Raw genomic sequence first — 71,967 nt, 5'->3', positions numbered from 1 at the left:
CAATGCAAGTCTTTATGTCAACAAATTTTGACTTGACAGTTGGTTAATGGTTGGACTTGATGATCTTAAAGGTCTTTTCCAACCTAAAAGATTCTATGGTTATTGCATTATTTTATTTCTGGGATCTTTCTGCATAATAGTTCCCCATAAAGAGTTCTCCACTGTGAAGCATATTCCATGGATTACCAAGATGTTACTAGCACAATGTAAGATAAAAAACTCATAAAAATGTATTGAAATGTTTTAAAGTGAGAAATGGTTATAAGTTTCAAGATCACAGCTTCCAGTTCAATTAATTTTGAATATTCTTTTACTAATTTGAGGGGATTCTAGAAGTATTAGAGCTCTTAAATTCTGTTTGGCTAAAATTTCATGCAGTGGTAGGTTAAACCTTTTCAATGATCTCAGGATTAGCCTTAGCTTTCAAAGCTCGTACAAAGGAAAGTTCTATAGTCCTTTCATCTGAGATGTTATTTTCTTTAGGATTATGAGATAATGCATCTGGAACAACATTCATTCATCCAGGTTTGTGGTTTAGCTGAAAGTCAGTCCAGATTCCTGTAATCACAAGTGACATCTGGCTAAACATGCACTTGGGTCAAGTTTAGACCTCAGCCACTATAAAGGGCTGTGGTTAAGATAGCATGCTCAACTTGACACCTCCCAAACAGTGGAATACACACTCGGTCCACACAAACATAACAAGTTAATGTTACATATTTTTTATTTTTTTATTTCTCTTTAGCTCAATATTTTCTTTAAATAGCCTTCAAGATTTTTTTTGTCAAAAGATTTTCTGGTGTTTGCACAGTGCTTCCTACAAAAATTTAGGTTAAAAAATGCTCAAGACCTACACGTGGTGTACCTGATGTCTTCTAGTGTCATCAAATTATAAACCAGAATTTCAGAGTGTTAACTGGTAGGTCCAAAGGCAAGAACCAAGTTACAAAACCTGAACAGGCAATTTCTGAAATGGAAAAAAAATGAACTAGAAAATCAGCCAAAAAATCAGCTATACTTTAATCAAGTTGTAAAAAAAATGGGGAGCTTGCACCAGGTATTTCAGATGGGACTTAGTCAGGACTTAGCTTCTTTGATTCTCATTATCTATTTTCTTTTCAAGCGTTCAGAAAGAAAAATTAGTCTTTCTGCATCTTACATCACTGTAGAACTGACAATTCCAGTCCTCTCAGCTATTTAGCAACACTGAATTTACTCTTCTGTTGAGTAAAGGCCATGAGAAAAGTAGTAGATGACTGTATCTGTCCAAAATGTATCTGTCCATAATGTCCATAAGAAAATCTCTTGTATACCTCATTCTACTGGAAGTTCTTTATCCCAAATCCTCAGTATGGTAGAGTTAGTAAATAACAGTGAAAAGGAGAAGTAATGCTAAAGAATGCAGACAATCCAAGTAAGTGCACGTTAATAAAAGTGAAGAATAACACATAATACAAGGGAATCACAAAACTTGTGGTGCACTGCAAATTATATAGGAGAACAAATAAAACTATAGGACAAGAGAAAAAAGAAATGTCACAAACACACTCCAGAAAGAGTAGAAAAGAAAGTTAGATACATACTTTATTTAGGTTGTTTTGGGGGATGGGAGGGTTGTAACATCTGATTCAGCTGGAGTTTGGACAACTCTTAAGCTATTTCTCCACTTCCCTGCTTCTAAAAATCTGGTTTTCTTTTGAACATGTATATTTTGTATTCTTTGTATGCTCTCTACTGCTACTACTATTTTATAAGGTGGCCCCTCTTTGTTATTGTATTTACAGCTCCATCCTACCCCTCCCCAGGGCACTTTTTAAACTGCCTCCCTTTCCCTTTGGCTCCAAACTGAAAGTAACACCTACACTGTTGATGGTTTGGTCACGGTCTCATAATTACCCCCAGCTGTTTGTCCAGGAGGCTTTATTTCTGGAATTTTAACTTGTTTGTACATTTTTCAATTGGTCAGATGTGGACAAGCTTGTAATCTGAAATAACTGCATAGTAATTCATGTATTAACCAGATCATCTTCTGTTTTCGTGTAATTTCCACTTAGCATCCTCTTACTTTCTCAAAGATAAGCCTCAAGTTCAACACTTTTATTTCATTAAGCGTTTCTTAAAGGTTTTTCTGGGATTTGGTCCAGCACCCATTTATAACAGCTTTCAGTATATTAATATTTGTTAATACTGCAACACATGGAATAAAGACTGCCCAGGCAGTGTCATTGAGAATCACAACTTTTTTCCCCCTAAACTTCTGCTCAAGTTCTTTGTATTGCCAAATAGGTTTGTGAATGAAGCCTTTCCAGAATTTTATCTAATAGTCTTTGGAGAGATCCAGTCTACTATATGGGATAAATGTATAGAGTGATAAGGGGTAGAATACTTTAAATTGAAATGATAGAGAAGTACATAACCTGGGTGAGTTAAAATTCTTCCCAGCAAAAAATCAGTAGTTCACACAGAGTTAAATACCAACCATCCAACATTAAGGCTATGAACACATTCTTCAGCTCAAATTCTCTATCTTTTCTTGTCAGTATGATTAAAGGCTCAGATTCAATGTAACTGATGTCTAAGGAACTTTAATTTTCCTTTGATAAACTGACAAAAATGTAATTTCTTTAATCTTAATCCAAAGGGCACAAAGTTACAATGGACTCCTTGTGAGTTTCACCAAAACAAGTGAAAATCTCTTCTTATCTCCAGAGCCCTTTACTAAAAGCCACTACAATACTCTGCCACATACAGGGCTACGGGCAATGGATTATTCTGGAGCAATTAGCTATCAACACTTGGTAGCTGTTTCTATAGTGGGAGAGATGCATATGCATAAATTCCCACAAAGGGGACAATAAAATAATAATTGGTTCAGAATCAATCCAGGTAGAACAGATACAACATGGCAGTAAGTAGGAGAGCCCAAGGCCCTGCACATTGAGGATGTGCTCTCCTAACTAGTATTGAGAAAGTTTGAGAGAGCAAAGGAAGTGTTTGAATTTTGGGCTCCACTAATTGCACTGTTTTGCCTCAAAGTTCCTCTTATAATTGTCTGGACAGACACACAGACAGTCTTAAAATATTTTGTGCAGAGTAGGGCTATACTGCTGCAACCATTATTAGGGAATTACAGGATCTGGAGTCTATAGCAGAAGTGAAAAATTGAGCTTATAATGTTGTTTCTTCTCCATAAATGCATACTTACTCCTAAGATGTTCATACCCACATTTTCTGTGGATATGTACATAGCACATGCAGCATTTATCTGTATTTTAATTTGTTGCCTCTTCTATTTTGTACATTGCTCCCTTTAAGAAGAGATATAACATGACACAAGTTGGGCTCAAAGGAATTCATCATGTCTGTACCGTCACTGGAATGAAATGTCTCTTTCTCCTATCCCTTGTTCCCATTTTCATTCAAATTGGACGGAAGAAACAGTCCTAGCAGATTCAGCTTGTCAGCTATATTACTGGTAAAAATCTGTTTGGAAACCAGATTCCTCCACATGAAAATGTGTGTGTTAATTAGCCCCTTTTGTGTCAGCCTGTTTCTGAGCCAAGTCTGAAGAGTCATTTAAGGGCACCGAATGTCTGTTCTGAAGAGAGGCTTACGCGATTGAGAGTGTCATGACCACTTGAAAAACTTTCTTCAAGGATGAGAACTTTTCTGCTGGCAACATGTTATCAGGAACATCTAGTCCAGCACCATCAAGGATTTTTCTGTTTATTTTAAAAACATGCAGACACTACAACTCCCTTTGGTTCAAGTGATACAGGGAATTGAGGGTGGAAGAAAAAAAAAAATGCTCAGAGATTGATCTAATGAACTAAATGCAATTTATCATTAATAAATGCCTGGATTTAAGTGCCACAAGTTTACCTATCCACTGGCTCCATCTGCAATGATTTTAGGCACAGACCAAAGCCAAGAAATACAACTATGACTTATGAACTTCAGTCCCTGTTATGAAAATTGGCAAGGATAAACTAGGGGGTGTTGATCAACCTATTACCAGCAGAAAGAGTAAAGAGCAAGGGTATCTGTATGATGTGTGCCCATTTTTATTAAAAGCCTGTACTTATATACATTCTCTTCTTGGCTTTTGTGGCAAATAAGGAACAATGTGTTCCAAACCCTCCTGACTTCACTGGCTGATATAGGGTCCCAATTCTCCAGTCTGAACTGGAGTGAACAAGGCAAAACTAACCAATTTCCTAACAAACCCAGCAAGTTTCTTCATTCCCTTCCCCCACACTGAGTCCATGTACTCACTTTATCTTTCCCAAAACTGTTGTCTCAAAGAAGCTCAAGGGTTATTTTTTTCTTATAACCACCCTAAACTGCATTTCTGAGAGGACACTACTTCCTTCCATTCTCAGCAATTTCAGAGGCTGCCAGAGGCTGCCCCTCTTCCCAGAAGTCACTCACAAAGTCAACAAGCAGTTTACCCTCTAACTGTTTTGATGTTGGCCTGCCTTCCAGCAATTCTCAGTTGGCACATAGTCTCCTGCAGACTATAATCAGCTTGGCACATGTTAAAACACCCATGCCAGGGCTATGGCCAGAGCGAGTCAAGTCAACTGCTGTGTTGCAGTTACAGTTTGCCTTGTTAGAGTTTCAGCAACACACTCAGGACCAGACTCTCTGACTGCCCACATTGTCTAGCACTTCACATCTCCTTTATGTGAAACTGAGAGCATTGCAGTTTTAATGTCAAGAAATAAACCTTAAGAGAATTTTCCTCCAGCATGCTCTGAATTCCTTACACAGCTTAGATTATCTGCATTCCTGCCAGCCCACCCCAGTATCCCAAAACATCACGCCTAGCACAGCACAGCCCATCCTGCCCCATCTATCAGACTGCTTAACCCCTGTAGCTCTGTGTAAGATATGCCCTTTCCAAAACCCCACTGAACACACCAAACTCCCTGGAAAGCATGTTTTCCCCCTTTGGAGAGAAGGTGTAACCATGATATCTGGGATAAACAAGAGGAAATGGAGTACATCATTCTCTGGGAGGGGAAATTCAGTGAATCAGATATCCAGGTCTACAGCCATGAGCTGTGGAACACCTCTCCTGTCTACATGGCCACTGTTCCCTACACAGGACATTCTGTCCACAGTCATATACAGAAAATGTGCTAATAGATATTATTTTAATGAACACTCAGTGGAGAATTCAACAGTCTGCATGATAGAGAAGGCTAGTGGCACTCACCCTTTTCCCATTGTTCTTTCACAAACACATATGGTTGTTGGGGGATGAATTTTTTTCTTAAATACTTTGGAAAACAACAACCTTGTCACTGCAAGACTGCTATTTCAATTTTCTGGCTTTCCCTGAACTGCAAAATTTGCTAACACTATGAAAACATCAAAATAAGGCAGCCCATCAAGGGCATAAACATGTTATAGTGCTTCTAAAAAAAGTCAGTGCTTAATCAGACTGTGATTAATTTGGGTAGCCTTTTTATATAGATTATGTCTGTATTGGCAAAAATAATTGTATGCCTTCTGCAAAGGAGTGTTTGTATTTAAGAACTGAGGAAAAGAGGGCTGTATTTCAGATTTCATGATATTTTACAACTCTTTTCTCTGGGTAAGGCTAATAGAATCATCTTAAATTGTAGAACAGAAATGAAATTACAAAACAACAGTGACTTTTACACTTCACCAAAAAAAAAAAAGGTTTTGCTGTTTGCAAAGAGACTATTACTTTGGCCTAATGCCCAATATATATTGCTATAGTTGATATATTTTTCCTTACCTTGCAAGAGCAGCATCCACCAAGGTCAATGTCTTCCCTGTATTCGTATTAACAGTGGCAATCCATGCTCTCCCCACAGGCATTTTGAAGAGTTCTATAGTCCTGAGTGATCCTTACAGCACCCTCCACACTGCCAGTCCCCCTACTTCACAGGCAATGCCTTTGTGCTTTGACTAAATTAGAGGAAACCTCAGCAGATAAGTGGCACCTGTTCCATGTGGCTAAATTCCTTGTAGTCAGCTCCCTGAGTAAGACAGGGATACTGACAAAGCAGGCCCAGAGCAGCTGGGCCAGGGCAGAACAATGCTGCTTTCCTTCTGGGCAGCAGGGCCAGCTCCTCCCTTGGAGCATCCTGCTTCCTTCCTCACTCCTCTGCAATGCCATGGCCAGTAACACACAGTCACAGAAAGGCCAAAGGCCAGGCTGAAGGGCAGCAATGAGAAGGCTGATTTATGAAAAGCAGCCTGATGGACCACAGAGTGTTTATGGTATAGAGCAAAGAAGGGATGAAGCATCCTATCAAGAGGTGACTGCATGCCAAGGACACCCTGGGAACGTGAATGGTGTGGCTGAAAGTCCTGTGGTCACCTCGTGTGGTCACCTTTTGTGGTCACACATTCATTGGGTCATGTGTATGTCCTCTCCCTGAGGTATCTATTGAGAGATGCTCTGGAGCAATGCAGAGAAGTGCATTACTGTAGCAATCTAGAACCCATAATGAACTTCCTTCCTTTCTTTTTCCTAGTGCAGGAGTTTCACACCTACTCATATTTTATGCAGGAATGAAAAGTCCTAGCAGAAAATATTTCTTGCAATCTACTTTAATGACTAAAGATATTTTCCAGCTACTACTGCAGCACAGAATTACATTCAAAATGTTTCTCCACCTCCAAAATTCCAGATTATTTCCTGAAGATATAGTCTTTAAGATAAATGTTTATTTAACATTAGTAACAAGCCTGGACATGTCTATTTATTATAAGTCTAGTAAAATGTACCCTTCTTATTGACGAGAAGTTAAATGTCAAGTTTATCTTGGATCACCCTTTGAAATGTAAGCAACTAATAAATAAGTGCTTCTTTTTTTGTTAATATAGGTCACTTAATAGTACACTTTATCAAAAGTCAGTTATTTAATGGTATGCTTGAATCTGTGTGTGGTTTGCTTTCTTTTTTTCTCTTTTGATACTTCTGGTATTAGTTTAATTTCAGAGTTCCTACAAATTTACTGTAAAAGATCTGTTTGACAATGAGAGAAGAAGTTGCCAGCCATGCCAATTATAGTGATTTTGTGGTGTGGGACTTCAGGCCACTGGGAACTAAAGATCCATGCCAAAAAAAAATAATAATAAAAAGCTTTTCTAGGCATCTCTGTTTCTTTCTCAATTGTATTCACGTATCCAGTTCAAGCTATGGCTCAGTAGTATGTTAACTAAAGAAAAATTAGGTTCACATTAGGACTTTTCTGACTACTTGATATTAAGCAGGAATATAGAAGGAGTTTTTATTATTTTTGCCTAGAAAAGTAACATCTGGAACAAATAGAGTCTTTAACTGATTATCATTAACACAATTGTGTTGTGTTCTCAAAAAGCTATTAAAAAGTGTTAACATGGTTACATCATGAACTTCAGCTGGTTCTTATAACACACAATCAACTCAAGCCAGACATGTACACATATGCATATTTAAAATACTGTACTGTAAGACAAGATTCAGAGAACATTTTCATTAATATTAGAATCACTTACCAGTTCAAGCAGTTGTTTTGAGGACAGATTTCACCACCCATATAACACTGAGCAGTATTTAAGTTCACATATAAGCATGTCAACAGTTCTGTAGGTAGCAGGGAAGCCAGCAACGACATTGGATGGTATTTTTTTTTCTTTTTGTAAAACCATTCTTTCTTACCTCTTATTCAAACCATACCTTTTAAAAAGAGGTACACGTGACAGAAAAATCAAATATAGACTTCATATATCAGAATGTTATAAATATCTTCCTGTATAAAGCCTAAATGGAACATGACAGCTCTTTTTTCACTATGCACAGCTTGAGGTACCAGTGCAGGACAGGAAGGAAAATGAGAAACAGCTATCTGCAACTACAAGAGTAATATGGGGGGACTTAGTACACTTGCTTTTGGCATCAGTGAATGCCTTCACACCTTTAGGGAGAATAAAATTGTTGGTTAAGGCATTTGTTTTTAGGAGACAAACCTCCCTGACAAATCTTCCCAGCTATATCATGAGACCACCCTGGTTAATTTGTCACATATAGTAGAGAGACAGCCAAAAGCCATGTGCTTGCTGAGCTATGAAAACATTCCCTGTGTTTGGAATGAAGATTGCTCTAGACTTCTCAGCTCACCTGACAGCCTAGAACCCAGTCTTAGTTAACAAATATAAGTAACAAATGCAATGGTTCTGGACCACATTGGATTATTTGATGTGCAAGGTCATGAAAAGGTTGACTCCAGCAAGACTGAGAGACATGAAAACTCAGGCAGTCTTTAATCACTGAGTTTCCTATGATTACAGAAGGACTGTGAAACTGAGAAGGATTTTGGAGTTCCCCAGCTGAGATGCACTTTTGAATTTCGAGTCAGGACCTGAGCATGCAGTGAGACTTTCTCTGCTGTGATTTCCAAAAAAAGGTGGTGCCTGGGTTGTCTGCCCAGTGAAGTGCAGGCACAGCCCCCAAACCCAACTTGCTCATTGCTGGTAAGTATGGCACTGAACAAAACAATACAGGATGGTTTTCCAGTCTTTGGGCAATATGTGCCATGTGCAGACACAGAAAGACAATATTAATTTTACTAAATAGTAATGAGATACCATTTCTGTGGCAGGACGAGTAAACTGTGAAGAAAAGGAGTGAGTTCCATGCTCAAAGCCCAAGAAGTTATATGCTGGCTATTCAGAAGGATGTTTTGCAAGCGTGGAAAGTGGTCTTGGAGGTGCCCAATATGTGCTCACTCAGGCAGCTTTGAGTCCATACTTTTTGTTCAGAGTATTTGCCAAAAAAACACTCAATTTTCATTCAGGAAAGAAGCTGAATGCACAGTGGGGGCTGATGAAAGCGTTGAGGTGCAACTTATGTTATTCTTATAATATCCTGTGCTTGATTTTTCAACTGTTATTTAATTTAGAGTGAAAGGGATGTTATTTTTATGCAGGAGCAAAGTTATGGATTTTTAGGATGGAAGAAATACTGGCAAAATAGACAAATATACTGAACAATAAGTTTACATGTATTGCAATGTGACTAGAATCATATATAGCTATCACAACAAAAAGTAGACAGAAAAGCACCTAATATACTCTTTGTTTCCCTGTAAACAATGCTACTGGAATAAGAGTGGAAGAAATTTATAAAAAAATATCAGTAAATACTAGAATAAAAGAAACAAATTGAATGCACCCATCAGAATAATGTGATCCTCCGTAAAGAGTACCACAGATATTTCTAGAATTTTAAGAAACCAACTGATTCCAAGCCAATATGTTCCAATCTTGCTAGAGTCCACAGTTCAATTATTAGCACCAATTTTAGGGCTTCTAATACTAGATAAAAGTATTCCAAGCATACATGACACAAAGCTTCAAACAAAACTCAGTGTGCCTGTTAAAATTTGCTGGAGTTTTGACAGGTTAATTCTGTACCTGCAGTCTTTATGCCAGCTCACATAACAATTGACTCACCCCTATACTATTATGAAGAATGAAATACCATGTCTCCTTCTGCAACCAGCACAAAACCACATCAATGCTGAATTCTGCTCTGCCTTATTAGCTGAAATGTGATCTTGTGTTCACAGCTGATCTGGCTCACACTTGTGATTCTGAGTGACCTCGTCCCATATACTACAATGATTGTAGCCACAGAAAAAAAGTCTGTTAAAATATGAATCACTCACCAAAAGACAGAAAAGTATAAAATAAATCCCAAATAAATACAAGTATTTCAAAATACAGGTAGACACTGTGCTTGTATATACGCTTTCATTTATGTCAAAAGGAAAAAGAATGGAAATAGAAATTTATAAAGAATGAGAAACCTTTAAAATCAGATACTAAGCAAAGAAATTTGCTTCACTGATAAAATCTGCCACATAGCTTGCTAGGTTTGTTAAATCTCAAAGTGTTTTGAAACACTGATGACGTGTGGTGATCTCAAAACTGCCCCAATATTCAGCTCTTTACCATAATATTATGCTCTTGCCCATTAATAATGTTTTTAAAAAATAATATTTTTTTAAAAGTAGCAATAAAAATCTTTGATGTAGAAAATATCCTATGTAACAAAAAAAAAGCAAAAAAAATAAAGTTAGGAAACTGAAATATGAGAGCTGTAAAGTAGACATAGAAACAGGAAAGTCCTGTTTAAACAGATAACACAGAATATTCTCCTTCTCTGAATCTTTTGTGAGAAAAGCTAAAATTCAAAACAATGAAAGAAAATAGCTTAAGATTTATTTCTCTTCATCATTTAACTTCTAGCCCATGATACTGCTCACAGGACTTGACCTTCTTTTACGAAGTTAAAACTTGTTTTCTTACTTTCTTCTTTATTTTTTCATATAACAAAGTCTATAATATTAATGATTTTTTACTTTTGTTCCTTTTTTTTTAAATCTAAAATTCTGCATAACACTGAAGGAAAATATCTATCACAGAAAGCATGCATAGGATTTTAAATGATCCTGCCAATCTTAAAAGGTAGTTGCTACCTATTAGCCCCAAAAGAAGTCCAGTTAACTCTGCAGGTGCTCCTTACCACTGGAAAGCATCCCAGCCAGAAACCTCTCCAGAAAGGGGTATTTTTCTGTACAGGGACATGGTTCAACTCATAAGCAGGTTCAGAGACTGGAAAATATGTCATGCTTATGATTCTGTTTGTAGACTGAAGACCTTATTCTATAAACCAGTTGTGTTTCCATATTTAGACTAAGGATTAGTTAATAAATTGTTCCCTTACATCCTAAGTAATCCATAACCCTGGCATTGCTGTCTGTCACTTCCTGGGATGCATTTCCCTTTCCAGTTGCATTTCACTGTTTTTAGGGATGTTATTCCTCTCTTACTCAAGTAACAGCTTTGCTTTTTTAAGCAGCAGAGGAATGGAGCATAAACTTTCATCATACCTGATTGTGCATGTTATCATACAACAATCATCCCAGAAAAAGTTTTGTGAAGTAGGTCTTTGACAAGAGCTCTTGTGAACGGTGTAATAGAAAAAAAATAAGAAAATAAGTAAAAGGAAGCATCTGTTTGGAGTTCTTCCAGCTGTGCTTAACACATTTGGAAGATGACAGAGACATAATATGTGCAAGGCTAACACAGTAGCTTGTCACTTCCTATAAACATACAGAGGTTGAAAAAAACAGTCTTTCAACCATGATAACCTTTTGCAAAAAATGCATAATATGGCTTCCTCTGCTCTCCCTCTTTGAGTCACAAAGTTCCTAAAGTGACTATTCCTATCTCACAGACAAGAAAACATGAAACTGGGTGGAGAAATCACTCAACTGGCTCAAGTCATTCAAAGGTAGAAATTATAATAAGAGCCAGATTCAGTGTAGGGGTATTTAAGATCTGTTAGAGGTGGAAGGTGCATTTTTGTTTGTTTTAATTCATTTACATGCAGGATGCCCTAAAACCCAGAACCACAGCTTTGCAAAATTGGTCTCAATGGCCTAAGCTGCCACTGCCTTTCAGAAAACCTAAAACCACATGCAATGACAAAATAACATTATCAAAGCAAAGCAGATAAAAATAAAGGATGTAAAATACACCAAGCTTACTAAGCAGATATTGCTCAGAACCACAAAATCCATGACTGGGTAAGATAATTCTGCTATAGTTCAACATACTTCATATTTTAAGATGAAAATGGAGAAAGGAAATCAGAATTGGTCATTTGATCCGACAATTCTGTTCAAAACTACACTGAAGTCTGTTATGGAGAAGCACTCATGAATCAGAGTCAATATAGCTTTTATTTGGAGCAACTTTGCCATTCTGTGGGTTCTTTTTAATACTTAAATTATTTAGTAGTTTCTTGATGAAAGCATAGTTGACCAAAATCTAAGAACAGAATTAGATGAGTTTGTTTATTGGTTTGGGTTGATTTTTTTCCCATTAGCTTTTAAAGTTTTGTTCAAAATAAACCAGAGCATCACTGTATCAATAAGCCAAACTAGATGTGACTGATTTATCTGTACCTTCTCTTTGAAGAAAATACATAGAAAAATGTCAGTGACAGAGCTCAGTATTTGAACGTGCAGAACATATTGGCTTCAGTCCACAAAACACTGTATAAATTTAATGGGATAAGCCCCTTCTGAGTAGTAAATCATGAGAGTGAAGAGAAATGAACCCAGAAGAAATAGTCCTAAAACATACAATAAGAACCAGATTAATTGTAAATGAAATAAATGTAAAATGGTCAAAGCAGATGTTCTTCTTGATTTAAAGACATCTTATTTCATCTCCAAATGGAGTTTGCTTTTAAGCAAAATAAGGAGTAGTTTCTGAAGTGTCTAACTCATGCAAGTACTTTTCAGGCCAAGATAAAATAGGCATTTTTGCCGTTTTCTTACACTGTTTGCTTTGCATGGACATACACAACCTGCTTGTAATAAAATTTACAGAATCCAGTTTTCTTTACACTTTTTCCTAAGTCAGCAAATTAAAAAAAATCACACGTAGGCATTGGCATTCATGTGTCTAACTTACAGAAAAAAAACAAAATACCATTAAACATATGTGCAAGACCCTATTTTATAAAAATATATGACCACGAATTTAGCCCTAATGCCAATGACAACTCATGAAAAAAATTAATATGTCTCTACATTTCAGCTAAATGTGGAAGAAACAGTCTAGGAAATTAAGGGAATATCTAAGGTTATGCATTTTTCATTCTGTGATAGAGGCGCTTAAGTGACTCAGAGAAATCACCCTTTATACACATATATGTTAATGGTTGCTCATCCCAATCCCACTTATTTTACCTTCTTTCTATGCATTCAAGGATAGAGCTAATGCATTCACATCTCCTAAGTTTCTTTATTTCCTAATTCTGACTTTTTGCTGATTTTAGGAATAAGAAAGCAAGCAACTTTTTGAGCAAAGATGACCTATTCAAGACTTAATATTGGGAAAGTGAGAGCAAGACTACAAACAGCTAAAACTGGGAATTTCCAGTTTAATGGAAAATGTTGGTATTTTGATTATTCTGAATCAGAACAAACTATTTCAAAATTTCCCACAAAGCAGAAATTTTAAAAAAAACTTTAAAAAAGCCTTTCAAAAATGTTGAAACACATTTTGTTTGAGCTTTTTAGTTTTTTATAAATATTAATCTCCATATTTTGTATTTTAGTTTTACAGTCATAGCTATAACTCATCTCATGCCACTTATTGAATGTATAACTTCCATAATATAATTTTTAAAAGTTTAATTGTACAAATTGTGAACAATTATATCTGATAGTTGATGTATATTTCATTTGAGTAGGAAAATAAGATCAATATTCGGCTTTGTATCACAAAGCACATTTCTTTCAAAAACAAAGGAAAACCCCATGTTAATATAAAGAGATTCTAAACAGCAGCTACTTTAATACTATACATTAAAATTTTGATGTAATTTTATCTTATTCATCACAGTGTTTTCACCATACACAGTCAGTTTACAAGTCCATGGATTAATCTTGCCTGTTAATAGCATCAATTCTTTTAAACCACTGCTACCTGTAAGCCATAATTCTGGACTTTCTCACGTTCTTGAAATACTCATGTTTTTCTTGATCAGCAAATACAAAGGATTTGAATTTATGTGATCCTATCTAAAACTTAATCATGGAACTTGCACTCTCCCTGCTTTGCCCAAATGAGAATCTGTTTTTCATGGCACTGCTTTCTCCTTGGTGCCTCTTCAATACTGACAGTACTGAAAGTAATGACAGCTCAGACTGCATGCCCTCACCCTTCCCAACAAATTTGTTTCTTGTATTTCATCTAGTGATGATGCTGCTTATGTCACCATTACAAAAGGTTCTGGGGCTTTTTTAAAGAAAAGCTCTTTAGCTCAAATCAATTAGCAAAATTTTTTTTTTTTTCTTGACTTCCCAACTTTTAATGTGATGAAAGGAATTTTCTGCCATGTACTTGACTGATGAATAGCTTCAACACAGAATTCCCTGTTAATGAAATGCTCCCCTTCATCTCTTCCTCCAAAGACAAACTTGTCTCTGCTATTTTATATAATGAAGAACAGCTGTTTGCCAGCCAGTGTGTTTATTGCCTTCTTCCATCCTCTCCTAAGCCATGCTCTCTGCCCTACCACCCTCCCAGTGGTATCTGTTATAGTGGTCATATCTCTTACAGTGGTTCTATCTACTAGAGTGCTTCTATCTTGGTTTTCTGCCAGAAAACTTGTAATCCCACTATAAAAAAACAAACAACAACTACAAATAATTGTATTTGGTAAGAGTGATCTAACAGAGAAGAATGCAAGACAAAGGCACACTGGTTCAGGCATTTTCTAGCATTGTGGCAATGTTCCTACATTTTAAGAAATGATTTAAGTAGGGTCAATGTATTAATTAGGATAATTGTGTATTTGTGTATTTGCTGTCTTCTATAAAACAGAGTTGTCCCTGGAAAAACTGACACATGATCTCCATAGCATTAGAGCATGTTAGTGAAATAACTGGAGTATTAAAGTACAAAAATAGGAGGATCAAGACATGTAAATTCCTAAATACCTGATCCTATCTCTCACACATTTCATGTATCTTTGTGGCTGCTATAGTACTGAAGGTTATCCTTAAGGCAAACAAGGATATATATGCTATTGCCTTTTAATGTAGAATAGCAACACACATTCCAATTAGAAAACTTTTCTGATCTGTAAATCTTTTATAAATACTTTGAAAGCAGCCATAAACTCTGTAGTTTACAGGTGCATTTTATTTGAGGGAATGTATACAACTGCATAAGTATGCAGTCATACAGTGCTTTATTCTAAGTGGTTTAAAATGATTTTACATTTAACAAGGGTGAAATGAACCAATCTCTGATAGTTAACTGACTGCTATACTGATTAGAATATTATCACCAGCATAGAAACTATATTTTTGGAAACTAATGATCCCCAGATCAGTATGACCCAAGCGATTTTTAATTTTCTGTTAAATAAAAACTTCTTGGTGAAGAAAATCAGTACACTAAGTCTAAAAATCCATTATGGAAGCCTTTCTTGAATCTCTTCTGTTTTTCTGTCTTTTCACAATGCCTGTTGAAAACAAGAGTCAAAAGAAAGAAGTGAAAGTGCAACAGAACCTTAGGCTTGTCAGGTGCATTGAGGAAAGGCATTGAGAATGTCTCTGAGGGAAGAACCCAAATTACCAGAATTAAGATTGTTATGATTCTCTGACAGCCCAAAACTGAATCTTCTACTGCATGCTGCTCTCATGACCAAAAGAGGCCTGATGAAACCTAGGAGAAAATAAGCAGAGAGGAGTGAGAAGAGCATCTGAAGCCGAGGCAACAGGGATGTTATGAAGGGGTTTATTCCTTCCTTAAGGAAGAAAAAGACAGAAGTGTGTGCACCCCGCCAAAAAAAAAAAAAAAAAAAAAAAAAAAAAATATATATATATATATATATATATATATATATATATATGATCAGAGCTTTCTTATTTGTCTTCCCACATTCTTCTCCAATGCTAGTGGAATAAGGCATGCATGTCCTTATGTCCTACAAGTTGCAGCAGGCTTCATCAAGGTATTTGCAGAATGGTGACACCATTCAGTGACCTCTGAAATGCAGAGGGGAGAATAAAACAGACCAGAACATTAAAATTCAGCACCTGTGGTACAAATGTGTATCAGAATACTTGAAATATTACTATTATCTGAACTGAGCAAACTTACCTCAAAGCCCCTTGTCCTTCTGCCATTATGGTACATTAGAAGAAATCCCTTCCAAAGATTATTCAGCTTAGCCAACTATACACTTTTGAAAACTGCAAAAAGCAGAGCATTAGCCATTCACAGAGGATACAAATAACTAAATGTGTCCCTTCGGCCTGGCAGGCACCCTATAGTTCAAGGTGGATCTGAAAACTGAGAACAGATCTGGGCCAACATGATCTCAATTGTTATTTTCAATAATCAAGTACAGCTAGCACCTCAGCATGCATCCCTCAGTGGAAGTGGACAGGGACAAAATGCAATGTTCTGAAACAGCTTTTATGGAAGTTGTGCACTGCTTTATGTGTTTGGTCTCTGGAGCTGCAGCCTTGTTTAGTCCTCTACTTTTAAATGCCATCTTCCAAACCCAAAGGGTAACAAGTATAAACTGCCTCTATAAAACAACATCACAACTTTATTCTCAATAGCCAAGTATTGAAATGCAAGCATACATTATAAATAGAAAAACAGCTGGCTTGGAGCACATTGCAAGCCACTAACACAGTTGAGGGATTTGAATGACATCATAACCCGTGAGAGCATGTTGCTGGCCAGCTGGTGTTATTTATAATATACTCATAATTGAGGAAAAATAAAAAGGCAGAAGTTAGGTATTGCAGAACTAATAAAGTTGAATTCTCTCTTTCCCAGTGTCATTTAAATTGTTATCAAGAGAAATTTGAAGATTATTACTAAAAAGGGGGGGGGGGGGTAATCACTGTATAATTACAGCAGCATATTTAAGATAAATGTCATGGAAGCCCCCCAAACTGGGCTACTTGTGTCACTATATCCATAGTACTGTAAGTTCTAGGAAACTACATTATTTCTTCTGTGTGGTTGTTAAAAGATCACAAAGCCATTTTGCCCTATTTACAAGTAGTTTTCAACAATTCTGTTATTTTTAGCAAATTACAAACTGCTATTTTAGGGTTAATCACAGAGAGAGTTAGGGGTTTTAATTGGTACTCAGCATATAGGCGTGCCAAGTTTAATAACATAAAGACACATTAAGGGAAAAGTAGATAACTGCCTGCCTGCCTTTCTGTACTACATAAATAAAATATCTTTGCTGCTATGCATAAATAAAATGTATGTGTATATATAGATACATATATATATATACAAAGATATGCATATATACAAACATTACCCATACATATTTTTTATATATTTGAAATGTACACACAGCTACCTGAAAGTTAAGCAGAATACATTTTCTTATTTTTCATGGCAGCACAAGCTCTTTTTGTCTGCTAACCCCTCAGTCACTAATTCACATTCTTTTAAAGGGAAAAAAATATGCTTCTGTGCTCTAGTTTTAAAATGCAAAGGTATGATGTTATTTGTCACCATGCCCAAAAAAGTCCTTACTCGGTAACTTTGCCAGAAGAGGGAGAGAGAGAGAGGCAAATGCTCCCCCAGCTGTTTCCTGTCTACAGTGTCTGTGTAATGTAGATAAATGTGAGGATTTTCTCTAAATCCCTCTTCTGTTTGCTAAATCTCACTGTCACTGCTAAAATCAGAGCAGATAGAGCCTGCGCAATGGAATAAAGTCCTCAATATTGAAATGTGACATTGCTCTCAACATCTCACATCTCTCTGGATTTCTTTTTTCTCATCATTACTGCTAACAAATTCATTTCCAGACTTTGCACTTTCAAGAAGCAATGGAAAAAATCAACAGTCTTTCAACACAATTAGTTAAGTGCTGCTTGTGTGATTTCTTGAAGGTAAATCTTTATTACTATTTCAAATAATTTTTTAGTTTTATTTTGCTGTGTATTGTCTGCTGCTGGCTTGAATATTGTGCACTTTTCAATAACATTATTTTAGAGCTGAGAATTATTTATAAATTGCTGAACATGCAATTTTATGTGATCTGGAAAATGGCTGTATGTAATAGTTGCAATTACATAGATAACTGTATGGGTAAACTATTGCAAATACATGTCTTAAATTTCACTTCTATTCAGAGAACTTTGCAATATTTCAGTTATGTCATTATTAAAAGGTCCACTTACATCATTGTCTATATTGTTAATGAATGCTTCTGAAAACAAGAACTTTTACCTATTTTCTGCAGGTGCAGGGTTTTATAGGAAAAAAGGTATTATTCACATGTTAAGTTTCTGCAGTTTTACTGTACACAATAATAGAGAAAATGTTTCTGCTTTCACAAGGAAACTTTTAAGGGATGTTGTCACTGCAGCAATTTTTCTGGCAACATCGTGGCATTTACTTGGTTTTTGCTTTCATAAATTAAAAGTAAATGAGAAGTTCAGTTTGTTTTCTACATTAGAAACCAGCTGCGACTCTTGCTGACCTTGCATATTTGTACAGCTTAAGCAATTGTACATAAAGAAAATGGAAATTCCCTTACATGTTCATCTCCAAGTTTTCCCTTCTAGGGAGGGCTTTTTTTAGGAAAGTTTGCATGAGAAGTTTGTTGTTATGAGCCTATAATTTCTGCACAATAATATAAACTGGCTTAAGGTAAATTTGACTTCAGTAGGTGCATTGACCTCTGTTTCTGTCAATTGGCTCCAGTCCAACTTTCCATTATCTGCAAATTTATATCCTTCAAGAATTTCCCCCCCCACAATATTTTGCAAGGACACTTATGCAGTTGGAAAAATTATTTTATTTTAATTGTTTAGAGCCTAATTATTTTTTTTTAGTTGGTCTTACACTTGAAACACACTTACCTCATTCCTTAATGATCTAATTACAGGTCTGCAATTGCAAGGGATGAAATCATTCCCTTAATGTATAAATGGGCATCCTTTCCAATATACTTGAAAGATGAAGGGTGGTTGTTTGTTTTTTTTTAAAGTATTGAGCAAGGCACTAAGAGACATAAAAGTAATGTTCTAGTTCCTCAGCTGTGCATCCTGCCAAGCTTCCTTGGAATCAATGGAACATATTGATTTAGGTTAGCATGTAGCCCAGATTCTTTGCTCAAAGTTAACAGTATTTAAACCTTGATCCAATCTAGAGCATATATGCTTTATTTATATAACAATTACTAGTGAATACTGATATTTCATAATAATTGCACATTTCTAGTATGGCTTGATACTCAGGCCCAACCTCTCAGGAATAAAATGTGATTTTGAATATATTACAATAAAATCTTGATTTCTTGCTATAGCATATACTCTCCAAAAATATGTTGCCTCTTTCAAGATACTTATAATTCTTGCAGATGTTCTTACATGACATCAAAATGACCGAGCATGTGAAGAGTTCTTATGCACAACTTGTGTCAAGTGCTAGTTTGTTAAATGAAAGGGACTTACACAGAAGAATTAAGAAATGAATGTGATTTAGGGTGTTCATATATGACATTCCTTTGTGGTCCTACTCTTCTGGACTTCTAAAACAGGAATGTAGCAGAAGCTGGCTATTTCAGTGAAAAAAGAGGAAATTCCAGCTGTGAAAATATGGTCAGTCATTCTATGCAACTAAAAGAAGTGCTTAACCAGGATCATCTTGAACCTGTATTCAATTTCCTAACGTAATTAGATGCTTTGATAAACCCCACCCACACGCCAATGCGTTTTCTTCTAAGCTCTCAACTTTCTAGTCAAATTGGGGATAATGTAAGTACTCTGCTTGATTGTAGAGAACCTGGAGCAATATTGGATTACAACTTTGGATTTTCCTGAGAATATTCCCCTCAGATATAAAGGGGTACTTTGATTTTGTCACAGGCATATTGAATCAATTGATGCTGTGTTTAATTAAAATGATGAAGTAAAGTTAAAGTTTTAAACTATGTTTTGGAACTTGCTTTGATGAAACTGTACTTAATTTATCAAGTAATTGATTGAACCCTAGAAACATGTGAGCCTGTTTTCTTTTCTGCAAAGTTTTTACTTGTTTGAAAGTCTTGACTGTTGTTAAATTTGGAGATAAAGTTAGAAATTCTCTGTGGTTTATACTCTGCAGCCTTTTTTGGCTTCCACTAAAGGAAAAACAGTAGATAATCTGTTTTGTCATAGTTCAGTGCTGATATTTATCTGAAAATGCAAGCCAGCTGAGAAGTCTTGAAAAATAAAAAATTGTTAAATGTCTAAAATTTATGTTTATTTCTGGACCAAATGTTATACGAGAACAAATTGTTAAATACATAATGTTCTTGTATTTGTAATGTCTTTCAGCTTTCTGAGGCAGTGTGCTAAACAGCTTTCTGCTTTACCTCCTCAGAACTGGGAACCATCTTAAACTGCAGGTGCATCACATTTATCTTATAAATTCAAAAAATGGCAAAGGAGAAAAGAAATTGTTGTTAAGATATGGAATCATTACAGGAAATAGTGCCTCATGTTATCATCATTCATTTATAATCTTATCTTTTTTCATCTGCCATTGAAGTCATGCCCATGCATTCAAACTTGTTGAGGTTTGCATGGCAAAGTTGGCTAAAGACTCCTGTGAATGGGAAAATAATTATTCTTTCTTTTTTTATGACATATCATGGGATTTTAGGTTGTTCATTATTTTCACAGTAGAAATAAAGGACACATCCAGCCAGGCACTAAGATCTCTTACCAAGAAAATAAGAATTCTTAAAATATATTGACTAAAAAAATGCTCAATACCCCACTGGATCAGATCCCAATTCATCAGAAAATAGATTACTGCATCTTTTTTCCAAAAGTTCAGTGAAAAAATATTAAAGATTAAATGGTCCCCAAAACCCTGAAAGAAACTTTAGGAAGGATTAATCATTTTACTTCAGTTACTTTGCACTAGATTGCTAACACAAAGCAGTTTTAAGCCAAGTTTAACTGTATGTGGAAGATAGGTTTGTAACTTCTTACCTGACTGCAGTGATAATGCTAACCTTGAAATTAAATGCAGATTTACACCTTTCAAAACCATCATTTTTGGCAAGTGATCTAAATAAGTTCAGAATATGCATTGAGTACATTTCTCAGTGTCTTGCTATTATACATAAGTAACTTTTCCTAGTATTAAAAGAAAAAGCTTTCTTCTTTGCATGTTGGGTAAGAAATTTGGTGGACATAAAGGGATACAAAAAGAAGTAGAAATTGATTGCAATTTTACACCCATTGAGAACTGTCCTTTCTTTAGTCATAAGTACAGGAAAAAGACAGTTCATAACCAAATGTAAATGAGAAAAGAATTATCACCTCTTGCCACAGCTGCCTAAGAGGGTTTAATGGAGGTGAGTGAAGTACAGCTGCTTGCAGCAAGTAAAAATACAAATCTTTGATGGCTTAAAATCCACACTCCTGCTAATTTTCCAAATGTTTCCAAATGTTTGCCTGCTAGTAACAGGGGACTGTAAGAGTCATTGAATGTGGTCTTGTGCTACAGAAGATCCCACATCAACTCCTGTAACTTAGGCAAGTTGAGCCTTGCAACATTTTTGGTTTGTTCTGGTATTTTCCTGTCCAAGGTGGCTGGAGAAGAGTGGAGTACTACTGATGAGCTCTTCTTTTATTGGCCACATTTTCTTACAGCAAATTTAGAGCCGTTTATTCTTGCAACAATGTTGGTTTTAGTTTAAATAGTTCTTCTCCATCATGTGCCATTTCCCACAGTACATTGGCAGGCACCTGTCACATTCCCTCTTAGCTTATCTCATCAGAGACAAACCAAAGCAAGGTTGTTTTCCTTATTACTATTATTCCAGGCTTCCCTTTCTCTGTCTATTCCACTCTTCCATATTTTACTTTCCAAAAGCAAATATAAGCCATAGTTACTACAAGGTTCCCTAATTAGATGTGATTCTGAGTATTCACCAGAATAAATAATCAGTTTCCAAAATACATTGACTAGAACATGTAGGCATATGCAAAATCATGGTGATACATTTCCTGATACCATGTTTATTGTCCAAGAAATCACAGTACATATTCATTCCCATTCACAAGGGTGCAGGAGTCATTTTTTATAAGACTCTTTGGGAGAATTCTGACACTAATTCTGCTTCCTTGGCAGGTGAAGATGCACACTGTGTCCTACATCCATTTCTTCTACCTTGGCCTGTGTTTGCTTACCTTAACCAGTTCTGTTGCTGCTGGCCCAGAAACACTCTGTGGTGCTGAGCTGGTTGATGCTCTTCAGTTCGTGTGTGGAGACAGAGGCTTTTACTTCAGTAAGTCCACCCTTTCTTTCATTTAACTGCTAAACACTTCCATGTAATCCATTGGACTCTGCAGCTGCTGTAAATGGGCTTAGCTATGATCATCCAGGCTGCCAACTAGGACTGGCATCCTACATCTGGAAGATGCCCAAGCCTTCAGTTACCATGAAACCTCAGTAAAGAATAAAGTTGTGCCTGTGTTCAGCCTCTCTGAGTTTCTGACAAATTTTCATTTTCAGACTTGCTATTGTTTTTCATTTCTTTCCAGCTGTTGCTATTCCACCTGCTGTATTACTGCTTTCCACTGACCTGTCACTGAAATTAAATGAATGAGAGCACATACTAAACCCAAGACACTCATGAGGCAGAACTACATGTACCTGTTATGTCAGACTACTAGTAAACACTTTAAGTGCACACTGTATCATATTAAAAACACACTAAGCTTCAACATCTGGTTTGAAAAAAAACAAGAGCTGGAAGGCAGCAAGCAGAAAGTTACCACATCCAAGTATCCACATGCTTCATCATTTAAATACAGGTGGAGGAAAATTCACGCATGGTGAGATAATAAAGACTAACACCAGTACAGGCAACAGATAAAATTAACTCTGCAATGGTGAGGATCAAGAAATAGTCAATTTTTAAGTAACAGAAATCTAGTTCTGATTTTCACCTATTTGCCACTTCAGTAACAAAGTTAATGAAACTTTTAGCTAGAATATATTGATTCTGAATACATTCATTAATGTATTTTTTTAAAACATTATGGAATTTGTGTTCCTATAGCATCTGAAGCTAGCAGTTACTTTTAATAACAATATGTGCTTCTCTGATATTCTTGATATTCCTTAATTGTTGAAGCTTCTTGTTTCTAAGCTATCATTTTTGGTTTTCTGATCATACCTACCCTATTCCTATTTATTTCTATTCATGGAGTCATTGCTTTCGGTGTTTTCTCCTTGCTTGCAATAAAAACAGAAATTCAAACTCTTGCACTTCTAAAATCCTAATTTCCTCAACATATAAATTGCAGAGATTTTCACTGTCTTCTTGGCACATTTTATTAAAGTTCATTTTTTAATCCTTAGTTTTATGTATGCAAAGTAATCCACACAGGGTTTGCAAAAGAACCCTTCTTTACTGTATTTAACACCTCAACTCTTGTAAATAAGCACCTACACCAGGGTGCTCTTTAGCTTAGTACTTTGGTGCTAAACACAGCATTGAAAGTACTGGAATTTCTCATAGAGAAATTTGCATCAAAGTCTGTTGCATTTATTAGCATTGGAGTTAGGGATTATTTGACTGTCCTACAAATGTTTTGTTGCTGGGAGTGCATGTGAAGACTGTCATCTCCCCCTCCTGTTTCTGCATCAGAAAACAATGGGACAAACCATCCTTAGAACAGCAGAGGAATTGTTCTTTTACTGTGCATGTATCTCAGGTGCTTCTGTACCAGCAAAATGTTTGCTGCTGGTTCAGAGATCTCTCATGCTTGCTTTCCACAAGAGTAGCTGTTGCTGCCCAGCAATCAGACCAACAGTTAGGTGAACTTTGTGATCCTCAAGGTAAGAGGTCATGTGAAATGCTAATCATTAGCAATAACTCTCTTTGGTTTCCATCTCAGTTATTCTAAGGTTTCACAATCTGTTTCAAATCTCTACCCTAAGCTAGGTCATCCTTAATTTAAAATACCAGGATGGGCTTCCAATGTTTCAAAGGACATCACTACCATTGCAATCTTGACCTTTATCTGCTGTCACTTTAGACTTTCTCTCTAGCCTTTGCTGTTTTCTGACATTCCGTGTTTTCACTTGAAATAATGCAGTGCCACCATAAATGTTGACTTTGTTTTACGTGGAAAACTATGGCAGGTTTTACTTATGAATGGCCACCCTGTTTTATGAAAGTCTTGCACAGTTGTAATCAATAGACTGCAGTTGCATCATTCAACAGGAATGTTATGAGGCTGATATGTATGTGGCTCCTTGGATGCCAAGTAATGTGTGTGCTCTGCCTGGCTACTCCTTATTCCTGAGTAAGAAATTTAATCTGTTTTTACCTTCTCCCTCTTATTTGTTAGAGTTCAATCTAAAATACAAAACCAGAGATAAGCCAAATAACATTGGTAAAACAAATTGAGACCCTCATATCAAATGTACTACAGAATGCAGCATATTATTGAAAGTTAAAAATGTTGCTTGACTTCTAGAGTCTTTTTAAGAATACCACATAATTTGCAGAGGTAAAAACCCAATGAAATTTTTCTTTTGTTGTAAAGAGTAGTAAATAAAAGTAATTTTTTAAGTCTTCTATTCTCATACTCTGGTTCCTTTAAATAAAGTATAATTAATGGTAGTGTTTGCCTTTAAATTGCACAGGAAATACCTAAGGAAAATTCTTCCATCATTCTGTATTTTACTAGAGACTCTGAATATAAAGAATACATTTTGGCTGAGGTGGAATTGCTGGTACAAAGTCAAGGTCAAAGCTTCTAACTATTCCTTGGGAATTGTGGGTGGAAGATACTACAGAAATTACTGTATTGCTTCCTGTTGAAACTCTGTACTTCCCAACCACAAGGCTATATCTGTGGATGGGACTGGAAGACAAAAATTTCCTTCATATAGTCCTCTCTGCCCAACTTTCTAGCTGAAAAAGAAAACTTTACAACTTCTGAGGAGATGCCCCAGCTGCTTACCACACACAAAGAGAAGTTCTGACTTCAAGAGAAAGTCAAATGTGGTTTCTACCACTCTCTTTTTTTCTTGAAATAGATTGACAAGGAGTATTTTCCAAAGTTTTGTAGGGGAAAACACAGCACAAATCCCCAAACTGAGCATCTACTGTTTTTCTTTGGTCACATTTAACTCCAACCAGCATTGGCTACTCCTCACAGCTTTTTGTCTCCAGTGATTTACCAGAGAAAAGCAGATTTTTGTTGCCACCATTTTTCTAGGGACATCTCTCTAGGTGAACTTCTGCCCCTTGGGTTTCTGTGTGCTAGGTTTTGTTAGGAGAAGGTGGCAGAGAACCTGGCCACAGCTGCACAAGTGGCTACACTTAAACACAGCTTTTCTCAATGTTTCTCCAATCTCCAAACCTCTTGACCCAACAGTCATGAAGCCAAGTGGGACAGCTTCAGCCTTCAATGTGGTACACTTATTACAAGATAACCCTGAGAGTAGAGAACATTGGAAAAACTTCAAGGAGAAATTACAGGAAACTTACAAAAGTAAAGCCTAGGAGAGGTGAAATTTCCCTTGGAATAGTCTAGTCTTATCACAAGAATTTATTTCGTAGATTAGCAAAAAAACCCACCAAAACATAACAAAAATAAATTATTTCTTAATAAATGTTGAATTTGCTGAACAATCATTCATTCTTGCTCATGTTGTTTTCTGAGGGCTATTACTGCCATGAGATCCAGTAGCTTGTTCTAAGGAGAAAATTCTATATTCCTTTTTATCTAGTTTCTTCTCCTTTGAAAATATACCTTTTGCTTTTACAACAAACACATTTCAGTCTTGCTAACAACACACGAGTGCCAATAAAGAAACAGATTTCTTAATTCCTTAGACATTTTCAGTCTCCTAATTTCTAAAGTTAGATGTTTCCAAGTTGGATGGCAATAGTTATTTGAAATACTTATTTGAAATCATGACAATCAACTTCATGAATTAAAACACCACCTTTTTTTCTGTTAAAAACACTGCTTTAGTCTTGTGGTGAATCTTCTGAACCATCACTTGCATAAAAAAGAAAAGAGCTGAATTTAGATACCTGAGACTCTGGAGTTCCTCTGATATCCTTCAGAGAACAGAGGATGATCTAGTGCATGCTTCCATGTGTAAAGCAGTGAATCCCATAAAAGAGGGGCTTTTCTGGCATCCAACTTAATGTTCCCTGTGTCAACTGCTTTGTGGAGAATTACTACAGATTTTTACTACTTTTTTTTGTCCACTAAGACAATCAAAATTGTGTGTTGTCCTTGGGAAAATCCCCAGCTGTGCACAATGTAAGACTATTAGTCTATAATCATCAGAAAATCAGGATAAGCCTGGGAACATAATTTTGGGTAATGAGAGCTGTCATGAGATCTCATTGCTTTGTAGAACTAAGGTAGATGTGGAGGAATTGCTGCTTTAGAAAAGGAAACAAGCAGCAGAGCAATAGGCAATTAGGTTTTGCTTCTCTCATTTCCCTCTAGTTAAGAGCTTCTTGTTTACTTCAGGAAGTCTGCTTTTAAGATGTTATTAAAGTTTCTAGGCTTGTCAAACCTATCAGCATAATTACAAGAGATGGCATGGCACTCAGTTCTTTAAGTACTCCATACCTGTAGGAGCTATGAGTCATTAGCTCCTCTCTGCATCCCTGATTGAAAGCAATGTTAATGTTAGAAGCCCAGCAGAGGCAAGCTGAAAAGCTGCCACGGACACACACAGACTCTGGTGTCACTGACAGTCTTACAAATCTTTGCAAACAAATGCTGGTCATCTTGGCTGTGTTCACACAGCAAGATCTGAGAGTGTTTTTGAGTTCCTTGGTCTGGCTACACGCCCCATTCATGTCCAAACACTGTATCTATGGAAGATTTGAGTGTATTCCTCTATCTGTCCCTAGGTTCCTTACTTCTAACAAGAAAGCTAACCTGGAAAGGAGCTCAGATGTGCTTTAGACAGGTCTGCAGAGTCAGTGCTCAGGGAATCAGAACTATAGGCACAGCTACTGATGTGTCTGTGTAAGAAAGAAAACAGAACTGGCTTCTGGAATGATATCACTGTATAGTCAAACAGCTGACACAAATTTGATGTGTGCTTTGTTGCCCCTGGTAGTAAATATTGAGGAAGCTCTCTGAAAATAAGCTAGTCTTTGAAAGGATTTTGTCATTTTTTACAGCATTAGGGAAGGGTAAGGAGTTGTTCATAAAGGCTAACCTTCGTTTAGTGAGGTTAATCTTCTTAAGTTACCTCTTTAATAATGGAAAGAGAGGTTCTGTCTTCTTTCTCCATGGATTGCAGAGTAAGTCTAGGAGGATTTAGCTTCTGATATACACTCAGTTTTATCCCTGCAAACAGGTCTCTACAGCTAGTTTCTTAGTACACCAAGGATTTTAAAAATTTTCAACTTTTTCCTGAAAAGGGACTACAGTAGTGAGGATAATTTTAATGAAGAGACTGGAAACAAATAATTCATCAAAATTTCAACAAGAAACATCTATCATCAAAATCAATCAAGCACATTTTCTCCAGAATTTCAATTCATATTAGCTTATTAGCTGGTAGACATTAGAGATGTTCATGCTTTTTATAATGTTTACTTTTTCTTATGCACTAGACCAAGCTTCAAATTTGGTCTCAAATAACAGAAAGCTGTTACTTGACATTTGATTCCCTAACTGCTATATGTGTATTTAATACATTGTTTAGTCTCATGTTGGATAAAGTCACTCAAAGAAGCGCTTGGCAAGATCAACATTAATTCTTGGCATAGCTGCCCCTCTTACTTTTCCACTGAATCTTAAATACTGAGAAAAACCCTTCCCTGACTTCAGCTCTGGCACATGCTCTATGCAGTCAGCCAAAACCTTTGCATATGGACCTCTCTGTTTGTTCTGGTATCAATAAAGCATTTGTGATTCTTGATCAACAGCAGCAGGAGTCACAAAGCAAATCATTCAGTTTGGCAGAACCACATGCTCTGTTAATGGAAACCTTTTGCATTTACTACCTGTGCATGAAGGCCATTCTATACACAGTGCCCATTCAAAGGCAGGAATTCACAGAGCTATTTCTCTAGGGCTTTTTCAGCACTTTAGCTCTTAGGCATGTTCCAAACCCTTTCACATCACTGAAAGTCAAACAGAGACTTAATAAAGACCTCAGAGCTTTGCTAAAAAAGAATGGATCTGGACTTGTTTATTAAACTATATCCTAATGTTAGTATTTCCCTGTGATCCAAGCTTAATTGTTCAAAAATATGGCAACAAATGCAAGGGATAACCAACAGTTAAGCAATTTCTCAGTCTAGGAATCAAGACAAAAGAATACCACAAATGTATACTTATTGAAGAAATTATGCTAAATTTATCTCTGGTAATAACCACAGGAACTTCAATGTCAAAAGGAAGGAAAAGCCATTAATTCCTACTTTCTATGCGGTGCATTTAGTGCAAAACCATTATGAAAGATAAAGCCCAAATGCTGGGTCTAACTCTTAAGTAATGACAGGCATATTTCATGTTTCCCTCAGTAAATGAGTTTCTGAGAACAAGAATTCTAGCACATCCATAGTCTTCAGAGTAGCATAGCATACAATGACCAGTGGATGAGTCCAGCTTGTGGAAATTTGCTTAAATGCCTAAAAAATCCAGCCCTAGCCTGAGATACTTGCTGTGTTTTCTGACTGAATCCCATAGGCAGAGAAATTATGTATTTCCAATGTCCTTATCTTACTAGCAGAGCAGAATGTGTTTGCTTACCTCATGTTAAATCCTTTCCTTGTGAAAACTGGAATAGCTTCCTTTTATAAAAAAAACAAAAAACACTTTCTAGGGTTCATGTGTCTCTTGCTTTTTTTGTTGCTATTTTTTTTTTTGAGTTTACAGCATATTTAAATATTTCCCATCTTATTTTGAAATTCAGCTGCTATCCCAGTCTTCCCATTTATGTAATGTATCTCTTCTAGAGTAAGAGGATGCTTCCAGACAGCAGGCCCTTCTGCTCCTTATGTGCCCATAAAAGTGTGGAAGTAGGGAAAGCACTTCCTGTGGGAAATTATGATTCACAGAAACCTGAAATTATGTGATATTTTTTTATACAGAACTATTTGTTTATATTGTTTGTGTCTTTGGGTGTTGGGCAGAAATTTACACAAAGTTCAGTATGCAGAAAAAAGATGGGGGGGTTGGCTCAGACTATTATGATTCAATCCAGCTCAATGAACTGTTTTCTTTCAGAAAATAAATATTCTAGGAACACTATTTTTAACTCCAAAAAAGTAAACACTTAATACCCCCAAATCCTATAAACAGCAGGTTCTAAGTAAAACAAACACTACTGAAAATTGGTTTGACTTCAAAAGAAGGTTCATTAACAGCCATATCCTTCTAAGGCAACAGATAAAATCTCAAATTATGCACACAAATGCTGCATTTAACAACTCTGTATTCTAAAGAAAATTTGAAAATGTATGATTTATGCAAAGGTGTAAAAAGTCTAAGTGTCATGGGGAATATTGTAGGGAAAATTTCATTATGCTTGTGGATCTGAAAAGATGAGTACATTCCTAATCATGTTTGATGGCTGTTCCAGACCACATGTAATAAACCAAAGTTACAAGAGGGATTTTTTTTTAGACTAGCACTAACTATACTGAAGGTTTTGTTTTAACTCAGCTCAAAACAACTGGATACGAGCTTCAAACTCTTATAATAAAAGTTTTACAGCTTCTTTTTGCTAGTCTTCATTGATTACTTCAGATTACATGAAAGCTAATAAGGATATCTATTTTAGGTTAACATAGCAGGTTTAAATTGCATATGCTTCTTACTTTGGAACTTCAGTGGATAAATAATAATATTGTTGCAATAATTTTTTCTACATCCCCCGAATTCCTGAATTACTAGTCAACAGGTCCTCCATGAAAAAACTTAGTTTTTCCTACGTATTTCAAGTTTTATGTTTCTTTCCATTAAAGTTTCCAGCCTTTTACAGACATATTTAGTTTGGCAGGAAGAATCTGGTGACTCATAGACTGTAGAAATTTGAGAGCAAGCTACTGAAAATGTATCTAATTTCTTCTTGTGTAATTTGGGAGCAAGCTACTGATAGTATGTCTAATTTTCCTAGTTTAATCAAATGTATTATTGGCAAATACATGTCCTGAATAAAAGCCATGTTTATTTCTGAAATATATAGCTAAGATTAAATGCAAAAACACCATATATATTTTCTTTTAGAACACTTCTGGATTTTTTTCTAATTGTTTCTGGCATTTTACTCTAAATCAATGGGCACTGAATGAAAAACAGAGGCACTAGTTGAAACAATTTGCATTACAATCCCACTTATATTTCGAATTCAATAATATAAAAGGGTTCCTTACGATGTTTTTTGGTGGTGGCTTTTTGAGGTTTTTTCTTTTTTTTTTTTTCAAGAGAGGATAGAGGTATAGGAAGAATAAATTATGTTATTATATCTCCATGATTTCTAAAGAGAATAGATGCATTCAAAAAGATCTCATTTGTATTTTATGTTATTGACTATACTGTTCCTTTCATGTGTTTTTCAGACAAAAGACTTTTACATTCAGACCTTTCTAGACATACATTGTTTCATTTGTCCACATATGGAATGAACTTGCTGAATGATTAAAACTGAACAGACTGTGACCTGAAATAAGGAGATTCTGGCTCAGATTCAGTCCTTCTACTTTTGGGCACATAGCTGAGGATTCTGAGTTAGGAGTCTTCTCAAGCTCATCCTGCAGTCAGTGAGAGGACTAAAAACTTTCAGGGGTCTCATTAAGTTATGACGTTTCCCTAGGACATACTTTTCCTTCCCCACTAAATTAAGCCAGGATGCTCATTATGTCAATTGAGTAAGGACTCTCCATTAGGAGCCCAAATTTTGGTGGAATGAATCTGTTTAAAACCACACAATGATCTTCCATGTAGAGGTAAGGATGCATACAGATCCCATTTTAGATCAAAACAAATCCAAGTCTATTTTAGCTGCTATGGTGTAATGCACTTAAGCAAAGACCCAGAAAGTGTCTCATGCAGGTAGCACCAGTTAGAGCTGCTCCTCAAGCTCTTAAAAACTCCCAGGCTTTAGTCTGACTAAGTGTGAAACCTGTTGGAGACAGCACTCCAGTTGGGCTCAGTAAAAGTGCAAGGGAAAAGCTTTTCTATCTTTTCTTTCTTGGTATAATAGATAGAATATACTTTTACATGTTATGGCGAGTAAAACTCCTCCATGTTTTATTCCTGCAAAATAAGGTGTGTTTTTCCATGGATAAGTAGTGAAGCAGTTTTTTACACCATGTGTTTGTTCACACGAGATCATTCCTATTCCTATTCCTATGAGTATCAATTTTGCATCAGCATTTAAAGAAATTGAGACAATAATAATATTTATAACCTAAAGAGAGAGCTAAATACCAGATGTCATTAAAGAAGGATTTTCTCCGTGTAATAGAGAAAGGATGCAGAATGATGGTCAAGTAGAGTTTTGAGATACTCAGGCAATGAAACATTCAAAGTCAGGTTGGATGGGGCTCTGTGAAACCTGATCTAGTTGAAGATGTTCTTGCTGATTGCAGGGAGTTGGATTACTTGATATTTAAAGGTCTCTTCCAACCTAAACTATTCCATCAGTTGGAAGATTTAAAATACAGCTACTGCTGACCCAGTGAGCTCACCTATAAAAACAGTGACTGAGCTAAGAGAGTCCCACCTGAGGCTGTAAACCAACCACTGAGTTGAAACACCACAAAGCATCTCTATCTTCCTCACTCTTCATCCAAGGCAATATGGAAAAGCACAGAACCACTTCTAAAACATTTGCATTCCATGGTCTTCTCTAAAGAGATCCCTTTGCAGGGAGCAGTAATCACAGTAGTTAACTGTGTAGTTAATTCCAAACCATCTCTGGGGATAGGAACTGTTCTTTAGGTGTTTGGACATTGATAATCCTTTTCCAGTAAGTCTATTGTGTATTGTTTTGAAGTAGAGTAAAAATAAGCACTAAAACCAAGAAAGAATTATTTATATTTGCTATGAATAAGTACTTATATGACTTAGCTTATTTCAAGGTGATGTTAGTATTGTGTATTGCACTATTCCCAGCTAGCTTGGCTTGAGGAAAACAGGGTAGAAATGAGGCTCTCACTTCACATTTGTGTCTGCATTTAAAAGACATAGAGGGTGTTCGCATAAGAGACATGAAAATTATCATCTCATACACTTAAGGAGTTTCACTATTTCAGGAATTATGTACACTAGATTTAATATAGCTATTCCAAGATACAAACATTTTAAAAAGCTGAATGGTCAAGAAAATCTGTTCACTAAAAAAAAATATATATATATATATATATATATATATATATTTTGCAGAATTTCATCCTTGTCTTTGCAAAGAAATGAAATTAAATTCTACCACTGTAGCTACAATGACATTAAGTAAACTGTCCTAATTTTTCTTTCCTAAAACTAGGAAAAATTTAGTTTTTGAAAGCAGTAGGACTTGATGCAATAAAGTACAACTATTTCCTGTTATCACTAAGATGAAGAATAATAAAATGAGCAGAATTCATAAGTGGTGATATTCTTACGGTCTGCTGTTCTTTTCAAATAGAAAATTACACTCTCATATGAAACAGATGAAATTCAAATGTGTGAAAAAAGACCAAAACTTTTTTAATAAATAAGGCTTTCCCTGTCCCCATCAAGAATCAAATAACCTGCAAGAGATTTTGAATGCAAAATGATTGCATTTGATTTATGAGATAGGTGGAAGTGCCTTATTTATTTTTTATTATGTGATATAATATTTTTAAGGTGTATTTCTACTTTTTCGTGCGGCAAAGAGTAAATGTTAAGGAAAATCTGATATGTAGTATAATAAAGAAGGGACAAAGGCAATGCCAGAGAAGGGAAAAATAGTAATATTAATAATCCAGGCTGGCCCTGTCCAGAAGTTTCTTCATACTCCAAAATTATGAGTCCATGGATACTCACTCAGGGTTATCTGTTAACTTCAAATGGCTTTAGTTCAGTTCATTGAGGATAGTGGGAGTTAGTCTGAGGAATTCTATTTCATGAGTTCTCTGTGTTATGCTCACTAAAGAAAACATTGATCATTGATTTTCCTAGGTCTTTTGGCTGTAAGTGTCATTACACCACAAATATTTTCCCTTGACTGGATTCCCATTGCTTTCTTGCTAGTCACCTGTTTTTCCTAAGAACTACCCATTGAACTTCTGCTATTTTTCTTTCTGTGTATAAATGCAGCAAATAAAGACTCTTTTGAGCAATCAATCGATATTATTTGTTCCTGATTTGAAAAGGGTACACACACATCCAAAAACTCCTCATTTTTAACATTATTCAGACCAACCTGAAAGGTTTGAAGTGTAATTTTAAAGATCATCTACCATTCAGTTCTTCATAGAATCATAGAATGTGCTGAATTGGAACAAATCCATCAGGATCATGGAATCCAACTCCTGACCCTGCAGAGGACACACCAAAAGTCACACCATGTGCCTGAAAGCTCTGTCCAAACACTTCTGGAACTCTGTCAGGCTTGGTGCTGTGACCACTTCTCTATGGAGCTGTTCCAGTGCCCAAACACCCTGTGGGTGAAGAACCTTTCCCTAATATCCAACAGAAACCTCTCTTTCCTCAGCTTCATGTTGTTTCCTCAAGTCCTGCTGCAGTCACCACAGAGCAGAGATCAGTGCCTGTCCCTCCTCTTCCCCTCACAAGGACCTTGCAGGCTGCAATGAGCTCTGCCCTCAGTCTACTCCTCTCCAGGCTGAACAGACCCAGTGACCTCAGCAGCTCCTCACACAGCTTCTCCTCCAGACCCTGCACCATCCCCAGGGCCTCCTCTGAACACTCTCTAGCACCTTAATATCTGTTTTATATTGTGGCACCCAAAACTGTCCCCAGCACTCGAGGTGAGGCTGCCCAGAGCAGAGCAGGACAATGCCTGATGTCCCCAGAACAGGGATGTGCCTCCTGCCTGCCAGGGCACTGCTGACCCATGTTCAACTTGCCATGGACCAGGACCCCCACGTCCCTTTCTGCTCTCCAGCCTCTCATTCCCAAATCTATTCACACAACCAGGGTTGCTCCATCCCAGGTACAGAGTCCAGAACTTACCCTTGTTAAACTTGATTTAGTTGGTGACTGCCCATCTCTCTAATTTATCAAAGTTTGTACGTAATTGTTTGCTAAAGTGCCTAAATTAGTCTTGATTCCGTGGCAGGTAGATGGTTACTAACTAACTAACTTTTCAAAAGTGTTACTCTATTTTCAAAAATCAGCATGAGTCTCATAAATAGCCAGTGAGATCTCTGAAGCTCCTAAAGGCATATGAGCCATGTTTTTAGGCACTGAAGAGGCAGAAGATGGACACTCAAGAGATTTTTCAAAAGCAGTCATGTATCTAATTTACACTAAAATCAATGAACTAGGTGAACCTAGGCAGGTCTTTTGTTTTGCTTTTCTAACCCATCTAGGCACATATCTGTGTTTTTAGTTGTCTCATCATCTTTGGAAATACAAGTCAGGGTCCGTAGCTACTTGTCAAAATTTTGCTTATGGACCTTATTGACTACTTGTGAAAAAGCTATCATTATTAAAAGCTCTTCAAAATAAGAATTGGCATAATGACTTGGCTTCCTCTCTGACGTTAAACACACTAATACGCTTAGTATAAAATCTTCTTATTTCTAGCATAAATATGTGAGGCATCAGATGAAAGCTAATAATTTCCCAAGAGAGCTAAAAATAATGATGGCTGAACTTGAATAAATATCCTAAGAGGCATTCTGTAGCAGACAGTGGTTAATGAGCACTGTAAATTCTACCTTTCTACTAACCTCATTCACAAGGTGCCAAAGCCTAAACATGCACCACAAACAACACTGGCTGAAAACCAAGCATGAAAAAAATTATAATCACTTCAGAAAGTTAGAGACAATGCATGTCTTATCATTTTGTTTGTCTTCTAACTAGGAAAATTTAATTTAAATTCTCACAACATTCTTTAGGAGTATTTAGGAGTTTCAGATACTTATGGCTTAGACCCTGTCTCCCCTGCAATGAGACTGACAGCATCTAAATTAACTACAATAATCTAAAATACATTTTAATATAAGGAATAAGTGTTATTAAAAAGTATTACTCTGTGTAAAAACAATTAATTAATTCAAGAATATCTAAATTAAACTCACTTTTAAGCATGCTGCAATGCAAACAGTAGAGTTTAATGGAAGAACTGAAGATGTGTCTTCAGGAATTCCCTACATTCAGGGAATATTAGCTTTAATTTTGGTCACAGGCCTATGAATTTTACATTATTATTTATACACAGCTCATCACCAAATGACTAAAGCTTTTAATAAAAAAATTGTATCCATATTTATGCAGAATACACACTTTTTGGGAGCAAGAAAAGAATCAGTGTGTAATGGGTGGTCTCATGCTAAGCTTATTGACTTCCAAGATCCAAACACTGTACACAATAAGAATTAATATTTTCCTCATAAGCTCCTCTAGTGTTCATCATAGCAGTATTTGATTTCAGGCCTCAGACAAATGTATTATACACTACAATATCCGAGGAAATCATCCATTCCTGTAAACATTTGTAAGGCTTTTTTTTGGCCCTAGTGATTGCATATCCAACTGGAGGTGGCAAGAACTTTTATTTCCTAAAATGTTACAAATGTTATATTTCTGCTAGAACTTTGCATGTTCAAAATAGACTACAAATGTCAATGAATTTAACCTAGTGATAGACTGAACTAGTACTTTCCCTTTATCCTTCCTTGTTCCCTGTGTAAAGACAAAACCAATGCTGTAAGTGTGCCTCTTCCTCAAAAGCAGCTTCAGCATATACCCCATTCTACCTGAACTAACAAAGCACTTTTGCCAAAAGAGCTAGAAAAAAAGCCTCTGTTTTTTTCAAATCTAAACACCTTTCCAAAGGCTCATTAGCTGCTTTCTACTTTCATTGGAGTGACAGAAATGGCCTCATTCTTGTGAGCTGCAGAAATTCCAGAGCACCTCCTGTGCAGGACAGCAGCAAAGCTCTGACCAAGAACAGGATTTGCTGCCAAGTGACTGGTGCTAAATAGAACTCAATGCAAAAAGTATTTGAAGTTCTAAATTATTGAAATCTCTTGATTAAGAGATCTGATTTTAGACGAACAGGTTAAAAGCAATTAGGAGAGAACATGAATTAATTAAATTTCCTTTTCAGCTAATGAAGGACCCCATGAAAGGTGTTACAGAAAAACCACTAAACCTGTTCACTAAAAGCTCATCAAGTACTGTAGTTGTGTTAACACTTCTCAGATCTCACAGCATCACAGAATTGTTAGGGTTGATGTGACCTCTAGAAATGGTGCAGTCAAGACCCCTGCCAAGGCAAGGTCACCTGGAGCAGGCAACACAGGAACGAGTCCAGATGGGTTTGGAATGTCTCCAAAGAGGGAGATTCCACGACATCCTGGGCAGCCTGTATCAGTGCTCTGCTACCATCAATGGGAAATAAGTTCTTCCTCATGTTAAGGTGAAACTTCTTGTGGTTTAGTTTATGGCCTTTACTCCTCATCCTGTTGCTGGGCACCCCTGTAAAGAGTCTGGCACCATCCTCGTAGTATTTATAAGCATTAATGAGGTCCCCTCTCAGTCTTCTCTAGAATAAACAGACTCAGTTCTCAAAGTGTCTCACAAGAGAGATGCTCCAGACCCTGCACCATCTTTGTCACCCTCCACTGCCCTCTCCAGTAGCTCCTTGTCTCCCTTGTGCTGGGGAGCCCAGAACTGGGACCACACTCCAGATGTGCCCCGCCAGGGCCGAGTAGGGGGAAGATCTGTTCCCTCAACCTGCTGGCCCCACTCTTCCCAATGTTCCCCAGGATACCATTGGCCCTCCTGGCTGCAAAGGCACACTGCCAGCTCAGAGTTTCCTTCTAAACCTTCAGCAGTTTCCTCTCCTCCCTAGTGACATGAATGAGGCTTATCCACACAGGGTAGTCAGTTGAAACTATCAACTGGATGAGGATCCATTCAAGTGATTTTTTGTTGTGAGTGTTCAACAGAGACCATCAGTGCATTTCTCAGTAGTCACCATAAAAATTCAATGTTTTTCAAACACAAAGCCTCATTTGCAAAGAACAGTAATCTACTAAATAAAAAGCCACTCAGTATGTCACCTGGTTTCCTTCCTTCTTTTTCCATTCTGCATCACTATATTGTACACAACACCTGGAAAACTGGTGGTTCTGAACAACCTAAACATACAAACATTCTTTTGGTCAAGTCTGTCTTAACTGGCCTCAGTTGGTTGGGGTTTTTTTGTTTTGGTTTGGGGGTTTTTTGGGTTTTTTTTTTTTGCTTTTTTTCCCCCCAGACAAAGGAATTGCTAAGCTATTATTGTCAAAATGCCAGTATAGATGGATAATAATTTGCTTAAGTTTTCATTTCTGTGTTTCCCTATAGTATCAGGAGATGGAGAGATGGCTTGGAAAACAAAAAGTTTGTATCAAAAGTAGATTGTTTTCTTGCTGGAACAACTACAATCACAGAAAACTGAAGCATGCAGCTGAAATCTGAAAGTCCCATCATTTCTTATTTTGAGCCAGTACCAAAAATCCACCTTTCCTTTGAACTGCCTCTACCTCTTAAGTTTGTATGATATCCTCATGCTAAGTTAAAAGCACAGTTATAATGCTGTCTTAAAGGTCTGCTTTGAATTCTTTTTAGACACATTCAAGCTATAGTAATTTAGTTGATGGCTGCTTGATTTCAGTGCAGCCTGTGAGAAAACAAACAATCCAATGACCCCAAGTTCACTGAGATTGCTGGAAAATGAAAACAAGGGTTTTGGAAGGCCAGTGCTTCAACACATAAAGAAATATATTGAATACTTCAAAAGATATAAAATTCTTAGAACTGTTGGACAGGCTTCTGTGTGTGAACTTTCCTGTCCAAGTGGCATTGCTAAATACCATGGCACCAATCAGAGGGCTGACATCATATTGTTGTGTAACTCATAACCATAGCAATGTCACTTCTTAAAATGCATTATATGTGCATTCAGCTGCATAAAATCTCAGCTGTGTCAGCTGTTAAACAAAGTACAGTTCAGGAGATTTATTTTGAAATATGATCTCTTTGTATTTCTTTAATAAAGGAAATAGAAAATATAAAGCTTGTTAAGCCAATGTTAACACTGAAAGTTTGGATTCAGACAACAGACACAGCAAGAACATGTTTCATCACCAATCCAACTCACAGTGATATAGTCTAGTAAGAGAGCTAATCGTGGTCATTTTAATGGACACAATACACTTGGGCTTTTACATTAAAAATGGGCCAAAATGCGCCAAAAGGTCTGCAGTCAATATTAAAAAAAAAAAACCAAAACTAAAAAACTCAACCCATAGCACAGCTGAATTGCTAAGTAAATGGTGCAGGTATCAGCCTGAGTGAACTTAATACACGTTTGGTACAACAACTACAAGCAATGGTGAACAACATGCATCAGAAATTTGGGTTGTAATCCTCCTCCCCTTTATTTCAACCCTAAGTGCCCTTCCAGAGAATCATTAGCCTATTCCTGCTCTCACTGGAACAGAAATTGCCTCATCCCTGTGAGCTGCAGAAATTCCAGAGTAGCTGCTCTGCAGGGCAACAGCAGAAAAGCCCTGACCAAGAATAGTCCTTGTTGCCAGAGGGGCTGGTGATAAACAGAGATCAGCATTGCCAGGTACTAGGAAAGGGAATGGCACGTACCCTTTGCCTGTGGTGACACATGGTGAGGAGTAGCTGGTGTTATCCTTTAGTTGTCCTTTTGGAATATCAGCACATTGGAGCCATAAGCCAGAGGAACTAATGTGGGTCTGATTGTGCCTTTCTGTGATCACAGTCAGCAGCAGTGGTGTAATGTAGCCTTTGCCCTCCTGCTAATCCATCAAGGAGAACACTAGCACTGTCTTTATGATACATGAAAATACGAAATAGAAGCTCACTATGCTCCTTAGGCTGCCCTGTATTCAGTGGGATTTGAGGCTATGCTGTCAGAAGACAAGGGATGATGTGCTTCATGCACCATTGTCATCTGGGGTAGACACTATTACAGCCTCTTTGGCAAAGATAAAAATACCTGGATTTCTCTGGTAACTAGACCACCATCTTGCCTTTCAGCACCAGGCAATTATAAATGCTGCTTCAACTGCACAAGATTTCTGGACACAGAATCAAACCCACAGTCACTGGATTGACATGCTGCATAAGATGATCTTGTTGCTAGCCAATTTCTGCCATGTACAGAAAATTTAATTATAAATTTTGCAACCATAAAAAAGAAGTTATGATATGTTGAAATGTAGGAGTCCAGCAGTATGCAATTATGACTAGTGCAGTCCCTTTCTGCACATTCCAAGAATCCAGAAATCAGACTTTCTAATATGAGAAACCTAATTGGTGTAAACCATCTCCTATCTCCTATATTTCAGAGAACAGATAAAGTGTTTCTTTAGATAGAAAATAGATAAAGAGTAAGCAGGTGGGAGGGCTAGGACTATTTCTGGCTATGGGACTAACTGGTTTATATAACCTTCAACCAACTAATTTTATCTGTATTTGTCTTACTTTCACCATGTGTGAAAATGAGGCAATGATGTTTACTCACCTTTTAAAACTGCTTTTGAAATCCCCTGGGTCAGGTAACAATTTAGGTCCAACCAAATAATACTTTTTAGAAGCTCACCCACATATAACCCAGATACTGAAAGGGTTAAAGTTTTAAGCAAATTGACACATTGCGGTACTGATGACAAATTATAGGTAATAGTCTATCAAACTTAGGAAGACAGTTCAGTAAATAAAAAAAAAAATAATAGATCTCTTTACATAAGGGATAGAAATTGGCTACTACTTTCAGTCTAGAAGTTAATATATGCCATATTACTGCAGAGAATCCTGTAAATCGTTTTAAAACAATGTTATAACAGTTTACATAAAACTTAATGGCAAGTTAAGTAAATCACCCCAGCAGGCCCTCTGCTTACTGCAGGAATATGGCACAGAGTTCATAGGTTACTTGAGACTCATTCTCCCAGCCAAACGAGTCAAACAATAACACTTTTAGGCACTGAAACACTTTTCCTCAGTTTTCAGCAGAAGCAGATGTGGGGCTGACTGCACAATGAACGAAAAGAATACTTTGAAAAGAAAATGACAGCAAAAACATAAGCTCAGTTTGCAGGTTATCTGAAATCATCCTTGCTTTTCACCTTGATGCTAATTTTTTAATATTGCCCTTCTCATCTGAAGATCAGTGTAAAGCTTCAATAACTTGAAGGAAGCTCATCTTTTCATGTTTGCATCAGATTTCTCTTCTAAACAAATTGGTGCAATGTTTCAATCTTCATTTTACTTTGGGGTGTAAGTTCTGAGTCATCATCATTTAATTTTCTCCAAGCCTCCAGCTCGTGTTTTCTGTTTTTCTTCCTGGATGTGTCATAACAACTAAATTGTACCACCCCAGTAAAATGGTGAAGCCTAGCACACATCTGCCAGCAACAAAATACTGTGCTCTCACCCTAATTCCCCACACATTCCACTTTTCACACTTCCTTCGCATCCTCTCAATAAAGTGGTAGAGTCTAGTAAGCAATTTCTTTTATTTTCCACAACATTCTGCCAATAAATCAAAAGAACTACCTCAGAGAAGAACACACTGGCCTTGCATGCTCTTTTCCTAGTCCCATTTCTATCACTATTCCCATGAGGTTAATCTTCTGAAGTCAGTGACTTCCCTGTAGTTAGGATATCTGTCAGTTCTGTGCTGATGAGCTCTGAAGGCATTATTTTTTTCAGAATTGCTAAGTAATTTTGATTTGGAAAAATCACTTGAGAAAAGTTTTACTCTTTCAAATTTAATAGAAAATCTGGTCAAAAGTTTCCAGTATTCTTAATGTAGAAACAATAGAAAATAATGTCTTAGTCTGAGCTTTGAGATATCCAAAATTAATTCAAAGGAGTCAGTACTCTAGTATATTTCTTTTTAAAGCATTCATTATACAACAAAATGGCATCAAGGGGAGAAGAAGGTGAGAATTAGCAATAAGAGAAAGGTGTTACAAAAAAGGCAGAAAAACCTCATCTAGAAAGAGGTGAAAACGATGAATCAGAAGAAAATATAATTTAAGACAGAGGAGCCTTTAAAAGTTGCTAAAAAAGAGTTCTGTTTGGCAGCTACCTTACCTGAACTAGGACTTTGACTCCTCTGGGGGTGAATCATGTTTGAACCAGGTTTCAAGGACAGTTCTCCTCTCACAAGCACGCAGCACATGCAACCTTGTCACATTTTCCTTCCCAGATCTGGGTTGGCAGTGACTGCCCCTTGTAGCAGCCACTGCACATCAATGGACAGATACATAAATACAGATTTTGCAGCCCTGGTTAGTGCAGACTGTGAAGCATCTCTACAGCAGCACCCACACCAACCCATCTGGCCACAAAGCTGCCACACCTTGTTTAACTTCAATGCCAGTAGATTCCAAGAAAAAAATGTTTTTAAGAGAAATCTCACATCAATGCTCAGATGGGGAAATGTCAACATCAGACAGCAGGCTCACCTATGGCAGCAGTAACAAATGACAACAGCCACTGTAAAGAGCAGGAAAGTTGCTAGATGACAATTCCTTGAAATTATCAGGAGGGGAATATAACAAGAAAAACATCTGAATTAATGTAATCTCCAGGGAGTTGTAACTAGAGGATCTTTAAGGTCCCTTTCAAGCGATACCATGATTCCTTTTTGCCTCTTCCCCAAATTCCACCTTCGCATAGTGGAAGCACAAAGGCTGTTCAGTAAAACAGGCCTACAATTCAGGGAAGAGGGGCTTACATTTTAACAGGGGCAAAATTGTATAGCTTCCAATCTTACTGTCAGAAATGACTCAGTGGTTTTTAGCTGTGCCTTTTTCTTTCCAAATCCTCTACAAGAAGAAAACAAAACACCTCATGAACCTATGGAATATGCACAATTTACAAACCTGTAACCCAGGCAGTTAAGATTTAAATAAGTTATAACAGCATAAAGGCAGAGATTAAAATTAGAAAATGCCAGGCAATCTGAAGATTAGGTGTCACCACCTGCTCCAACAATTAGTGGCAATATTACTGTGCTGAACAAACAGAATTTATGTGTATGATTACCGAACTTCATGTTCTGTTGCTTAGTTGATAGTGGACATTTAGTTTGCTTTTGCAGAAGTATTTAATTCTCAAACACTTATATGCACTTTGTGCAATAAGTCAGGATGCCAGAATTGTTCTTTGGGGATTGGGCTTCTGACTCCAGTTTGAGCTATAGCAGATGCCATATAGCCCATCCAGAAGAGCTAACTCTTCATCTCTCTTTTTCTACATCCACTAAATACAACTTAATAAAATTGTGCCAGAGCAAAGAGATAATAATGAATGAATTGTCCATGAAGAACTCTGGAGGGTTTTCAGCAATTTCTGTAAGGAAATGAGTCAAAATTAATCTGAGAAAGATGCAGGACATTGTACAATAATATCTGGGGTTTTTTTGATTAAAAGGAAAGAACAAGTGTCCTGTGTTTGATACTTTCTCTTGGTGCAGTATGGTGTCTAATGTGAAAGCTTAAAATGTGAAATAATAAATTTTAAATTCCCGTTCAATCAGGAAACAAGTACTCAATAACTACTAACAACTTCAACACAAAAAATTTAACAATATTTTAAGCTTTTAAAGACTGAATTTTTAGCAATTTTACAGCATATCACTTTGAAAGACCTTATGGATACTTGCCAGATGTGATACAGTGGTAGAGGAACTCAGCAGCAGAGGGCTTATTTATCCTTAGATCACCCCACTCTTTTCCTCTCCAACCAGAGAAATGATTTCTGAATTTCCTAACGATCTTGGAAGATAAACATTGAAAACTGGTATAGCTAGAAATAACTATATTAAAAGGAGCATTATATTCTTTAAATCTGGTGCTGAGAGCATAAACCTTTTCTAAGTCCTGCTTATCGGTGCAGTGACGTCATCCTGGAGCAGGAGAAAGATAATCTTCCCTGTTGCTGCATTATTGAGGAATGGCAAGGAGTCCTGACAAATGTGCTGCCCATCGTGCACGGATGTTTAAATGCAATCAGCACTTAACAGTCTTTTACATAGGATGGAACACGTTGTGCATATTAAAACCCATGTGCTGTTTTCTTTATTTCTGGCATCCTTTCTCCCCTACAACTCAGGAACATGTTCCAAGCAATTTTTCAGTGTTTTGTCTCTGCTTTTTGCCTTTTTCAGTGCTTCTTCTCTGCTCTTTGCCTTCACTTCACCAGCTGTCACTCCAGTGACATTTCCCAAGCATGAAGCTGACAAAGAGCAGGGCAGAGCTTAAGTGCTGAAGCTGTGGAAAACAGTAGCAATGTTTTAAAATATCAACACAACTCAGTGTTTTGGGAACAATTTCCAATATTGTTACTTGAATAGACGCTGTTTACTACAGAGCCTCTCACACTGAAGAGAATTCTGTTATTTTAAAAACCAAAAGGTTACTGAACTACAGCACACAGCTATTTTGTAAATTTCAGGTTTTTCAGTAAATTTCTGTTTTTTCTGCCATAATACTTCATTTAAATTAGACATTAAGAAAGCCCAATCTGATTAATACTAATAAATGTCTGAATAGAAAATTATGAAAACCATTAATATTGTGAAAAAGAGGACAGATAAGAGAGAACAGAACCAATGTTTGTGAAGTATTTTGCTTCCTGATTTACGCATCTTCTCTACCAACTTAGTTTTCAAATTTCAGAGCTGTATTTACAGGCCAAAATGACCTGAAATTTGAGTCGAAAAAAAGGTCAAGAGTAGTTATCACATGGGGGTGTCCTCTTCCAACAGTTAAGCATTCTAATTTTTTAGTTCTTTTCTGTTATCTGACCTGCTGTAGTTATAGACACAAATATTGACAGGAAAGACTACTGCAACATGCAGAGTGAGCACAAGCATTTTCCTCAACCTGTATCATCCCCTGGTACTGACATTAACTCAACTCCTCCACTCCAAAGGCAGAAAGACAAGTCCAAGCAATTTTCAATAGTCCCAAACAATCTTACCTCATTTTAGGAAACATTCAAGGTAAGATTTCCAGCTTATCAGCTGGTTTGATTATGACATTTATTATTCTCATGAGTACCTTTTGATTAAACAGGGAGCAAATCTTCTCCTTGTCCAGAAAAAGTTCTGTAGTGTTTCTGTTCTCCCACCTTATGTGGAAAGAAGGAGAGAAAAGGATCACAGGCCATTCTGACAGTGCTCATGAGTTACAATGTGCAGAAGCAGTTTCTGTGAGGGGAAGGCACAGGAGCCTGTTATTCCCAAAATGCAGGCAAGCCCTTGCACTGCTCTGACTTGCAGGTGCTGCCACGCTGCTAAGCAAGTGTGAAGGAGCCCTCTAGTGTGAATAAGAAATGGACCTGCAGCCCATGGTCTGCACACAACACAGGAGAACAATGGCTGTGAGCAATGTCACTGCCAGTCTTCAGGCATTTCAACAGCACACACTGCTCAGGAGATTCAGCAATTACAAAGCCCCCTGAAGTCAAACAAATGTATATGTCATAATGTGATTTCAAGGCTAATCTATGGCTAACCATAAAGATGGTCATAATTGAAACAAGGACCCAAAAACTTGAGAACAATATAGAAATATACTGCAGCCCTTGTCTGATAAATATTTTGTTTAAATTTTTCAATAGACTGTGACCTCAAGAACAATTGATACAAACCATTAAAGGACAGAAAGCCTTTTTTTAAACCTTACGTGCTAGGATAAAATGTATCAGTTATCACAGAATCATTCAAATCTTCCAGAGACATAGCCAGTTTGCACTTTAATATAACCATATCCAGGAGATTCCAGTGCTCAGATCTATTTGCAAGTGGTAGTATGGCAAAAGACCACAGCCAAACAAGTAGAGAGAGACAGGCACAGAGAAAGATACACAGTCCCACACAGGTCCATAATTTGCAGCAATTTCCACATAAAACCATTCTGTTTTATGCTTTGTATCACTAAGATTAGAAGAAAAAAAGCAAGGATGTTGTTTATTTTATTGCCACCAATTCTAAATGAGACATACATTAAATTTATCCATTTTAAAGCAATACTGTTCTGAAGCTGCACAGAGAAAACCATATACAATAATTTATTTTTGTGTGGTTTGTCTTTAGAGTGATCACAGTTGATTGCATAGCAGTTTTATGATACTGCTGAATAGAAAGTTAAAACAACTATGAAGTTTAAATTGATAGCAATGTATTTAATGCCCTGCTGTCTAACTGCTAGAGGGATAAACAAATAACACCTAGAATGCTGGAATGAGTTTAGGAAATTCATTAGAATAGTTATGAAGTGGTATCAGAAGAAGACAAGGAGGAACACATGAGAGACATAAGCAACTAACAGATGATGAGAAATTGCAAATAATTAAGCCAAATCATAAGAGATTCAGTTTAGGTAATCATTTAGAAATATAGAAGGGAAAACTCAGACCCATTTTAGACAAGAAGAATTGTGAAAGTGACTTTATTGTACTTCTGTTTAGGATTTTATCCTGGATTCAGACATGAAACTTTTCTGAATTTCACAAATGGGGAAAATGAGTGAACATCCACTCTCACTAAACTTGCTGTACTTCTCACTTCTGGAGAGGCTGCACAGCCTCGTTGGGTTATTTTGGCATCTCCTTTTCTGGCAAGAAATGAGGAGTTTAGAGGAATTCAAAAGAAAAAACAAGGGAAAAAATTAATCCAACTTTCCCAAACCACAAAAAATTCAACTTCATTTGGGATACATTTTGCCCAAAGTTTCAGTGAGAGCAATGGTCACATTTTATCCAAAAATTCACTTTCGATGGAAAGAACTCTGAAAGGTTTTGATACAGAAAACCTAAAAGAAAGAAATATCATACTCCTGGCATCCATATCCTCACTAAAACTGTATAAATACTAATAATGCAGGAGGTTGCAGTTTATTTTTTTCCTTTTTTAAATGATATTTGAATGGATAATGACAAAGTTGATTTGGATAAGCTATTAAATGAAAAATCTCTTCATCTGCACATCTAAAATATCTTAAAAATTATTTAGCCTTATCTGGACATCCTCCAACTCTTTTAGCAGTACCAAATCAGATAGAAGGAGCAAAGATAAAAAATTACAGTGATTTTGGTGTTTTGGTGCCTTCTTGTGTGGAAGCTTTGGTTTCTATGCTATTTGATTCAGTTTATGCATATCAATACCAGATTTAATTGTAGGATTAACTACAATTAACTACTTAAGGCTAGTTATTTAAAAATATTTATGATCTTATTAAGTCAAATTCTGGGTACAATAGGGTAGGCCTGAACATAATTTCCTTTTTGTACATTTTAATTCTTAATTGGATTTCTAGGTTCTTAATTTCAAATACCACTAACTTGTAACCACAGAAATAAATATCTAATGACTCACACCAAAGATATTCATACTGATGCCTATGTCCAAGACAAAATCCAGAATCTTTGCTTTCAGATGATCAAAAGATTTCTTCAAAGTCCTCCAGGCTTTGAGATTTATTAGTGTGTAAATGAATAAAAAATGAGTGATAGGTGTTGAAGACTTGAGAATTAAAAAGGGCTGTGATTTTTAACATCCAATATGGGAATAAAAGAGATCCTTTAAAAATGCATTTTATAGGAATGACTTGGTTCTTCTTTCTTATTTGCTCTGATACCATTTAAGCCCTCCACTGGCCAATGATGCCTAAGACAAGTATTTTTCCACAATACCTTTTTTTTAAATAATCACCATAGATCCTGAGCAGGGGTAAGCCCAGACTGATGAAGAGGATGGCATGAAGTGAAAAATACTGACCCAGCACTAGGAAGAATGATTTTGCAGACAAAGTGCATCTAGCAGTTACTGAGTCACCATAAAGCTTACACATTATGAAACCTATAAGAAAAATTAAATACACAATTATAGAAATATTTATTCATTCTACTGCTTTTCTGCTGAACTGGATTAAATAATTTTGGATGTTTTGGCTCAAAAAAGTCAGTGAGTACCTAAAATTTAAAGGCCAGATCAACACTGCCACAGCCCTTTTAAAGTTTATGGTATTCCCACATGACCCAGAAGCAAAAGGACAGCAGGATTGCAAAATAGGAAAAGCCATTCAAAAATATCTTTAACTGATGCAAAAGCTTCAGTCATTAATCAAACTTAAACAAGTTGGAAAGGAAATAATAAAAGACAGGAATAGTTTTGGTTACTAAAAAAAATTCTCTTTTAATGGAAATAAACTTTTAAAACCTTTGAACTTGCCTGAAAAGGCCACTGAAACTTAGCAAGTGAGAACTGAAAAAAAATTTACTCAGAAACTACATTTGAAAAGCATGACTGCAGGGGCCATAAAAGAAGGACTGCATCCTCTTTGTGTCATAAAACAGCTTTGCTGCTTACAAGCACTTCCATTTTCAAGGATCCTACGGGAACTGTAGATTTAGTATTTAAGGTATTATAGTGGAACTAATTTCTCCCTGCACTATACCAGTGTTTCTTTACAATCTCCCTTCATGTCTTTGGCAGTACTAGGTGAGCTGTAAAGACAAGGAGAGCTAGTGTAGTTTCATGTTATTCAGCAATGACTTCTTTTCCTTTGTGTTCTTTTCGCTAGAATTGATTCTCCTAGTTCCTACTTGCTAAATTAAATCACTAAAGGATGGAGATAACTGGTAGAAAACCAGTGAAAGATGAATCACATGTAACCATATTTTAGCAAGTTTTAGTTCTGGTTTTGTTTCCAGCCATGATGCACTGTCCCTTTCTCATCCCAATGACCTCATACTCACTCCCTAATGACTATGTACTCCTCTGGAAAGTTTCACTTTTCTTTTATCTCCTTTGACAAATTTAACAGGAGCATCATGACCCCAAATGAATGTCTCATTTCAAGGTTGTATTTTTACATGTCTACTGACTCAAAAATACAGTTAAAGAAAGACAAGTATATAGTTAAAGCCTGGTGCTTATGTTGTTGTAGGTTCAGTTGCTGGCACTGAAAAAGCCTTCTCCTTTACAAATAATTGATAGTTAGATTCCATAAATATTACTCAAATTAAGTTCTTATCTTTCTTTGCAAAGAGCTCTTGTAATTTAGAATACAGTACTGTTTAGCATCAAAGAAGATAAAAGAATCCATCTCAATCTTTCTGTCTTAATTTCCCTTCTGAATGTAGTGGTTAATTTGTACTTTCTAGTCAGGAATCTCGCAAGTCAATCTTCACAAGTAAAAACATCCCAATATGGCAAAAGTAGCAGACAATAAAAAATATTTTTTTCTGGGAAATGATTCGCATTTAAAATGTTGGCTGTAAAAAAACTACATGTTGGACTTTCACCAAAAGCATTAAGTCATATGACCATGCTTAAAATAACTTCGGGAGTAATTAATGTCATTGCGTGGAAAGGTTCAATAACTGAAAGTCTAAAGAAGATTCAGGACTCCATAGGTACAAAACTGAATCTTTTTTATTCCTTAGGCTCTGTTGCTGCATCATTGCACGAGGTTGAATGCTTTTCACTAGCAAAGCCCTTGGCAATGATGTGAGATCTTCCCAGACAGAGCTAAGAGCACATTAGAGCAAACCCACTAAAGTTAATGGTGTCAGTGAGGAGAGAGCCAGGCCCTCACTGGCCTTGCCTTCTTTTCCCCTCCTACTTTCTCTTGTATTGCCACACCTACAGAACCATTAAGGTTGGAAAAGACCTTCAAGATCACCAAGCCCAGCCTTTGAATATCACCCTGCCCACTAAACCATATCACAAAATGCATGCAGGTTATTTGAGCACTTCCAGGGGTGGTGAGTCCACCACTCCCCTGATCAGCCTGTTCCAACACTTGACCACCTTTTGAGTGAAGAAATTTTTCTTGATATCCCACCTGAACCTCCCTTGGCACTACTTGAGGCCATTCCTCCTTTTCCTATCACTTTTTACTGGGATGAAGTGAAAATCAACCAACCCTCAATCTCTGCACAGCCTCCTTTTAGGTGGTTGTAGATGGTGATAGACTCAGGGAGACTCTACCCTCCAGACCCTTCCCCAGCTCCAGTGCCCTTCTCTGGACACCACCTCAAAGTCTTCCTTGTAGTGAGAGGCCCCAAACTGAACACAGCACAGTGTGAGCTCACCAGAACCAAGAAGAGAGGGACCAGCACTGCCCTGCTCCTGCTGGCCACACTGTTTCTGGTACAAGCCAGGATGCCACTGGCCTTCTTGCCCACCTGGGCACACACTGGCTCATGTTCAGCTGCTGCCAACCAGTATTTGCTTCTAATAAAGGAATGAAAATTGTCTGCCTCTCTGGTAGGTGACATTGGCCTGTGCCCACCTCCTTATCCTCCTGTAAGGACTATTCCACAGAATCAAAAATTTAAATTGTAGTGTCAAATTGTAATGTTGTGTGTTGATGTTTGCACTCCTGAACAATGGGAAATGTACTAGATGGGACTTAAACAGTCATTCCTATCTTCTGCCTCTAATCAGATGATGATGCCAAAATGCAAGAGCAAGAATACCATGTGTCATATGCTATTTGATTCCATGTCTCAGCATACAGCTGAGAAAGAAAAACCATAGAGTTAAAAATTCTGATTATAAAGTGCAAAGCAATGAAATGCTTGTTATGTGGTCAGTGGCATTAACTAATGAAGTCATTCTGCTTCACACTGTACATCAGTATCCTCTTCTTTCCTCCTTCAAGGAATCTCATCACATCAATTCCCTGCAATCTCTTTAGATACTACTAAGATTATATTTACTGATTGAACTGTAATGGAAGAAAAAGAAAGTGTTCAATGCCAGCATGTTGAAAAGTCCACTAAGGACACTGAAAATCTTTCCATTGATTTGAGTAAACCTTGGATCAGGTGATATATGGCATCTGATTCATCAAGACATAATCCTGACTGCACTAAAATATTTACCAGTGACTTCAGCAAAGCTGCAATTTCAGCCAATTATAGGGTTTAATCATTATTAGTTTGGTAATCCAAATAAAATGCAGTTTTACATTGGCTTGGAATAAGAAGGACATGAAAGGTTCTATCATGACTGTTCCTACTGCCACCACACACGAGGGTAAGCAGTAATTATTTCCTCTGAGAGCATGTATAAGAAGGGGAGAGAATGTATTTTCATTATGAGTGAATATCTGTACTATCATTGCCCTCCTTGATGCACTTCTAGGGGAAACATTCAGATGTAACAATGACTTACTGGCTTCTAATTATCTTGTCCTAAACCCTCATCAACCTGGCTATTCTTGCAATAGTCAATTTCTATTCAGCAAAGCATTTCCCTTGCCAAAGTATATATTTTTTGGCAGCATCTGATGCTTTCCAGCCCTGGAATCTGATGTAGGCTTGTGAATTGTGCTAGGTCGGCAAGGTTTTCACCCTCCAGAACACTGAATTGGTGTAAAATAAGACATTATATTGTTTCCCATTCTTTTCCAGCTTTTTTTTTTCCTCAGAAGTACCTAAACACTGAAATTCCTGCTTCATATCCCAGTACAACACTCAAAACTACAGTGCTTTTTCTTCACACTCTGCAAATGGCTTGGGAATTACTGTGAGAAGCACAATGGCTCTATCACATGTTTAATACACTTTATAGCTTCCAAATCAGCTGTTCCATAGCAAGGGCAGAGTACAGCACTCCTGTATAAGAGAGGAAAATGTTACAAGTGCTGTGCTTTGGAAATAAGTTTAGGGGAAGAGAAGGATTCCTTCCCAATTCTACAATGAAGGGGAAAATTGCTTCTGAAAGGATATTTCTGGAAGAAAAAATTGTTTAACTATGTGACAGACTAAATAAACAGTCATACAAATTACAAATTAAGATCTTCTGGAATAAACCTACACTTGTCTCACTGACTTTAAAGAAGTGAAATAGTTATTTTACTCTGCATTTGAAATATCAAAGAGCTATCTTTTTTTCAAAAGGTGAAGTGTATAAACCTCACTTATTCAGGCAAAATGCTCTGTGAAGTCTTAATAGATTTCTTTTATAGATCAATACTGAGTGTCCATGTTTTCCCAATCTTGCTTGCCTAGAGTTTCAGAGCAAACAAAGAGCAAACATCTTCCATTGGACTCAGTAGTTGATACAATCTAGGATTCCACAAAGCAGTAGCTGTAGTGCGATATCTTAATATTAACAAATGCAGATGCTTTCAAAAAGATTTTACTTGTGCATACTGATAAAGCTTATCCTCTATACTCATGCATATTAAATTAGATTTCAGAGCTAGGGCATCCATTCATTGAGCATTTATAAATGCTAATATATGCTCATTTTGATGAATACAAACAAAAATCAGTCTAAGCATAATAATTTTTTGCATTAACAAAACATTGAAGAAAAATGGAAACTAAATATTAAATATTGTCACTTCAAAATGCATGCAAACTTATTTTCACGAAAACCAGATTGCCTACTTTGCACATTCAAACCTTGAGGTATTTCTGGTAAGGGACTTTACAACAATCCCCAAGATTTGTTATTTGCTTGTTTGTTTGTTTGTTTTAACACTTCATAGAAGCATCAAAAGCCAGGCATTTCCTGCTAATTGAACATTGACTCATAATTTTTCAAATACAGATGAGAAATTCCAGAATACCCTCAAGAAGTATTACCAATATAACACTAATTCATTTGTTCAAGATTACAAGGAGATGAAAAGTGATATCAACAGTCTCTTATTTTGCATATACAGGCATTTACAATGCAAAAATAGACAGTACTAGACTAACATACAGAATGTAGTCAGAGGCACAGAGCTACATAATTAAACAGCACAGTGGCTGATGTTCTTCAGAACACTTTGTCATTATATTTAATTGTTAAATTGGAAATGAGAGAGAATAGCTTTGAACTCCACCAGGTGCATACATTCTGTGATTTAGGACAAATATTTTTTAATTTAATTCATTTTCTTTGAGTTCAGTTTCCTAGAAGAAACTGTGCATGTATGCTAAGACTAGATCAATTAGCTTTATCTGTAGTTGATGAAAGTACACTGTTTCCTTCAGAGAACAAGAATAAATTTAATTTTAAGCAAAGCATGCAATACAGGAATAATTCACTCTCCCCACCCACCTGCCCGTTGACTTCACTATCTTAAACTAGATCCATAATTTTCAGAGACCAGAGATGAGCAAGATGAATGTCAAACTCAGAATCCCAAGCTTTCTGTGCCACCCAAAGTACACAGCACATGTAACTCAAAAAGCTCTCCAACCAGCAGCTCCCAGTCTGGATCTAGCACATAGGATGTGCTTGCTCAATTACTGTGCAGTAATACAGCACCACAAGCTCTCAGCCACTTGTTCAGGCCACAGGAAAATCCTGTCTGACTGACCTGCTACCTTGCAGGATGCTGCCATATATCCTGAAACTGTAAACTGCTGCTAATGCTTCCTTACCCCAATATTTTGATGGAAACATTTTGAGATTCTTGCTACAAGAATACAGCACTCTAATAGGTCAATGGTCTTTCACCATACTGTAAAAGCTGCAGTTGTAGCTGAAGATTGACTCTAACACTAGATTAGGATTAAGTTCACTGTTTTTCAGATTTATTATGTATTTCTGGATTACAGTCTACATAGCATTCTTTGAGTTCTATTGCTTGGCTAAAAAAGCAACAACAGCAAATACAAAGAGTCACATAAAAGATTCAGAACACAACCCCAGTTCTTTCCTGGAGTCCTAGAGTAGATTAATTTAGCACTTATCCTGGGCTATTTCTAATGTAATTTCTAATTTTAATATGACAACAGTAGTATATGATTCTACACAGAATGCCTAGTTAATTTGACATTTGAAGCTTCTGTAGCCCACCTACACCAGTGCTTCTCACACTGAAACCACTGGTAGAGCAGAACCAGTGTCAACAACAGTAGGGTATTTTGGAGGGATGAGGAAGAGCAGAAAGAAACCAAGTATAAACAAGTCCTGCTGAATTACTCCACTGACTCTGCATCATTGAAAGGGAAGTGCTGTTAGGGCAGAAGTCAGCTGTTAAACTATTGGAATTCTATACCTTGGACTGCTTTCAGGGGACATCACTGTGACTAGACTTTATATCTGCTTGCTGCACACTGAAAGAAACATCCCCAGATTTGATAAAGTAGATTAAATAAGAGCCAAATATTCTATTAAGCAAACTTTGACCTACATGATATGAAATTCTTTTGAGCTAGCAACTGACAAAAAAGGAAAGAAACCTCCAAGGAAATCAGTGTACATCAGCAAAAAGGAATGCCTAGGACTGTTGTATGTCCACAGGCAGCACTTTGAAGGTTGAGTAAATATAAGAAACTTTTGATAACAGCTGGAAGGCAGCACTCAAATTATGTCAGAAAGATGAGAGAGAACTATATGGGTTCCAAGGAAAGGACGCAGAAGCTGCAGTCCATACTGAAGGCAATATTATTAAAAAAAAAACAAAACAAAAACAAAAAAGGAGAAATTATATTGAAAATGCAGAACCACCAACCATTAATTTACCAATATGGACTTTTGTCTAGAAAGTAACTAAAGTGCTTAGTTATATCAGTCCCTATGTAGGAAAGCATTCAGGCATGTGCTCACTGTTTAATATGTGATGTAATCCAACACACCATGCAGGAGCTTGAAAATTTGCCTAGACCTAAGTGTATACTCTAGTAACTTGATGAACTGGCACCATCTGATCCTGCAGTCCTGCCAGAACAGATGGGCCAACAGTCATAACATCTGTAAAAGTGGTTGTATCTCCTTGTAACTCTTTATCTCATCTTTCTCTGTGATAGCATCTTTGTATACTGCAGCACTTAAGAGGTCAGCAGCAATTTAAAATCTATTACTTTAAAATTACTTTAGTCATCAGATATTTCTCAGTTATGTTTGTGGATCATGATTACTGAAAAGCAGTATTTTTTTTCTGTTAATTTGCTCTCTCTGTTGTACAGCACTTTAGGCAATATCACTTTCCACATCACACAAATTTTAGTATAACTGATTGCTTAGTCTTTTTAAAGCCTTGGGAAAACATTTCTTGAAAGAAAAAATTCTGACTTCTCAATACTGATATTATCTTTATATAAAGGATGAGCATTTATTATGCCATGTGATGCATGAATATTTAAGTCTACAAATAAGTTAATGTCCTATTTCATAGCTGACATCACCACTGGTGTGACAGAGATTCCATTCCCATATTGTTATGTGTCCCATACAAGCTTTTTGAAGAGCTGTTAGACATTATATAATCCCTCATAAAATTATATTCTGTAATAAAAATACATAACTGTCTTTGGTCTGGCTACTCTAAAAATGATTTTTTAGTGCTCTGAGATTTTCACCAGAAAGAATCCAGGATTCAGGATTTGTATTAACTATTTATGTATATTTATGATAGCTTGGAAAAATGTTGCTACTGATTACTAAATAAACTAAATTAGCAAAGGTATTTTATCAACTTTGTAAATGTTTAAATTTGGACACTGAAAGGTAAAATAACTTGAACAGAAGCTTTCAGAGTATGTTTGCTTATGAAAAATTGACAGACTGATAAAAGAAATGGAAGCTTAACTAATCAGTTCTTATACCTATAGTTCAGCTGGATCGGGACACCTGCATATCCAGGAACAGAATTTGTCCTTCCATGCTTTAAACGGGAGCAAAATGTGGCACCACTGTGGGTGTACTGCAAAGTAATGAAACTCCACACTTTATCAGGAATGCTAGATTTTAATAGTATTAGGCTAAAACAACCAGATCAACAGATTTCAGGAAAAATCTCCAAGGAAAAGCTTGCATTTCCTATTATAACTCAGTGAGGGAAAATAGTCTGGGAAAAAAAAAAAAAAACCAAACCAAACTCTGGGTCTTAGTATTTATAATACCTTTCAGTGATACACATAAAATAACACACACACAAACCAAAATTTTACTGTAATCTACTCCTGCTTGCTGTACTGTTTAGTCTTAAGAAACAAACAATTTAGCAGGCAATGTACAGTATAGAGGCACCCAGTGGATTGCAATATTCTAAGTAAGCATGTTTTTCTTTTTGTTTAATTTATAGCCTCTGGGGGGATGGGGGGGAAGACATTCAAAAAGCCTGTTTTCTGGGTTTACAAAGCTCATAGGGATAGTTAGCTCTTAACTGGTTGAATTTCTGGCTAAATTGTGAGACCTACTATACCACTAGAGGTCTTTTCATTTACTGATGTTCTGGGGCCTCAATGGCTCTTCATTAGTGGATACATGTTTTAATTACAGGGAACAGTAAAATGTAGTGCTGTCTTTTCAAATTGACAGCTGCAGGACAAACACATGGATACCAACCTAGACTTTGCCATACTGGGGGCAATAAAAATTTCCCAAAGAGAAACTGAAAATTCAACTTTTTTGTATCCTTATTCTGTATTGAACTTGACTAATTCTTAAAAGGTAAACTCCTGCCAGACTCTGTGAATAACAGATTTTTGGTCTCAGTGATATAACTGAGAGGCAGAAAAGAAAAAAAAAAAATAAAAGAAGGCAAGAAAAGAATTTGGTAGAGCTGGCTGAATTGAGTTACTTCATTTTTTGGCTTTTGGTACGCTTGTCTTTTTTTTCCATATTTTTCAGTTCTTAACCAATGTGGATCATTCTGTAAATGGAAATATTTAATGCTGAAAATGTCAAAACAAAACACTTAATCTTTTCAGAATTTTACTATCTAAAATCAAATTCTACCAGAATTTTAAAATAGATTTAGTAAGCAACTACTTCCTTTTTTGTGAATTTACTGTTCCTTCATTTCTAGTTAGTCATAACAGGGCAACTGCACATCTGACTTGGTTGTGTACAAACAAAACCAGGAAATAATGGGTCTTTAATCTCTGTTGAGGACAGCAGAGAATTCAGCAGTTACCAAGGAAATCATAAACCATAAGGAAAAAAGACAAAAATATAACCGTGTAAGAATTGTATGAATTAAAATGTTGGCCTTTAATGGAGCCAAGTGAAAAATATTTGCCAATTAAGTATTTTCCATAGATGTCCAGTGCAAATGCAAAGCACAGAATTCTATGCTGTATCAGCCACTTTTCTCATCTTGTGCAAATCTATGGAATAGAAAAATCTTCAGTCTTTATCTCTTCCATCAACCCTCCTGTTTCATCTGTTACTTTGTTACTTCAATTCCTGCTTTCCACTTTTGAGCTTACAGATCTTACAGCCTCTGCAGTCATACACAGTATTTAGTGTGGCCTTTTTTATTAGGAAATACTTGTCTACAACACAGTCATGATCTGTAGCTTTTACACACCATCTACCTCAGTTGGCTCAACAATCAGTTTTCATACAAAAGCTAAAAGGCAAATTTCTTTTGTAAGGTGTCTAAATGTCAGATTTCAGCTTCTTCCCTCTCTGAAGGAAGACGCTAATGCAGTTCAAGAAAACATTTTAATAATACTTTTCTAAGAAGGCATAGATTTGCTCAACACTTAAATAGCAACCGCACATAGGCAGGAGTACCTGGAAAGGAATATCCAAAGGTGTATCTGAGAATAGATCCACACAGCCAGTACAATGTTCATTGGAGATTCAGTTAATACATTTAATAATACGACTGCTCCTGAGACCTTTGCATTTCCTTCCTAACATGAAAACCTTCCCTTTGTGTTTTGAACAGGCAAGCCCACGGGCTATGGATCCAGCAGTAGGCGCTTACACCACAAGGGAATAGTGGATGAGTGCTGCTTCCAGAGCTGTGACCTGAGGAGGCTGGAGATGTACTGTGCTCCAATAAAACCGCCCAAATCCGCGCGCTCCGTACGCGCCCAGCGCCACACCGACATGCCAAAAGCACAAAAGGTACGCCAGGCTGGGGAAAACCCACAGCACCAACAAGCAGCCAGACCAGACCAACCCAAACAGAACCAGCCAAAAAAAAATCCCTACGTAGTTTAGAGAAGGAAAATTATTTTTCCTGGTAACAGAAAACAATTGATGCGCTCTGCTAGGTTTAGCAAAACTTTGGAAAATAATTGCCAAGGTGGGAAATAAATGGGAAGTGGTGTGTTCCACCTCATCTCTTAGAACACTGAGTAAAACATGGAATTGCTAAACTAGTAGTTGTGAGGTCTTATCCTGCCATAGGGTAATAAGTGGCAAGTACCCACATCATCCAGTCATATACACCATCTAAGACTTCTTTCATAAGGGAAACTAAATACTGAATATTTAACAACTCATCTATCCGGAATCTTTTCACTCATTCTCCCCTTTTAGGTAGAGATAGGGTGAGTGCTCAAGAAGGAAATCAGACATTTTGCTATTCATTTTACATTTAAATGAACACTTTTTTTCCCCTTCATTATTTTCACTATCAGAACTAAATTAAATTGATAGTCACTGAAACAATTGCATACTTCATTTTAACTATTTAAAGTTCAATATGTATATTCTTCAAGCCACTTCCAATACTGATTAGTGTTATTTATTTAGTTGTGGAGTTTGAGTATCCAGATTTTTGTTCCACTGATACCAGATATACAGTACATATATTTATCAACAGAGCCTATAGTTCAGGAAACCCATCTTGACTAGGCTACAATTAAGCTCATGTTCAACTGTCTCTCCTGTCTGAGGTCTGAACATCTGTTATACATATTATCTGTCTTCTGATTTAAGTCTCCCATGATTTATTTTATTGCTGTTGACCCTGTCTGTCCTACACATATGTTGGCACCACTCCTGCAGTTATCTGAAAATTCTTGCTTACAAGACCTGGAACCTAAGATTCCATAGGAAGTCAGGAAACCAGTGCTGTATATTAAAATCCTTAATATCAACTTTATGAAAAGAACTATTGTAATCATTCCAGCATCTATTCTTTTCCATAAGTCAATCCATAGAATGAAATCCTTTCCCCCCTCTTCCTCAAGAGTTTTCCAAAAATCATTGTCTGTACGATCTTTCCTGGGAAGTATCACCTTGAGACATCTAAGGTCACACAGGATGACAAGTGAAGACTTCTTCAGGTGGAGCCCAACAGCAGAGAAGAAACCCCTGTTTTAGGTTTATTCCTATCTGGGCACACATAAAATTGGGTCTTGCTGGAAAAGAAGAAAAAATGCTTGGCCAGGAATCCATGTGCTCCTTCCCATGCTTGTTGCTAAGGCAATGAATAAAACATTGGAGTAAAGGAGACAAGATACCTGCCAGCTCTTTGATGGATCTCCACACCACTTTCCTTGGAGGACTAAGGAATGATGTCATCTTTAGGCAGCTGTCCTCTTTCCAGTTCAAAACACAGGCAGGATGCACTGATTCTACAGACAGGAAAGACCTCATATCTTTCTGCAGCATCAGGGGAGGTAGCACTCAGGAGGGGTACTGGAAAAACAAAAAAAAAGCTAGAGGGAGTATGTAATTGAGTAATTGAGAGAGCATAGCTGCACAAGAAATCATCCCGGAAATTAAAAAGGGAAAAAATCAAGAGGTGAAAAGGACAGCAAAAGGACAATGAGGAGAACAAGAAACAAAAAAAACCCAAAAAACAAAAGAAAAAACAACAACAACAAAAAAAAAAAAGTGAGGGAATTAGATCAAAGAAGTCAATAAGATGTAAAATATTGCAAAATTGAACAAACCAGCATGCATATAAATAAGGTGCAAACAAAAAAGGTGGAACTTTTAAAAAACTGGAGAGAAAATTTAATTAGAGACAAATTAATATAAAGAAAACACCTTTAAAGAGACTGTAGGGGAAAAGAGCAGGTTGAACGGAACAAAAGAAATCATAAGTGCTTCTCAATAGGAGCCTGGCAATAAAATAACAAATCTGATGGGAAATACTAACAAATTTTCATTTTTATCTGTGGATGGAGAAAATCAGATCGAGGAAATGAAACTATAGAATAGGTAGGATAAACTATTATTCAGATTTAAGATAGAAAAAGAATATGTACCAGTTTTTCGTACTGAATTCTGCTTCTCTTCCCTCCAGTGTACTTTTCTCTTTCTCTTCTCTTTTTGCAGTCAGTTGTACATGCCATCATTAAGGAAGACAATTATATTCAAACATTTTTTGGGCAGAGTCTCCCAAGATAATGTATTTAGCTAGTTCACAGTGTTGATATGTCACTGATTTTAACTAAAATAACAGATATGCTTAAGTCAAATTGTTTTTCTGTTAAATTTTTTTTCTCAATATGATATGTCATATATGAGATCTGTATCTTAGTAATAGAAAGTGAATATTTGTATATATATGAATATATATATATGACCTCTTCTAAATTTTCATATTTAGATGCAAGATGTAAAGTAGGACTAGGTGCAATATATAATATATAAGATGTTGTACAGTTCCTCTCAGATTTCATAGGGTCTTACACATTTCATATATGTGATAGTCTTTTTTCAGCACCTCCTTGTAATAATTTTAAGTGACAAATCCAGGGTTTGGGGTTTTGTTTTAGTGTTTCTAGTGCTTAAGTGGTGTGTTTCCCTAGTTCCTTGGGCAGACAGTTCCTGCTAGGCACAATTTGGTAGGTGATCTTAATTCAGTGGAGGAGTGATCTTCTCTTGTTTACAGCATTTCTTCTGGAAAGCAAAGTAATGGTACAATTGAGTACCTCTTTGAAAAACAACTGCTCTACCAAAGGAAGCAACTGAGCAATTTCCACAATTGTACACGTGAGAGAAGATTGGGACCTTTGCAAATGAAGCAAATTGTAGAAACAGTGTCACAAAGTTCCTATAAATTCAAGATTACAAGGTACCTTGAAAATTACTACTGAATGTGAAGGCTGGTGAGGCTGATTTTAAAATTCAGTAAAAAAGAATCATACAATCATTTTGGTTGAAAAAGAACTCTCTGAACATCGAGTCCAGCTATTAACTCAGCACTCTCATGCCCGTAAGTGCCACATCTACATATATTTTAAATAGCTCCAGGGATGACTCCACAACTTCCTTAGACAGCCTTTTTCAGTGCTTGACAATGTTTTCTGGGAAAAAAAATTTTCCTGCCATTCAATCTAAACCAACCTTGGCACCACTTGAACTTGTTCATGGACATAGTGCCATGCCACCCCCTTGCAACCTGAAAAAAACAGCAAAAGAGATCCATATCTAGATATAATTTTGCTCTTCCTCAGATTTACAGATTTACTTTTTCTTCTTTGGGCCTCATATGTGAAAAATGTACATAAATATATAGACCAAAAAAGTATGAATAGGAAGTCAGTTTTCTCAAAAAATACTTTATGTATTTTGTCTAATCTTGAACATTTAAGTAAATATTGAGTGGGACTCAGAGAGGGAAAAGATATTAGTATTTTTAGTTTTAAAAAAATGCCATTAAGAAAACAGAAAAACTATTGCATTATTCCTCATTAATTTTTCTAAGACTGGGTAATTCTTTTGTAATTGGCTCAGTATCAACTCAGATAGATTCATAGGCCAAAATATGCACCACGGCACCAATCCTAATTTCTGCTGAAGCCACGCCATATTACCAAGCCAATGAGTGAACTTTAAGGTGTAACAGATAGAAGGACTTGGCCTTTTCAGAGAACTATTTTCTCCCATTGCTTGCTTTGCAGTCCTGTTTTTATTTCAGTGATCACAGTACCCACAGAACTAGAAAGCTTTCAAAGAGTCCCCAGAGGATTCAAAGCTGAGGTATCATGCCTGTTACTACAAATGTTAGAATTTCCATTTATTACCAGTAGATCAAGGGAGCTTTCAATGCCAAATGAGGTTTGAATATCTGCCCTAATAGGATAAGAATGTTGCTGCTTGCTTCCCAATACCTTTCCAGCTCAGTCAAATGACCATTACCAACACTGAGGTAGTTGTTATCCTACGGGTAATGGTGTCTTGTCTCCAAAGATCCATGCTGAAGGTGGTGGGCTAGAAGTCTGCTTCCCTGTTCCTTAGCTGACTTATACATTGCTCACATTTTGTGTCTCCCATCTTAAAATTATGATTGTCTTTGTCTGGGTATGAATACCAGCTCAGAGCAGTTTCATTTTTAATTCTCTTCTTCTCAAAGACTTGAGAAACAAGCCAAACTTTTCTATACCAGGTCTGAGAACCCAATTCAAGCATTCACACCTAGTTTTGGGGTCTGTGGCTTTTTTTCCTCCAGTGGTCCCAGCGTTTCATACTTTAAAAGAAGTGTTAGGTGGGTCAAAGCATTTCCTGGCACGCATGTTACTCCCAGTACACTTCTTGGTAGTTATTTATCAAAATGACAATTCTGGAGAAGGAAGTGCTCTAAAAGCAACCTGCCATCTTCCTTCAATTTCAAAGCTAGTCTGTATCATGACAACTCTCCTCCTACCTACATGTCAGTGTTAAAATCTGTAAATGAAACACTCCTGCATCGTAGTACCTGCTTTATTTGAATGATAAAGCCATTTTAAAGGCAGGCAACAACAATAGCAGAGAGAATTTATATTTTTATTTGGAAAACATAAAGTTAACTTTCAATCCAAATGCACTGTGAAAGTCACTGCAATGCAAAATAGCTGTTGTTTCATTTTAAGGTTCTCACACTCCATTTTGTAGATCAAGAGTTTCTAATCTTTAAGAATATATGACTTTTGGTGAATAAAATGAAGCATATAGCTTTTCCTATATGCTGGTAAACTCTCTTCAAGGAGGAACACCTAGTGTCAGCACTGAGGAGAATATTTTGTTTTGTTGCTGTGTAGAAAAAAAAAAAAAAAAACTGGGCAGATGACTAAAGAAATTCCTGTTTTCTTAGCTCATTGTAACCAATATAAGCATTTGTAGAATAAAGCAGGATCCTTATTGTTGGCAGACTCCTGTGAAATGCTGCAATGATGACTTTAATAAAAATCAGTGAAAATTTAAGGTTTCATCCAGAATGAGCTCTTCAGGGTGAAAACTAAGGTAGAACTTAGGAAAAAGTAAAGACAGCAGAGGTCATTTTGAAAAAGCTGGAAGAGAAACAGGCAATGAAAACCAAAATATATTTTAATTTAAGGATAAGCAGAATTCTGATGACATTTCTGACTCTGTATTTGATGGATGTTATTCTACAGCAGTATTAGCAAAACTGGATGAGAACAAGCCAGTATCCTTCTGAACTGTTCACAGGAATAGTGACTAGATGATTAATCCAGTCTATAATGGCATATTCCTAAGAAAAATACTGCTTCATTATGACTATTTTGCTGTTAACAACTTGGGCTTGTCAGTGATGATAAATTCTAGTTTAGCTCAATGTTTCATACTTGGTGGTGGTATAATTAATTTAGCAGTTACTAGTACTGCCCAATTTTTGTTTTACATACTTAAAATAATAATTCCTCTCATGTCCATCACAAGCCAATACAAATCCACTGAAAATTAATAAGCTCTCTATGAGTTCAAGTTTTGTGAACCTTTGAAAGTTTCTGACTTGTTCTATTTTTAATTTAATTTCTGATTTAAATTTTAATAGATACTGAAGGGAAATGGAAAGGTTATATGTGGGATAGTATTTTCTATGGGAAATGACTAAAAGCCCCCTAACAACCAATGCACCAAATTAGCTTCCATTTTATTTCTGTCCATTAGAAAAGCAAGAAAATGTTATTTCTTTTTAAATTTTAGACCCTCCTTAATTTTAGGGCTTAAATAACAGGTAATGCAGTGGTAGAGCTGTATACACATGGCTTCACCTTTTACAGAGATTTTTTTTTTCAGAGATTTTTGGCTTTTCTTGGAAAAAAAACATCATTTCATTTAACTAAGAATTTGCCTTCCAATGAGTATTATAATTATGGAGAGTCACAGTATTGAGTATTATAAATATGAAGAGTCATTCTGGCTTTAGTCTGATGCAGAATATTCAGTCTTGGCCCTGGCTAATATCTACTAGAGTGGCAAACATGAAAATCAAATTTAAATGTACATACCATCCCCATCACTGCTGCTGAAGACTGGCCTGTGCATGGCATGACAGGAAACTGGGGGTGTTAGTCATTCCAAAGCTCTTTTGATTTCTCTTGCACATCACCTTGTCTGTTCTGAAAATACAAATTATAAGGCTGCAGCTCCTACAGCGAGCCCACAATTTTTTTCCTCCTCAAGGTCCTATCCAACAAAATCCAACACATCTAATATGCCATCTGTGCAAAAAAAAAGCAGAGCAATTTTGAAAATATCTGGTACCAAAGCCCAAAAGATTCCATAAATCCTGCAGTTACAACTGGAAAGTTCCCTGGCTCCTATACATCCTGTTTTTGCAAACGTCTTTGGGAAATAGAGGAAATCTTTGGTACCATATCCCTAAGCCCACCCAGGTTCCATCAGCAGATGTCTCCTCTGCCAGGATCAAGAATGACAACAGTCAAAGTGTTTATGTCTAGGAGAAGAGGGAATTCCAGGTACAGAAGTTCTGCATAGTTAAGTAGATAACTGAATTATAGATTAAAACTCAATTATGTAGCAGTTCCAGCACTCTGGACAACCGTTTTCCCACTATTGCAAGTTTTGTGATCAGACAATGTATTTAAACCTACCTGTAATAAGTTTTTATTTCTAAACTTTCAGGAAGTGCATTTGAAGAACACAAGTAGAGGGAACACAGGAAACAGAAACTACAGAATGTAAGAACATGCCATCCACAAGAATGAAGAATGAATGTGCCATCTGCAGGATACTTTGCTGTAAATAAATTATTTGTTAAACATTGGAAGACTTAAAAAAACCCCTTTGTTTTAAAAAAGCTTGATGCAATTTCAACCAATGGGCATTCTCCCAGTGAACAATGCAACTAAACATTCCAATATTAAGTCTTTAGAGAACAGAATATTTTAACCAGCCCAGAGCTAAAAAATTTTGTGGTTGATATATTGCTGTTTGTTAACCTGTTTTAAATGTCCTGCATGAAAACTCTTGAAGTCCTGTGCCCCTCAAAAGCCTACAAATTTATGGGCCTTTGATGGATCCAATTGCACTAAATTAACCTATGAACATTGGCTGCTGGAGTCATTCATCAGCCTTGTCTAAGTGGTGGTTTTTTTATTTGCACTTCTTTACAAGCAACAGGCTGTTTGTTTTACAGTGTCTGAAAACATTGTTTGTCTACCCCTTCATATTTGCACAGTTTGACATTCCCAGTAACAGCAGCAGTAATGTAACATATACAGTTTTAAACATCCATTAATTCCATCTGTGGCATTTCTACAAAATATGGGTTATAGATACATTTGTTTTAAGACAGTTTTATTCTTCCTTCTCTTGCAAACATGCAATTTTTTTGCAATTTGTGAGACAAAAGATTTTTAAAAGCAGTTAAAGCATACATAGGCTCTCAAACCAGTAATGATTCTTCCAGGTAATTATTTTGCAACAGTATAGGTAACTTCTTTCTTCCTCCATATAATGCAGTATGTAAAATTTAGCATATCAACAATACACATATATCAAACAGTATGTAAAAAGAAATCTCTGTTTTATAGTACAAAGGTGCTATTTTATAGTTTGTTACATGAAAGGATCTGGCCAAAACAGTAATAGGTAAAAGCAAATATGGAAAGACCAAGCCAAAGATTAAATAACAAAATGCTTTCAAAATATTCAGTTTAAATCAACTAAAAAGGCTTCAGATTTTAACATGAAAATAACTGTACCATCTTCAAAAGAAAATTCAGATGCTTGTTTCCTTTTAGATATTTGAAGGGTGGTGTTTTGACACCTGATTATGTGGAATGCAAACTCATAGATGTCTTGGCCTAGAGAAGAGACAGTTTGAAAAAAAGTGCTTAAGTGACTTGAAAGAGTAGTCCACCAGGACCAAATGCTCCTGAAATATCAGCATTCTCTTGAATCATAAAGGGGTACTCAAGTTCCCCTCCATTTTAATTCTTCCCACAATCAGATGTGGTTTACCTGACTTGAGCTGGGCCGCTGCATCTCTCTGTAAATCAGAAAAACTAATCTAATCCCAAATTACTATAGTAGACAAAGTCCTCGAGGAGAGATTAACCATAACACCTTTACACCATGACTTACAACTGCCATTCATGTGCTCTTGTGGGAGACAGAGATCTCCAGATAATCCCTGCCATGGAAGTTTTACAGGCCCTGCAGTGGCTTTACCTTGAATAACACCTGCATTTCTGTAAAGTCAGCCCAGTGTAGGCTGGCCAAGCTGTGAATGGGGATGAGCTGCCAGCAGTGTCCCTGGGTGAGCACTACACTTGTCTGTGAGAGAAGGGAAGGCAGAGGAGCACAGTTCCACCCTGTCCAAAAACTCCAATGTGGTCCCATGCAACTTTTTCCCCTCACCATGCTGCATGTAGTCAGCTCAGGCAAGGGATGAAGCATCTGTTGGTCAGCACCAAAGGGGGTCTGGAAAACAGTGTATGAAGGGAGCAGTTAGGGAGGTGGCAGATTATAGATCTATAAAGGAAGTATCTCCTTTTGAAGGCTGCTGAAATCTGTCTTACTTTCTACTGCTACTGAGGGAGTCAATAACTATTGACTTAAACACAAGAGAAAGTTCTCTCCAGACTGCATATGTACAGCCCCTCAATAGTCCCTTGTGAAGCAAGCAGGAAAGGCCATAAAAGTCTAACAAATTATTGTAGTTTCTTTTCTATTCCCATAGAAAATTTGTGATTTGTATTTTTAACAAGTGCCATGTATTCCTATACAGCTCTTTAAACCCTCTGCTTTCTGTGAGATGGATGTCTATATGCACAATAAGCTGCCATAGCAATGTAAAAGTAGGACAGTAAATGAATAAAAAGAATATGTCACAGCTCTCACTGACTGAGATAGTTATGTTGAAAAAGGAAGAAAGTAAAGAGAAACAGATGTGGAAACTAACCTGAATTATCTACCACCAATTCAATAAACAGAGTTAGCAATTCTGATACCTGTCACAGCTCCTACAGGTCATTTTCTGGCAGGGGGGTTGGAGAGGGAAGGACTTTTACTTTCATGGCTGTAAGAATTCTGCAATGCAATCTAAGAACAAGCCATTATTTTGATGTCACAGACATAACACATATTTCCATTTCATGCCCCATGGCCCTTTCTGTCCCCTGTCTCTTCTGAAGTTCTAAGGGAAAGAGGGAAGAAAGGTGTGAGTGTAGAAAGCAGTTTGCAGATATCTGTGGCAGCAAATTTCTTTATAGATAACTTTTTTACTGATGTGCTTTTAACTGAATAACTATACATCACTTTGCATTAATTCCTGTAAATTAATTCAAATTTTTGGTCTTATCTTAGAATTCATACACTCACATTCATGCCACCACATTTCTCCTGTTGAAAAACCATAATCAGAAAATATCACTCAGTGACAGCAATATTTATCATAATTTGACGACTGTCTAAACAAACCAGAACAATTCTTGAAAACTTCAAAGGCAACACTTTTCTTTACTAGACAATAAATGATATCACAAAATGGAAAGTAGCTCCAGCTCCACGGAGGTGAGAAATGCATGGATAGGGAATGCATTTTGTGTAAGAAATCTCCAGTCACATGGCAGGGAGCACATGATAAACCAGTCAGTGTGAAAGATAAAGGGCTGCATTAGCTTAATAATCACAATGAATCTGCTTCTTAAGTTATGAGCCAAAGCACCTCCCTCCAAAAAGTACAGAGCAGCCTATCTTGAAAAACTTCTAATTAGAGAAATTGAAAAGTTCAACTGGATTTTTAAAAGCACTCCAGATATTTAGGATCAGGGCTCCCACCAGATGCTACTGATTCTCATAAATCACTGAAAAGGCAAAGAAAAGCCCATTTCTCATCCTTGTTTATTGTGTAAGTCACATAACAGAGGTCACAGATATTTGCTTTTCTAGAATAGACTTAAAACTCCCCCTATTACACAGAATATCACTGAAATGTATAAGTTAAAAAGTGAATTAAGCCTCCTTATTTTCAGTCAGTCCAAAAAGCACTGCAGATACAAACCCACTGAAGTTAGAATGTTTCTTCCATCAAGGCAGCAAAATTTAAGTCTCATCTCCACAGTAAACATAATTAGTCATTAGGAGTTTAAATGAAAAATTAATCATTCTTTTTTCTGCTCTAAATGTATTTAGAGCACACATCTATTTCCATTAAGGACTTGTACAAGCTCATTTGCACCATTCATCCAAGAGAGACAAGAAAGTCAAAGCCTGGGATATTGCATCCATGAAAATAGCCCTTTTTTCCCAAGGCAGCTTACCATGTCAATTCCTTTGGTAAGAATGAGGGGTGAACTGGTGGTGAGATTTCCTTACAGAAGTGAATTCCATTCACATCTAGGAGCCATGCTCAGTTGTCCCCTGAGCTCCTTGCTCTCAGTACCAATGGTTAAAGCAGATTAATGAAGACTTTAGGCCTAGCACTGTGACATCTTGGTTCCCCATTCAACAAGCATGTGGTATGACAAGGTCAGAAAAGTGTATTTGCATATTTGCTTTACCTGTTACTGATTTGGCCAACAATGCCAAAGTGGTGCTATTGTTTTGTTTAAGAAAGTACTTGACTAAAATATAAAAGAAAGCATAAATATTTTTTTAATGTATTAAAATGACAATTACATAGGTATGGTTATTAAAATAGAAATAAAACTAGCCATAACTTTTCAACTTTTTGTCACTCAAAAAACAGCAAAGTAATCTTACATTGATGCAGGTGGGGCAGGAATAATAGTCAAAATGCCAGAAAAATTCACAGACTTTAAATGAAATTCTGAATCTTTACTGCAAGTCAGAAATTCAGATGAAGAAAAGTGTTAGAAGTCAGGGAACTGAAAGCCTTGGTGTGACTGAGAGCCTTTCAGATTGTGCCAGTCCTGTATCATACCAGAGATTTTTAAGCCACACTCTAGTCTGAAATCAGTGTAGAGTTCGGCTTGGTCAGTGGCATGATATGGTCAAGATTTTCACTGAGCACATATTTTTAGTTTTGCTTTATTACTTTCTCACTCATGGCACATAATCCAAAACTCAATGTTCCTAAAACCGGCAAAAGATACAGGTGCATCTGAATTTAACAAGGAATTAAAAAAAAAAAAAAAATTGCAAGAGGAAATTCTTGGGTTTTAAAAATTCTCATCAATTCCAAATTGTGAGAAAAAGTTGAAATATATGGCTAGCAGTCTGTGATATTTTTTTTATTACTTTATGTGGTCACTAAGAACATCTTTATGTGCAAAATTTCACATTTCTTTTTTTTTTTTTGTTTAGAAATTATGCTAAGTTAAGCCCAAAAAGAGATTCTTGGAACCTATAGGTCAGATAGAATACCTATGTTGTTCTGATGAAGGTATAATCAATATATTTAAAATGTTTTATTTTTAGTCTAAAAAGGAATAGTAATAATTTATTTGGGGGGAGGTCTACTTATACTGGTCCCTCTTTTTAGGATACTAGTCAGTGGAAATTAGTTTTCTAAACACCCAACTTCTAATCAAAACCAACATTTATTTCTCCCTATTGATACACCCAGCAAACTTAGTTAAGACACTATTGCAACATAATTTTATTGTTCGTCTGTTTGTTTGGGAGGGTTGTTTTGCTTTGATTCGCTTTGTTTTGACTCTGGGGGCAAGGGGTAAGGAGGAGGAGATGAGGCTTTCAAGTGATATTTTTTCTCTTGGGTACAATCTGCATAAAATAAAGGATTTTTCTTAATGAGATTACTAAATATCCAATTAATGTGTGGAAGTGGCATTCAGTAATGCAGCTAGATTAAATTTGTCTTGAAAGAAGGAAAGAAAAGTTTCAACACAGTGTTGTTACCCATTCTATTCCCAGACTAAACATTTTGCTTCTGACAGCATTGGAATATTTTAATGAACTGTAAATGCCCAAACACACAGTATCTGATATACAGAAGTCTTCTCACTTTTTTTCATACAAAGAGTGTTATGGGAACGACTGAAATCCTGTTACATACTTCACACAGTATAGAGATGCCATTCTGGCAGAGGCCAAAGTAGGAAGGACCTCCCTGATGGTTACATTAGGAAATCTTACACCAGTTGCACAGAGGGTGTAGTTGTGTATATATACACATATATAGACACACGTGCATATGTATGTGTATATATAGGCAATGCTACAGTGTGTGCATGTCTGTGTGTGTGTGTGCACGTGTGTATTATGCTTTTCTTCTTCCTGTCAAGTAAAATTGGAAATGCCCGCTTTTTTCTCTTCAGATCTTATGGATTGTACTCAGAAATCCAACTGGAATCTAATTTTAGAAGAACATTGTGTAATATGGATGTCACAATTTAGATCCTGTCTTTGTTTTTCATATCTAAAGAAATGACCAGCTATTTAAACCTTTAGACACCTCTTCATTGTCATCAGGCAAATAGATTTATCTGTTTAGATACAGGTGAGAAATACTAGCTCTGAGGACCATATTATAAAAACCTTTATTAAAATTTTATCTTTTATCTCATTTTTCTCCATAAAACTTCTATTAAGTGTGATTTCTTTAAGTATAAGCATTTCATCCAAGTAAGAATAACAGGTAATATAAACAGCGCAGAATGACAATTTCTGTCATCACCTCAACTATTAATTTTTCATTTATATGTTTTTGTAAGAATAATTAATCTCTCTACAGCATCCTTAACTATATCAGAAGTGGAAAAGGCGTAGCAAATTCCTATATCCCAAATTATTTATAATAAATTCTTGATTTCTCTGTGTACTTCAGTAAACTTTTATTTTGCCAGGTTGGCTCACAAAAGTCATAAAAAGCACCAATGTGATACTTCTGCTGCTAAACATTCTTTCCCACAAGTATTTAACATGCACCCACCTAAAATATCTACATATTCACACTTTATTGAAGTTCTTAAGAAACAAAACAAATAAAGGTGAGATAATTTTCCCCACCATTTTCTAACTAAATCAAATTCATTTAATTTTATTATATTTTCCATTCATTAGTATAATTTTATTCCTCTAAAGCAGCAACGAAATACCTGCAGAACAAAAAGGACTCTATCCTGACAAATAGGACCATGCTTCACATATTCATGTTAAAGAAAAAGGTTTAGCCAGGTAACTATATAAACAACTGATTAAATGAAACTCTTATTTTGTAGTGAAGTACTTAACTTCATAAATTTAAAAATCAAATGGATGTTCCACTCTTCCTGGCATTAACCTGACTTATAGTGTGAAAAAAACCCCACTTTAACAATGATCAAAGACAAAGGATCCAAAACCAACAGAATGAACTGTTATCAATAAAGAGGCAAACTGTTCTTATTTTGTGCACAGCTATGATTTCTATCCTATTTTTTTACACTAGAATTTCAAATGCAGTTGATATAAATAGTGCATAAGAATTATGGTTCTCTTCATTATTTCCACTTAGAAAACAAGTTTGAATATAATACAGCACATTCAAGTGACAGTGTGTGATACAGTGTATAAATAATATCCTTTCATTTATTACCATTTCTAAGGAATTAGTCCAACAGAATTCTATAGAAATCCTGAGCAAAGTGAAAATATAATTTTCTAGAGGATAATGATAATAGTTGCCTGATTAAGTCTCATCAGACATGAGTCATAAAATGCTCCACTGAAAGCACACTGGTATTTCATAGTGTTCTGAATAGCTTCACCTGTAGTCTGACACCTCTCATGGCTTTTATCAGAATGTGATGATTCTGTTTCACAGCTTCCTAATCCTTGGAGTCTTAGGGTTGAATATTAAACATGTTTACCAAGACTAAGGATTTCAGGAAACAAAATGAAAGTAGAAGAAGCAGCACCACCTGCTGCTGATAAATCATGTATGAGCTTTCTTTTCTCCCAAATTACTGCAAAGCCACCCAGAATGCAAAAGAAGAGATTAATAGCACTTGGTTTTCAGGACAGACTTTCCATAAGAGGTAACTGTCCTCTCCTTCTTCAGTGCTGGACTTTAATTGGTATCCTGACTAAAACTGGGGTTTCCATGATGCAAAGCATGAATGTGGATACATGAGTTTCTGTTTTCACTACTGAATAATCCCAATATTAACATTTCAAGTCATTATATCTAAACAGTGACAAGTGTTAAGTGTTCATTTACTAGAAACCATTTAAATATCTATTAAAGTTCTAACTGGATTTATTCTCTCTTTTTTTTCTTGTGCTTACTCATAATACAATGTCACTACTTGATGACAAATAATATTTCATACTGTGTATGTAACATCATTGTGTTGCAGAATCCCCCAAATACCTCAACAATGTCTTTGTTGTGCTATTCTCCCATTTAGCAATTATAAGCTTTTCTAGTAACAACCAATAACTCAAAAAATGGAGCTCTTGATATGTACAAATATTAAAAAAATTCAAGAAGTTTTGCTAGTTTGCAGTTCATGTAATGCCATCTTGACCATTCTCTTCCCCTCTCTCTATGAGCTGTCTAGAACAGTAAACTTTGCTCCATAAATAATAGTGTATTCATGCTTTTAAAGGCTTTTATATGCATTTATGGTAGGTAAAGGTTGGAAGAGATAGTTGACTGATTTTCACTTTTATCTACTTTGATTTCAGTAAAGGGCTTTGTCACTCTGTATACATAAAGGCTAATGCACCCTTTGGTTTGTAGAATGTACTGAAATGTTTGCAACCCTCTTGGTATCAGGTCCAAAATGTGAAGCATTACTGTTAAGAGGGTATCTTTCTAATGTATTTGTATGTATAGTTTACACCTCTGTGAGGTCTAATAAAGGATTATGGTTAATAAAAAATGTGTTGAAAATTCATCATCCATGCAGATTTTGCAGCAATTTGCATTTTCCCTTTCTATTCCCTGGCACATACATTTCAATTTTCTCAGAATACACCAAAATCAGGACATACCTTAGCAGGGTGATCAGGCTCCATTCATCCTAAAATAGAACTGGCATGGAAAGTAGCTCAAGCTGGCCTCAATAAAAGGAAGTGTCAGCAGATGAAATTATGGAACCTATAGATAAAATTGGTGGAAGTGAATAACCGGGAACTGACCGTGTTCATGAACAGAGGAACATGACTGAACTCTGGTATACAGAGGTCTCTCAAAAGCTGCTCACTACAGCAGAACTAAGTGGTAGCCAGTATCTGACTTGTATCTCTATCACTTCTGTTCTCAAGAACAGAATTTATGGGTAGGTGAATAAATACTATATGATAAATATGGTACCTTGCACGAAAAGGAAG

General features: G+C 36.5%; 1 protein-coding gene across 2 annotated transcripts; it reads left to right on the top strand.

Annotated features, from left to right (window-relative positions):
* The first annotated feature begins 17,194 nt into the window (after positions 1-17,194).
* Positions 17,195-66,155, top strand: IGF1 (insulin like growth factor 1). 2 transcript variants are annotated; one of them, XM_079303013.1, is made up of 4 exons: positions 17,195-17,492; positions 21,736-21,892; positions 56,456-56,637; positions 63,343-66,155. In XM_079303013.1, exons 1-4 carry the CDS (start codon positions 17,430-17,432, stop codon positions 63,400-63,402), a joined length of 462 nt encoding a protein of 153 aa, XP_079159139.1. In that variant the 5' UTR covers positions 17,195-17,429; the 3' UTR covers positions 63,403-66,155. The 2 variants fall into 2 exon arrangements, with proteins under 2 accessions (XP_079159139.1, XP_079159140.1); XM_079303014.1 differs by lacking the exon at positions 17,195-17,492 and adding an exon at positions 19,926-19,996.
* Positions 66,156-71,967: the final 5,812 nt, after the last annotated feature.

Source organism: Erithacus rubecula (assembly GCF_903797595.1).
Source record: "Erithacus rubecula genome assembly, chromosome: 4".
NCBI lineage: Eukaryota > Metazoa > Chordata > Aves > Passeriformes > Muscicapidae > Erithacus > Erithacus rubecula.
The sequence above is the reverse complement of the archived record's forward strand: the minus strand, read 5'-3'. Positions and strand labels throughout refer to the sequence as shown.

Coding starts and splice junctions, on each gene's coding strand:
- IGF1 (XM_079303013.1), top strand. CDS start 17,430: ATGGAAAAAATCAACAGTCTTTCAACACAATTAGTTAAGTGCTGCTTG. Junction 21,893..56,455: donor AGACAGAGGCTTTTACTTCA/GTAAGTCCACCC, acceptor TGTTTTGAACAG/GCAAGCCCACGGGCTATGGA. Junction 56,638..63,342: donor ACATGCCAAAAGCACAAAAG/GTACGCCAGGCT, acceptor CTAAACTTTCAG/GAAGTGCATTTGAAGAACAC.